A 70,117-nucleotide genomic window follows, 5' to 3' on the forward strand; every position below is an offset into this window, starting at 1 on the left:
CCCTCCCGGACCCCTGCCCGCAGCTCTTCCTCTCTCTAGAAGCTTTTCTTCTTCTAGCACTGTGGGTATCTTGGGTGGTCTGTGTCTGCTCCCCTGCGGTGTTCACCCAGATCCGGGGTCTCCGGGAGCAAGGGAGCCGGACGAGGCCCCCTCAGGGACTGTCCTAGATGCCAGCATCGCTGGATGACAGCAGGATTCTTCAGCTCCAGCTCCTTTCCTGTTCTGTCCATCCCCCCAGGTGGGTCCGGCACAGGGGACAGCCAGGGTGGGTGAAGGCGAGGTGGTGCCTTGGGCCCAGGAGGTCGGATGCTGTGGGCTTTGGGAGGAGAGGAGATGGGAGGGCAGGAAGCCAACTCTGTAGGGCGGCCTGTTCTTCAGACACGTTCACTGGCCTGGTGACCAGGGGACCACACAGCAGAGGGAAGGACGGACATGACTGCACGTGGCCGCTGCTCGGTCTGGATGGGAATCTATCCTTGACTCAACCCTCAAACCGGGCAGGGCAGAAGAGCAGGGGTGGGGAGAAAGGGTCTTCAGCTTATAATGGATGCAAAGCTGCAAAACTCGGCCACCTGGCTTCCTCCGCTGCCTCTGGCCAGGAGCAGGGGTCTCGGCCTCAGTGCCAGAGAGGGCGGGGCCTGCTGCCCCCTCCCTCCCAGCGGTCCGTGGGGCCTCACACTTGGGGCGGCTGAAAGTGCTGAGGGCCAGGCCCCTGGCCCAGGCCAGGTTCCTAAGAGGAAAGTCGAATGGGAGGCTGGGGGCCTGGAAAGCATGGGCGTGGCCAGTGCCCCGAGGTGGGGGAGGGCGTGGGGATGGGCTGCGAGGGGCCCTGTCATGTGGCCCAGGAGATGGCCGCGCTGTGCTCCTTGGCCTTCATGCGGAGGGCCGCGATGCTCGAGGTCTTGCGGTCCGGCTCCCCGTTGAGCTCATAGCCATTGAGGCCCGGGCTGAGCCCTGCTGCTCCAAACAGGCCACCCATGTGTGTCTGGCCCACATGACCGCCGGCCCCAGAGACACTCAGGAAGTCGGTGACGCCACTGGCCCCCGAGCCAGGGGGGTGGGTGTGAGGGGACATGCAGGCAGGCACCGGGTCGCAGGGGACCACGCAGGCTGGCACCGGTGAGGCGGCCCCATTGTTGCCGATCCAGGATGGGTTCTGAATCTGGGGAGAGGGAAGGGAGAGGTGTCACAGGCTTGGCTGGGGCAGGGGTGGGGGTGGCGGGTATGCAAGGGGCTTGCTCCTACCCCCAGATGACCTGTCCCCGCCTAGGGGCCCATCCTTACGAGGAGATCATTCTTGAGTGTTCACCTGGGAGTCTCTCAAAACCCTTACGGCCATCCAGACCTAGGAGGGTTTGGGTTTTATGCTTTGGCTCCTCTGTTCCCAGCAGAGAGAAATTCCGTTTTAGGGACTGAACTTCAAACTTCATCAAAGGTCCAGTAACAGGGACCTTCCCGGCACAGCTAACCAGCTGAGGGCAGCCCCCGCCTCAGCCAGCTGACGTGCAAATTTTAGATGCAGTTGCAGACTTTGTCTCTCCCTCCATGAGCCGCTTAAGGTCAGTAACAGCGTCTTACTTGCCTGTGGTTCCTCGTCAGGCCTGGGGCATCCCAGGTACCTGAGAAATGGGAGCTGACCCAAACCCAGAGAGCTCTGGCGTTGGGAACATGGGCTCTGGGCGTGCGGGCCGTGGTGTGCAGGGGGCAGGGCCAGGCAGGGGGTGCAAATCTCCCCCATGACCAGTGGTTAAGGGTCCAAGGGCTGTGTCCTTGAGGCTTCAGAATTTAGGATGGACGGGGCCACCTCAGAAGGCTGGGAGTGCGCATGAGGGGATGGACGGAGCCAGGCTGGTTGCCCACGTGCCAGGGTGTGTGTGTGTGTGTGTGTGTGCGCGTGAGAGAGAGAGAGAGAGAGAAGCGGGGGTGCTCAGGCAGCAGGTGGGGGTAGACTGGAGTCAGGCCTGTGGTGTGGAGGGGCAGGGTGAGCAGGACCAGAGGAGATGGTGACCTCCCAGCCACATGCAGGGGATTCCTGGTGGCCCTCAGGCAGCTTCTGCTGGCCGTCTCCCCTCCCCACCCAGTGTTTGCAGTCCACACGGGGCAGGGATTCCAAAGCCAAGTGAGGAAAGATCGCTGCCCCCGAATCTCCACGGGGCATTGCCATGGCAACAAGAACTGTTGGCAGATGGGCCTGACCGCCTTCCTCCTGGTTGGGGTGACGAGGAATCAGGGGCCTCGCCCCTCCCCTCGGTCAAAAGGCTGATGTGTGATATGCGGTGCTGCAGGTGGGAGGGATGAGGCCGCCCTGGGCTGTCCGCCCCCCATCCCCCCTCCAGGAGAGAGCTTGGGCAGCAGAGATACTGGCCCAGGAGCCAGGCTGGAGGCCCAGCCTCCCAGGACAGAGGGAGGGGAAAGATCAAAGTAGGCAGCAGGAGCTGAGGACGAGGTGTGTGTGTGAGAAGGAGAGAGAGAGACCCCACATTCCTCAGCCTCACCCAGCCCTGCCCCCTGCCCCCTCACTTGAATCCTGGGAGGCCGAGGGGCACAGCTGGTCCAGGAGGGGTGCCCAGGGGCTGTGGGACAGCAGGGCCCTGACGGAGAGTCTTAAAGGAGACAGGAAGGCCTGGCTTACTGCCGGGTGGGGCCAGGCCCGGAGCTGAAGGCAGAGGCCATGCTGCCACCAGCATCAAGAGGCCCGAGGGGAGGGAACGGTCACCTCCACCAGACAGACTGAGGGGTGTGAGGAGTGGCCTCAGCCAGAGGGACATCTCAGCTCCGGGTGCCGGCCACTACTCAGACTCTTCTCGTCCCTTTGCCTCCCACTGAAGACTCCAGTGTCACTAGAATGGGGGCTGGCTGACGGGACGGGACGGAGGGGAGGATGGGACACAGTCGCCTGGGAGAGCTGAGGGCTGTAGCGTGACCTTTATCGGGCTGTTCATTCCCCCAAGTACTTCTGCGTTGTCTAATCTCTGCCTTTCAACAACCTCACGAAAGAGTTGGGGAGGGTCCTTTTATCGTGTCGGTTTTTGGGTGAAGGAACCAAGGCCCAGAGAGCTCGTGGCTTGTCTGAAGTGAGAAAGGTCTGGGGCCGGAGAACAGCCCATCTCGGGACTCAGACTCCCATGCGCGCTACAGCCTTGCGTCACGCCCGCCAGGTTTCAGGGGCTTGCTTCCCTAGGAAACACTCCGAGCGGCTCCTGATGGTCCGGAGGCCCTGGTCGGCAGCCTGCCCCGGATCTGACATCCACAGCAAAAACGGCAAAAGTGGCAGAGGGGAAAGCCGTCCTCTCTGTCCCAACCTGCCCCTCCCTCACGTCCAGCCAAGCCTGGGCCAGCACTTAACGTTGGGCAGAAAAGGCCTTGGGCCTCCCACATTCAGGTATGAACATACCTGGACCGGGCCTCATGTGTCCCATCTCAGGGGACCCAAGCCCTCCTCTGAGGTGCCCATTCCCAGAGCCCCAGGAGCCTGGGGGGCTGGAGCCGGCGGCTCGGGGCCGGGGCTTACCTGGGCGTAATTCTCAGCTCGGGTGAGGAGGGGCAGCTCGTAGGCGGTGGAGAAGTGGGTTCGGACCTGCTGCATCTGTCCAAAACGCTCTCTCTTCCTCCACTTGGCCCTTCGGTTCTGGAACCAGACCTACAAGACAGAGCAATTGCCACAAGGGGTCACGCAGTGCAAGCTGGTCCCTCGAGCCCCCACCCATCACAGTGCATGGTCAGGGCCACGGGGCTGCGGGGAAGTGTCTGCCTCAGTCTTTGGCCTCAAGGCTTATAATCTAGAATGATCAGTGCTGAGAGTCAGGAAGGCAGCGTACCCCCAACTAACCACAGTGTGATCTTGGGCCAGACTTCATTTTTCCAAGCTTCAGAATCCAGAGCAGGCAAGTGTCACACACACGCAGCATATCACCGGCCACCTTACCAGGTCATCTAACCAACCCCAGCGCCATGTGGCCGAACCTGCTGCAGGCCACAGACTCCTGTGGGCAACCCGACAAAAGCTGTGACCGCTCCTCTAGAAACTCGTCCCCTAGCCGCTCACGCACACAGGCTTGCCATGATTTTCCAAAACGTCCATGGTCCCTTGGGGCCTATTGGCCCAGCATCAGAATTCCTACCTGTCTGAATACCCTCTGAAGCCTTCTTGTTGGAAAACCTCCCCACTCAGGACGTCTGTGCTAAAGCTTCTATGGAGAACAGGGGTTCTGCTGGGTTAGCAGAGGCAGTCAGGGGAGGCTTCGTGGAGGGGAGGGCTGGGGCTGGGCCTGAGTGTAGAAACAGCAGGGCATCCTCAACCCCAGGAGACCATGCTGCCCAGCTGGGGGGCGGTGGGAGAGAAAGAATCGTGGACGCCGAGGTCACATTGTGGAGGACCTCGTTGCCTAGTAGAGGGGTTTGCCCTTGGTGTGGTCAGTAAAAGTGGCCACTGCAAGGTCTCGTGCAGAGGGTGGCCCGACTCTGGGGAGGAGTGAGGGCCCACCCGTCACTGGGCAGGGGCGGGTGGGACGTCGGCTTGAGCGGGGACCTGGTGGGGAGCGTGGTCTCTGAGCCAGGCGTGTGAGCTGTGGTCTTTGATGGGCGGGTGGGGGCTGTCGGGTCCCTTTCCTTTGCAGGAAAGTCCCTGGCAGGCTGAGACCCTTCCCAAGGTTCACGGACGAGAGCCGGACTTGAGGCCTGCTACTGCTGCCTGTGACTTGGGATCTGGGGCAGAGACCGGCGGGAAGAGGGTGTGAGGAGGCTTCGGGCCGAGTCGTCAAAGGCAGACCTCGGAGATCCCCGGGGAGAGGTTCCTGTCAGCTAGAAGTGCACCTGCCGGTCGATGCAGGTGCAGGTGGGCACACACCAACAGCAGGTCACTGGCAGCCGGCATCCTCGAAGAGGGAGGAGCTGGGCCCGAGGGCTCCCAGGGTAGCACGGGGTCTGCTCAGCCTGCTCTGGCTCCTGGTGTGGCTGGGCAACACGGTGCCCATTTGGGCGTTGCCACCGGCCGCGGTTTCTGTATCTGGAAAATGGGGCCAATATCTGAACTGACGTCCTCACAGGGGTTGTGCCTCACAGAGCAACAGGTGAGACGGATGAGAAATGTCCTAGTTTTTAAGATACTTCACACTTGTTTATTGAGAGCTCCTGACCTTTCTTGCTGTCTTTTGCTAAAGGAAAGAGGACAAAAAAGTTGGGGTGTGTGTGTGTGTGTCTCACGTTAGTGTGAGGACGGTGGGGGCAGGGAGGGAGTGCGGGGCTGCACCTCAGTGTCCCTCCCTAGTCCCAAGGATATGTGTGTGTGCACAAGTGTCTCTCTCTCTCTCTCACACACACACACACACACACACTGGCCGGCATTGCTTTCAGAGTCCTTCTTCCCTGTCTTGACTCTGGTATAAGAGAAGCACTCAGCCCCTGCCCCACAGCCTCCTGGGCCCCTTTTCCTCCAGGGGCTCCTGGGGTCCGGGCCCAGGCCGCCCGCCGAGAGCCAAGGGCGGATCGGGTCTCCACTCTGTGCCGCTGAAACGGGATCCCCCTTTATCAGCGGCCTGGAATGGGGGACTGGGGGGCAGGATGAGAGAATGAATCAGAGAAGTTGTTTTCATTTCATGTTTAATTTCCTGCAGGCTTAGCTCAGTCTTTCCGCTCCTTCCTCAGCCTCCCAGGGTTTTCTGTGGGGGAAGCCAGGGGGAGGGGAGAAGCCCACTGCAGGCATCAAGATATATGGCTCCGTTCTTTCTTGGGGGGGGCGGGGGAGAAGGGGAGGGAAACTGTGGCCGACGCTGCGGGGCGGGTGAGGGGGGTTTCCCTGGAGCCCCGGGGTGGGAGCGGCAGGTGAAGGTGTCATGCAGGCTCTGGATGGGCTGGGGGGGGGGTGGTGATGCACTGGGAAAGGGGTGGCTGGGTCCAAGAAGTGGGAGGAGGCGCAGAGTCGGGGGCGATGGAATGTGGAGGCTGGAGCTGGGCGTGGAGAGCACGGTGGGGGTGCCGGGGTTATCTGGGAGGACAGCTGAGCAGTGGGGGAGAGCGGGGAGCACCACGGAGTCAGTGGAGAGGGCCAGGCCCAGGGATTTACCGGAGGGTTAAAGACTGAGAGGGGAGGCCAGGCTGTGGGGCAGCGGCACTGCCCCACCCCTCCTCCCCGGCCCGCAGCCCTGGGCCCTGCTCCTGAGCAAGGCTGGAGCTCTTCTGCCCAGGCCCGGCTTGAGTCAGCCTCTCGGGTCTGCCGGCTCCTCCGCGCATCAGCTGGGTGGTGGCAGGGCGTCCTCACGCCCCTTCGGAGCTCACGTTGGAGGGCCTGGAGATTAGGTTCGTCTGTCCTTCCATTTCTGAGCCCTGGAGCCTGGCGCTCTGAGAACTCCCCACAGATGCTCTGTGCCTCAGGGCTCGGTGGCCCCAGCCTGTCTCCACGGGACAACCCTAAGGGGGAGAGGGGACCACGAGGTCCAGCCTTCCAGTCTGCGTGTCGCACCCCAGGACCACCCCGCTCCCGGCCCACCCTGGCCTGAGCCTGCTCAGCACAGGCCTCTCCCCAAGGAACCAACCGTCTTGGCGGGGGCCTCACTAACCGCAGCCCATCTGGGGCCAGGGCGGGGTGGCCCAGGGCGGGGAGGCCTCTGTCTTATTGTCTTCAGACACCAGCTGCGGAGATCGGAATCCCAGACAGCAGAGAGAGGCCCCTGCAGCCCCCTGGAGCAAGGCCAAACCCTGAGCTTCTTCCCGGGAAAGGTCCATCTCGGAGCCCCCCACCTCCTCCCTGTCCCCACCGCCACTCCACGCCAGGCACCTGGCTTCCCACCAGCTGAGGATGGGCCCCAGAACAAACTCAGCAGAGGCAGGCAGGGGGCTCCCTCACCACTCCCCCCAAACCTCAGGGCACTGCCAGGCTCGATCCAGAGGTCTGACGCACATAACGATCCCACCCACCCTGCTGCCTTTATACAAAGAAAAGTCTCAGAACAATATGGCCCATGTCCTGGCACGGCAAGCTAAACTAAAAGAAACAGTAGGCCAGAGCTCAGGAGTCCTGGATTCTGCCACTGAGTCACTGTTCCTGAGTCATCTGACCACCAGTGGTCCTCCTCTTATTATCAAATGAGAGGACCAGATGATCCTTCCCGGCACTAACATTCTATATCCCTATGATCATCCTCTTAGATGGTAAGATATGCAACACATCAGGGTTTCCCTTTCTGCCTTGGCTGCCGGGAAGCTCAAGGTTGAAATTTGTGCTCGGTGGCAACTAGGATTCTTAGCCTAGGTGTTTGACATAATTATCTTCCTATTTCACGGACGTTGTTCTTGTTCTAAGATGAAAATGATAAATCATGAATTGTAAGCTGCCTCAACTCCTTTTTAGAAGTAGGCATAAATTGTGTGTGTGTGTGTGTGTGTGTGTGTGCACTCGCACACACGTGTACAGAGGGGACGCTCTGTTTTAGCTGTATCATGGTACGTGAAAAATGTCCTATGTGCCCCAGTGTCATTTCCATGTTTCGTACTATAGGAGCCATCCTTCCTCCGATACTGAGTGGATTCTACGCCTGGGCACTCCCAGCCGTTTGTCAGGAACACATACTACACGGAAGACGAACTGGTCCAACCCTCACTGACACGGTGCCTACAACTGGCCTCTCCCTTCTCCACTGGCTCCTTCAGTTCCTTGCAATCCACTGGCAGAGCTGAGGCCCGATTCTGGGGTTCCCGTCCAGACTCTGAGGCATATGAGGTCACATGGTGGCTTATCTTGATTCAAATAAGATAGTTGGGGTGTGAAGGTTTCTAGAATCACAGTAAAGCCTCCACTGCCCCGTCTTCCTTCCCCAGCCATTCACCAGGCACTGGGCAGGACTAAAAGGGGCAGCCGGACCCGGGGAACTTGTGGCTCAAAACCTGACTTTTCAGTCACTTTGGGTACGTGCAGTTTCTGGATGGCTACATATTTACGGTGACTGCCGGTCCTTTTTCATAATATCCATTTCCAATGAAAACGTTTCTGGACTGTGTTAAGGATGCCTCTGCCTGATTAAACAGAACGTGATTGAGACCGATGAACCTTTAACTGATGCCTTGGAAACACTCTGGGGAAGGTTCTTTGGTGAACTGATGCAGCAGGGGGCGCCCTTGGGGCCTGCTGATGAGGGAAGGCTCTTTGTCCTGGCACTGAACCCACTTCTGAGCTGAGCCCAGCCCAGCTGAGCCGTCCCGCCTTAAAAAAAAAAAAGCCAGACTGCTCGTCGTCGCTGTCAGGCCGTGGACTTCCCCAGCCCACGGGAGGGACAAAAACTGTCTGACAATACGTTATTTGCCATTTCTAACAGGCTCTGGGGTGGAAAAGCTGACCGAGCATGACATTTATTTGTGTGAAGCTGAAGCCTGAGCTTCAGTGCAGGGATTTTGTCAGCCATGTTTTGGGGCCTCAGAGGTTTTTGCTTCCTCTCCGGTTCTTTTCTTGCTGTAACTTCATGCAAGGAGGGAGGACACACCTCTCTGGACAAAGGAGGTCCACCGATCCACGAATATGTCTTGTTTGCCCTTGTTGCTGTGAGTTCAGCCTTCTCTAATTGGTAGGGGCGCAGGGATGAACAGCCAGACAGTACCTGCCCCCAGGAGCCCACAGTGTAGTGGGAGGAGACAAACAGATAAGACAGTTTAAGCCGCTCGTAAATTCTCACAAAACAGGGTGATGTGGTAGAAGGTGACCCGGCTCGTGTCGTGTGGGTTTGGGATGCGTTGGGTTGTGTTGCATCGAGTGTTGGTTTGGGTAATGTTGTGTTAGGTTGCGTCCTGTTGGGTAGTGTTGAGTCGTGTCGGGTTCTGCCGGGCTGGGCTGCGCTGGGCTGGCTGTGCTGTTTGGGTTCTGCTGGGCGGGGCTGGGCGGGGTTGGGTGTTTTGGCGGCTGGATGGTGGTAGAGGGCTACCGCTTTAGCCACGGCCGTCAGGAAGACTTCACAGAGAAGGTTACTGAGTTGGGAGCTGAAAGATGGATGAGGAGGCAGCCAGGCTGTTGTCTGCGTCTGCCCATTGGAATGCCGTAGCTGTCTTCGGGTCCTAAGAGACAGGCCTTCGAGAGCAGACACGGGTCACCTCCTTTGTGAAAAGGCCTGGATGCTCACACCACACAGGGCCCAGAAACACAGCTAACAGGCTTCCTGGCCTCCACTGGGGACTCCCCTTCTGCCCCTGCTCCCGCCAGGGCAAGAGGCCCGGTATTCAGGTGGACAAAAGCAGCCTTGCTCCGGTCGAAGCAGGGGCGTGAGGGGCGGGTTCTCCTTGGACTGAGATAAAGAAAACCCTGGTGTGGCTGAGGGACAGTCAGGCGGCCCCAGCTTGGGCCACCGGCCCAAGGGCAGGCCCCGCTCTCCCACCCTCTCCCCGGGCGCCCTCACTGACCTGCACGCGGGCCTCGGTGAGGTCTGTCCTCATGGCCAGCTGCTCCCGTGCGTACACGTCGGGGTAGTGGGTCTTCTGGAAGACCTTTTCCAGCTCCTCCAGCTGGTAGCTGGTGAAGGTGGTTCGGTTCCGCCGCTTCTTACCCTTGTTGCTCTCTGAGTCGGCCTTATCCAGCGGGCTGGGGAGGTCGGCACTGGCCCGGTCCTGGGTCCCCTTCACCCCGGCCTCCTTCACACTGAGGTAGCTGCTGTCCATCCCCACGGTGTCAGAGTCAGGCGGTAACTCTGGCTCACCCAGCGAGCTCTCTTTGGCTGGGGGGTGGGGAGGGGAACAAAGTCAGAAACCAATGGCTGAGCCGAGCGAGAGGAGAGGGAGGGACGGGAAGAGCCATCCCCTGCCACCTGCCCCGTCTCAGAGTCACACGGGATGTGAGGTCAGGAGGCCTGGGTTCTAATCCTGGCTCGCCATCAAAGTGCTGTGTGACCTCGGGCAAGTCCTTTTCCCTCTCTGAGGGAGCCTCTGTGCCGTCAGCTCAGAACGGACCCCTTTCAGCACCGATGTAACATGACTCTGGTCAGCCAATCTGATCTCTCAGATCTTTAATCCCCGTCCCCCACTGGCCCTGGGCTCTCCCTTCTAGAAGGATCCCCTTTGCCACAACTCTGCTTTGGGCATCGAGAATGCCGACCCAGTGCCTCAGACTCCCAGGGCAGGGAAATCTCATGCAGCAGCCGTGTCTGGCCCAACGGGGCAGGGGCAGAGAGGAGGGCAGTGTCGAGGCAGACAGGAATGGCCCTCCTCTCCTGGCCTGGTCCTGTTTGGGCTCAGCAGGAGCTGTGGAGACCCCTTCCCTCCCACCAAGAATCCAGCCTGGAGGGGGGGGGGGGTCACACTCTTGCCCTCTGCAGGTTTCACCTATTGTCCTCACAGGGTCCTGCCTGCTCCAGGCAAGTGCTGCATGTACTGGGGACACTGGGAGGACACCCGCATCCCCAGGATGCTGCCGTGTGCGCCCCAGTAGATTTAGACGAAGCTCTCCGCCTGGGCCCACAGCCATCGCCATCTGACGGAATGGGGCTCTGCTGGTGGATTCCTAGACGCCCAGAGCTGAAAAGGACCAGTCGACCTATGTAAGTCAAGGATAAGGAGGCGGAGGCCAGAGGGGACAGTGGGGCGGGGAGTAACTTGTCCACGTCCAGATGGCCCAGTTAGCACCCTGGGCGGACATACTCAGAGTCAAGTTTAGAGCAGGGGCTCCGGAGCCAGTGGAAGGAGTGAATCCCACATGTACCTCTCTCCAGCTGTGTGCTTTCGACAGCTCACTTAACGTCTTTGTGCCTCGGTTTCCCCCTCTATGAAACGGGAATGAAAATATCTGTAGGATCCTCCTCACGGGGTAGTGTGGGGTTAAGGAGGCCGACATGCAGAGCCCTCGGCACAGTCCCAGCTTCTGGAGGTTTCTGCCGGGGTTGTTATTCCCGGTTCCGCTATGGTCTTCGGGGCGGCAGAGGACTCAGCCCCGAGAAGCCCTCGCGGCGGGCAGGCCCCCCGCCCCGCGCGTCTGAGTGCAGGAGCGTGTGCAGGCGCTGGCCCGGCATCAGGAGACCCGTGTGAGCCCTCCTCTGAGCCACACTCCCCTGCCTGGGACTCTTGCGGGTAAGATGAGGCACCAGACGCCAAGTACAGATTAATAAGGGGGAGCACGTGAGAGGGCCTCCCACGTACCAGCTGACTGGCACAAGCACGTTTGGTGGGTGTGGGCACCTCTTTCGGGAACAGGTCCAAGCCGTGGGCGTGACGTGCCGGGACACTGCCTCTAGCTCAGGTCTCCTGACTCCATCCATATCCTGGGGGCTGAGGCGTCAGGGCGGCTCTCCTCCCTAGCTTTCTGTGTGCCCTGAGGGCTCTCAACGCTGGGAAGGTGAGAGGGACATTTGCCTGCCGTCCCCACCTCTCTCTCCACAGCTCCGATGAAGGGGGTGGAGGTGAGTGCCCACAATGGACCTGAAGCAGTGTCGGGAGGCCATTCCTGAGGCCACTGACAGCGCCGAGGCCACGGTGGGGGGACGGCCCACGGGCATCACGCATGACACCCATGTGAGCCTGGGCACACGCAGACTGCCACGGCTTCGGTGACAATATTATGCAAACTGCAACTGGCAGCCAGGCCAAGAGCTTTCAGCAAAGATATTTATCTTCCTGGCAGACAAACAAGTTTTATGTTTTGGGTTTTTTTTTTTTTTTTTTTTTTTTTTAGAGAAGAAATCCCACCCAGCCTCACCAAAAATAAACATCTCTGTTATGCAATTTCCTGGAGGCCAGACTGGGGGCGGGGGGGGGGGGGGGCAGACCCTGCCCCTCCCGCCCCAGCACTGATCTCCAGGCTCCATCCCATGACCCCACAGACCCTAAGAGTGTCCTCTGGCATCCAGCCTGGGACTGGGACCACCCCGCACAACAAGAGGGGCCGGGCTGCACATGTCACAGAAACCGAGGGCTGTAGGGACCAGCCCAAACTCCTAGTTTTAACTGGGGGAGGAGGCTAGTGCAGGGAGAGAGAAAGGGAGGGAGAGAGAGGGCAGGGAATGTGTGTTAATTAGTGAGCCCCTAGCTCATGGGTCAGTCCTCTACTCCTACCCTCCTACCCTGTGGGCTCAGGGCCTCTTCCCAGGGAGAGAGGGGGAGGGCCAGAGGGATCAGGGAGCTCTCATCATCAAGGAGTCCTGCTGGCTCATCCTGGGGGGCAGAAGGACCAGCCTCTGAGGATGAGGAGGGAAAGACGCAGCGTCTGAGAGAAGGCCCTTCGTGTCGACCTAGTTCTAGGCTTAGCCAGTGGGGAGGCAGCAGAGAACAGCCAGTCTTCTATGGCGAGAAGTAAGGATCTAGTTTCTGGTACCTCCAGCCACCCACTGAGCCCGAGCGAGTCGGGGTGAAATGAGACAGCACGGTGTGCACAAAGACCACCGGGCCAAGAGTTGGGAGATCAGCTCTCGTTTCCAGCTCTACCACCATCTGCCCCGGCCCGCAGATGACATCTCTCAGAGTCTCAGAGTCTCTTCTGCAAAAGGGAGCAGCCGTGCCCCGTCTGGAGTGGGGGGAGGAGACAGGGGTGTGTCACTGCTTCAGCCCGGTGGAGTATCCGCCCTGCCTCAGTCACCATCGGGACCCTCTCTTAGGATCTGAGAAGAGGGGAGAAGGAAGAGGAACCTGTCTGTGTCCAGGCAAACTGTGGCCAACTGGAAAGGCCCAGAGATGGACGGGATTCTGGCAAACGGATGTTCTGGCTTCTCAGAGAAGAGGGAAGCAAGCTGTCTAACCTCAGTCTTCACCGTTGATCATTTTGCTCTACGTTGGAGGCTGGGTCTCTAATTCAGATAACAAAGAATAATTCGCCAGGGTCTGGTGGCCCATCCAGCTGGTCAGAATGACAAGCCAAGGCTCTTTCAGGCACTCAGTCCACAGATCCCAGACGGGCTGTGGTGGCAGGGAGCTCACTGCCATCAGGACAGCTGGGCCGTTCATCCCGAGGTCCGGCCAATGTCTGTCTCTTAGACATAGGGCTTATTGGTCCTGGCTCCAACTACCCAGGGCCCTTCCCAGAGACAGCGGCCACACCTCCCAGAGTCTTCTGCCCTCCTGGCTAAACAACTGTGGTTTCCACCACTATTCCTCAGGTGGCCCCAAGTTTAACAAGACTGTTTGAGACAGCTGGGCCCCAGGGAGGGGCTGGGTGATGGTGCTGGACCCTGGGGCAAAGCCAGCAGATTGCTCTCCAACTAGATGATCCTGAGGAGCTAGGTGGCGAGTCAGCTGGGTGGCCCAAGACAAGCTTGCCCTGCAGTGCCCTCGACAAGACAGTCCCTGAAAACAGAGGACCCCACTGCTCATGCTGAATGAGTCTTGACTAAAGGTCACCTCCTTGTTCCTCTCCATCGTACCTCCAGCCACCTGCCTGGAATGCCCTTCCTTCCAGCTGACCTCCAAGATCCAGTTGAGCACCAGCTCCTCCAGGAAGTCCTCCCAGACTGCAACAACCATACAGACCCCTCTGTCCTCTGCTCAGCCTCTCCAGTTACTGCTTGTGTTTCTGACTGGTATACAATCCTCCCCCAGGGTTGGAACCTCATGTCATTGACCTTGGGCTTAACCCAGGGTGGGGCAGATGGCAGACGCGCAGTGAGAAGCTGCTGAAGGATAAAGAACAAATTCCAATAACCAAATACTACTGAGCTCTCACTCTGTCCAGCTGCCTCCACGTGCCTACTGTGTGCAGCTACGTGCCCTATCGGTCCAGGCAGAAAGCATTTGTTGAACAAATAAATGGATCAATTCCTCCTGCTAGACAAGGAGGAGAAAGGTGGATAGGATCCGTGGAAAAGAGGCTTGCAATCACTAATGTCTCCGTGAACAGCTGACAGCTGCAACAATGGGGGGAGACGAGTCGAGGAAGGGGGGAGGGGAGAAGACCAACGCAGACATTGAAGGGTGTCTCCGTGTGGGGGCAAGAGGGAAACAGGGGGTGCCAGGGACGCAGAAGGAGAAGCAAAGAGTTGGGATTCATGGAAGGGGCTCTAGGATTTAAACGTCCAGGAAACCCAGTCCAAGATCTTCTGGGAGTCGGCTTCATACCCACCATGTTGCCACACTGGGGAAAGGCCACTGGGAGACTCTCGGCTTGCCCTGCTTCTGGGCCAGCCTTCTTCAGGCCGCAGCACTGGCACTGCATGGGGCTGAGAAGCAGCAGGACCCCCCGCCCCTTGGTCTAAGCCACGCTCCTGCAGGTCTGGCTTCTCCCCTGCCCTTCCTTCCACACGGACTCGGGACAGGCGCCATGTAGACGCCCCTCCCATAGTGCGGAGGGGTCCTCAAGACGGTTTGGTCCCAGTCTCTGGGGCCCAAGACAATACAATCCCAAGCTGCAGCTTCCCAGTGGAATGTCTTGATCTGGATATAAGCCCCCGACCACCCAACGGAATCAAGTAATGTGCACACATAAAACATCAACAGCAGTCAGTGCCTGCCCCACCGGGGGTATGCATGCAATGGCGATGGCGGCCATGATGGCACGGCATCCCTTCAAACAATCCCGGGTAAATATTTCCAGCAACCACTTCTCATGAAGTGGAAGCATATGGTTCAAGGATATACTCTTTTTTTAAGTTTATTTATTTATTTTGAGAAAGAGAGAGGGAGAAAGTGTGCACAAGTGGGAAAGGGGCAGAGAGAGAGAGAGGGAGAGAGGGAGAGAGCGAGACAGAACCCCAAGCAAGCTCCGCCCCACCAGAGCCCGATGCAGGGCTTGAACCCACAAACCGTGAGATCATGACCTGAGCTGAAGTCAATGGCTTAACCAACCTAGCCACCCGGGCGCCCCCAAAGGGGGTCTTAATCAGGAGCCACAGAAGGCCCTCCAACTTCTGCCCGAACTCCAAGAAATGCAAGAAATAGAAATTCTCTCTTCACTCCCTCACCCTCTGCTCATTGTCCCCGTTCAACCCAGTGGCGTCACTCTAGCCTAGTCTAACCTTTTTTTGATATGAAAGTCCTTGGGAGATTTCCAAAGGTGACTGTGCTTTCTTTTTTTTCATGGCTAGGATCACAAGAGAATGTACTTCTGAAGCCACTTGCGGGAGGGTGCGGAGGCCTCTCTGCGTGCATTCTTTCTGCGTGCAGGGACGTGCCCCCTTGGGCCCGTGGCACGAGCCTGCCGCTGGGAATGGGTGTGGGGAACATATGTGTCATTGCCTGCGGACGGGTCTATGGATGGGCAGGCTTGTGGGGTTGCGTGCAGGCCCCCAAGTAGGATGCATGCTGTGGTGCACGGGGATTTGGGTGAGTGACCGTCACTCGGCAGATACACGTGGGTGGGTATGGACACGGGAGGGGTTTGTGTAGCTGTGCACAGGCCCGTGCATATGGAGCGTATGTCTAAGGGGCCTGAGTAATTTTATCCTCCATGGTTTTGATTACATCTATTTTTCCTCCAAACATCTGCTTCGTGGGGGACACGCCGCTCTCTCTGTTCTCGGGTGAGCTGGCCTCGCACACCCTGTGGCAGAGTGCACAGCGCCGATGTAATCTCCTTAAACAAAACAGGCCAGCGTGAGGCCCTTTCATGCTATTTAAAGGGCACTGACTAAACCTACCGCTGTCCAAACAGTCGTGTGGGGGTAGGGGCGAAGGTTAAAGGTTAGCCATTGATCACATCCCCGGTCCACCTCATCTGCCACTGGGCTCTGTCTTGAGCTCAGCCTGGATGTCCCTTGTCTAGTTCCAGGCTCAATAAATAACGCCGAAGGGGCCGCAGTAACTGGGGTGACGCTTCAGGGAACGCGCAGTGAGCCGATACCTGTGCTCACCAGGGACAGGCAGACGTGTCCAGGAGCTGCCCATCTGCAGAGGACGGGGGGGGGGGGGGAATGGAAGTTCAGGTGCCTGGGCCAGCCACCCGCAGGGGACGTGGGCATCCCTGTCCACCAACACAAGCCCTCCAAATGCTTCTTGAAACAAAGAAAGTTCAAGAAACTAACACAGACCCCGGGAGGCTAAGGAGACCTGAGGACTAAATGTGGTGTCCCGGATAGGGTCCTGGAACCGTAAAAGGACGTTGGGAAAAAAACTTGTGAAATCTGAATAAAGCGCGGGGTTTAGTTGACAGAGATGCAAAAAGAAAAAAAAAAAAAGTGGACAAAACACCTAAGTACACGCTTCACCCAAGAAGACAGGCAGCAAAAAAGCAGGAGAAAACGCCCTTGACGTGTTACCCACCACGGAAATGAAAATGCAGCCACAATGGGATATTGCTACACACCTATTGCAATACGAGTGGAAAACCTGGCGACACCGGGTGATGACGAGGACAGGGAGCAATGGCAAGTGTCCCACGTGACCCACCGGCAGGAAAACAGGGCAGCAGCTACGTAATCAAACACACACTCCCCACGTGACCCAGCAACTCCACTGCGAGGCACTGACCCGCAAGACATGAGGACTTATTTTCTGGGGAAAAACACCAAACCTGCAGGCAAATGTTTATAGCAGCTTGGGTCCTAATCACCCCAAACTGGAAACAACCCACATGTCCTTCAACAGGTGACTGGATAAGCAAACTGGAACAGTCACGCAACAGGATGCTACTCAGAGATAAAGGGAATGAACTATTACGCAGACAATTGCAGGCGAGACTCTCAAAAGCAGCGTAAGGGTCCGTAAAAGAAGACAGACTCAAAATTTACATATGTATGACTCCACTTATTTATCATATGACACTCTGGGAAAGACAACGGGATCAGGATGGAGAACAGATCACCGGTTGCTAGGGGCTGAGGAGGGGGAGGGCTTGACCATAAAGGGCTGGTGTGTGGACTTATCCGGCACCCCAGTCGTCGTGGTGAATACGTGGGTCATGCACAGGAATGTGTTAAAATTCATAAAGCTATACAGCCCCAAATTTGAATTTTGCAGCATATTATTTCTTAAATGAAAGATATGTAAACTATAGGGAAAATACAAAACTGTGTTTACATATACTAAAGAAAAACTAATAAAAAGTTTGTATGTCTTTCCCCAGAAATCTCACTCCCCAGGAATTTATCCTAAAGAAACGATTATGGATGGGCACAAGGAATCAGCTAGGGAGAGAGTTCATCATGGCATCATTACACAGAAAAACCAAAATGACCAATTACTGGACAGTAATAGGAGATTGATTGGTTAAATAAAGATTGATATTTCCATAAATAGAAGATCCTCCCTGATAGTCTTTATTCGGCAAACTGTTTCCTTTTTGGCGTTTAGCACACATTGTTATGTATCTATTTGGGATTTTTCTCTTCGCTTATTGTCTCTCTCTGCCTTCCGGTAAAACAGGGAGTATATCTGAATAGGTTTCCTTTGTTTACCCTTGTCTAATGCCTACTACTGTGGCTTGAATATAGTAGGTATTCAATAAACATTTGATGAGCAAATGAATGAAACAGATATTACAAAAGAATAGCATTTTAGTATCCAGAAAGATGTTTGAGTTGTGGTAAGTAAATCTCATCTTTGAAAAAAGTGGAGGAGGGGGGGAGTACCTGTCTTTAGAAAATTCTGGAAGTTTCCAGAGCTGGGAATGCAGGTATATGGGTTGATTTTGTTCATTATTTATTTATTTATTTATTTTTGGTGTGAATAAAATTTTTTAAGCTTATTTATTTATTTTGAGAGAGCACGCATGCAAGCACGTGCGTGAGAGCGGGGGAGGGGCAGAGAGAGAGGGAGACAGAGTCCCAAGCAGCCTCCACGCTGTCAGCGCAGAGCCCAACTCGGGGCTCAGTCCCACAAACTGAGGACATGACCTGAGCCGAAATCAAGAGTTGGAGGCTTAACCGACTGAGCCACCCAGGTGCCCCTGAATTGATTTTCTGTTTGTTCTACCATAGACAAGAATTGCTCTTATCATTTTAAGATGCTGTTTGAAAGCGGCGATTAGATCTCGAATGATGCCTGCTTTGCTAGGGTGCTGGACTCTACTGTGAGATTTGGGGAGATAAGAGCATTGGGTGTAGGGGTGGGGTGGGGGTGGAGGAAGGGTAGGGATGCTTCAGAGAACAGCCCCCTTTGTGGTGGGGGATTGGCTCCTGTCCTCACAAACGGGGGCCCCTATGACTCTGACATACTGGAAGCTTTCAGGCCACAGGCTTAAGTTCACCTCTTAATGGCTTTCTCTGCCTTCAGGCCCACAACCCTCAAATACAACCAGACAGGCTGTGTAAAACACACACGTCTGATTGTACGTTGACCCTCTCGAAAGGCTTTCACCGGTCCCCAGAGCTCACGCTGGGACTGCCAAGGAAAATAATACAGGGTGCTCAGTTAAATTGAATTTCACAGAAACAACAAACAATTTTTAGTATAAGTATGTCCGAAATATTGCATGGGAAATACTTGTAGTAAAATTGATTCATTGTTTATTCGAAATTCAAATTTAACTGAGCGTCCTGGTTTTATGGTTAGCTTTTTTTTTCTTTTTCTTTTTTTGCTAAATCTGCCAGCCCTACAAATCAGGCTTACCGTGGCCTTCAGGATTCCCAGGCGGAACTGACCCCTGCCTGCTTCACAAACTTACATCTTCCCGCCCCCTCCACCTCACCTCCAGCCCCATAGACCCGCTTTCACCCCCACAGCGTGTGCGCGCGCACGCGCGCGCGCACACACACACAAACACACGCGAGCGGCTTCGGGTCTCCGCATTTCTGTCTGCTCCCTTCCTGCTCCCTGGTACGTCCTGGCCCCCCTACATCAGCCCTCCTGCTAGCACCTGCATATCTTTCTCCATAACTTCTGTGGCCTTTTTTCTCATCACACAGAATAATCTGTGTCCCAGATGGAAAAATGTTAAGAATCAATAAGCTAAGTGAAGATAAGCCAAGAGAAGAAAACCACACACACACACACACACACACACGGACACAATATTTCATAAACTTTTTTTAACCTAACACCATATTCTGTACATCTTTCCATGCTATCCCATATTCTTTTACCACATCATTTTTTTGAAGTTCATTGATTTATTTTGAGAGAGACAGAGGGAGCACGAGCAGGGGAGGGGCAGAGAGAGAGAGAGGGAGAGTCCCAAGCAGGCTCTGCGCGCTCAGCACAGAGCCCGATGTGGGGCTCAAACTCATGAAACTGTGAGATCATGAACTGAGCCGAGATCAAGAGTCAGAGGCTTAACTGACTGAGCCGCCCAGGCCCCGCTACCACATCATTTTAAAAAATTTAAAAAACAATTTTTTTTTTTTTTGAGAGAGACAGAGTGCGAGTGGGAGAGGGGCAGAGAGAGAGGGAGACACAGAATCCAAAGCAGGCTCCAAGTTCTAAGCTGTCAGCACAGAGCCTGCCGTGGGGCTCGAACTCACAAACTGTGGGATCATGATCTGAGCTGAAGTCGGATGGTTAACTGAGCCACTCAGGCGCCCTACATCATTTTTATGTATCATTTTTAATGACTACATATTATCCCATCACAGGGACAAATTCTATTTAGTCAATCTCCTACTGCTGGGCACCCGGGCTTCTGATGGTTTGAAACTACAATAGGCCTGTGATGAACATCCTTGCTGTTCAATCCCTACATTATGGTGATTATGTTAGAAGCTCTAAGAACTAGAAAAACTGAATTAGATCACATTCACATTTGAAGGTCTCTGATAAACATGGCCAAACATCTTTCCAAAGACATGCCACGTTCCTCAGCAGCTAGAATGCCTATTGCTTCAGGGCCAGTGCCAGTCATAGTGTTTTAAAAATCTTTGCCAGTTTTGGGGGCGCCTGGGTAGCTCAGTGAGTTCGAGTCTGGCATCAGGCTCTGAGCACGGAGCCTGCTTGGGATTCTGTCTCTCCTTCTCTCTGCCCCTCCCCTGCTTGTGCGGGCATGCACGCTCGCTCTCTCTCTCTCTCTCTCTCTCTCTCAAAAAAATAAACTCAAAAAAAAAAAAATCTTTGCCAGTGTGATAAATGAAAGTGAGATCTGTTTTGAACTGACCTTTTCTATTACTAGTGAAGTTAAATCTTGTATTAGATTCCTTCTTTTGTGAATTGCGTCTACTGGACTTCCAAGGTTCGGTGCAAGGGGGACCCCTTCTTCCCCCCCAACCCCGGGCTGGGCTTACCCCTTGAACACTGAATTCTCTGCTTTCACGTGCTTGTGTGTGGGAGTGTCCCCCCCAGTTGAGTGTGAGTAGTTCAGAGCGGGGCCTCCCTGATGCCCTGCTGGGGTCTGAGCCGGGCATGGGCTCCTTCTGCCTTGGGTGGCTCTGTCTGTCCTCCTGAGGGTGGCCAAGGGCACCTGTAGCAAACATTGCTGTATGGATGAGGTGGCTGTGGCATGGGAGTGGGAGAGGGGGCCCAAAAGCCCACGTGGCCGCAGGGCAGGGCGTGAAGGACCAAAGGTGGCCCTGTTGCTGCTATGACCCTGCACAAACCTTCTGGCTTCTGTTTCCTCGGTTCAACAAGTACAGCCCGGATCCCCGCCAGGGACTGGGGAAGGGGTTACCATGGGAAACCACAACTGAGGACTCAACAGAGCCCCGGACACGATGGTCAACCACAGGGCGGGTTCCCTGGCCCCTGCCTGCCCAAAGGTTCTAGAGCCCCACTCCCAGCTGACCAGGATCAAGGCTGCAGTTGCCCATCTTGCCACCAGGAGGCACTGCAGTCACAATTAAGTTCCTCAGGGCGGATGGTGGTCCCCAGGGCCCCAGGCCCTGATGAGGTTTCTAGAAGTTTGTTTGAAGGCTGAGGTCCAACCTGGGAGGGTTTGCAAACAAGCAGTTATTCAGTCCTACTATGTGTCTGCCACTGTCCTAGAACTGCAAGGGACACCGAGATGAGGGAGGTGGGTCTCTGCCCTTCCCCACAGAGCTCATTCCTCCCCCAGTTCTAGGAGTTTCCACATTGACTGATTTCAACCCCCTCAAAACTCCCACAGGGTGGCTCTCCTGAACATCCTCACTCTACAGATGGGCGAACTGAGGCTCAGAGAGAAAGGACTCACTGAATGTCACCAGCAACTGAGTGGCAGGCCCGACCTGAGATATTTTTATTCCCCAAAATTGTGGGGAGTCCCTGGGGAATCCCTGGTCCTCCAGCTGCTTGCAAATGAGCCGGACCAACGCCCCCCACGACCTCCGGTATTTTCTCCCGGTTGGCTTTCTATGTTGCCAACCCCTCTGTGGGTTCTTCGTGGGGGGAGGGGGCATCAGCAGAGGCAGGGGCTGCAACCCCTCCACCATCGCCCCCCCCCTTAGAAGCTCTCTCTGTCCTTCCCACATGGGGTGGAGGTGGTCCTTTTCGGGGCCAGAGGACGGAGGGCGTTTCCCAGAGCCAAGGAAGGAAAAGAAACTAGCAGCACGCTCACTGAAATCCAGCAACTGTGGGCTTTGTGCTTTGCCCAGGACCAGGACGTCCGTCACGCCTCCACGGCTGTGCAATAACTGTGTGAAATACCCCCAGAAACCAAGGCGGGGGGAGCCAATGACTTGTCTGAGAACGTACGAGAGGTGGGAGGCTTAAGGTTTGAACCTCAGCCTGGGGCATTTTCCGTGCACCGTCCTAAGGCAGAGGCCCCGTGAGGGGCTGGGATGGGGCAGCCGGGAGACAGGGTCAAGAGCAAGGAACAAGGCTGGGAGTCTCAGGAAGTGGCCCCTCTCAGACGTCTCTGCAGCGGGCCCCTGGGTGTCCCGCCTTCAGTGCCGGCCCTGACAGAACTCCATCGAACATCCGCAGCACAGAAGGAAACAACACGTACACGTGCACCTGCATATAAGCCAGTAGGTGCATGTACAGACGAGAGCCTGCAAGAGACCTTGAGAAGAGCATAAATACGGCAAAAGGTGAACCGGGGACTCGGGTAATGGAATCTGGGCATTCTTCGTACTCCGCTCGTAACTTGGCTCTAAGTCTGAAACTGTGTCCAAATAAAAAGGTTTTAAAAAGAAGTATGTGAATAGTGCTGTACTGTATATTTGCAAGTCACCCGAGAGTAGATCTCAGAAGTTCTCACCCCAAGAAAAAGACTTTTTGTAACTATGGAAGGTGACGGATGTTACCTAGATTTATTGCAGTGGTCATTTTGCAACACATCCAAACATCAAATCATTACATTGTGCACCTGAAACTAATATGTTATATGTTAATTAGACCTCAACTAATAAAAATCTTTTTAATTTTTGTAATGTTTATTTATTTTTGAGAGAGAGAGACAGAGACAGAGTGCAAGCAGGGGAGGGGCAGAGAGAGAGGGAGACACAGAATCCGAAACAGGCTCCAGGCTCTGAGCTGTCAGCACGGGGCCCGACGTGGGGCTCGAACTCACGAACTGCGAGATCATGACCTGAGCTGAAGTCAGGCATTTAACCGGCTGAGCCACCCAGGCACTCCTCAATTAAAATTTTTTTAAATAAATAAAAAAAAAAAGATTAGTATTTCAAAAAAAGAAGCATGTGGGTATGAATGGGAAGAAGCCGCTTTATGCAGGAATCCCTGCTCTGAAGCCGGTGTTAGTAGTAATTTGAACAGGGGCCTGTACTGGAGTGTAGTTAACAGCCACTGCCATCCACAGCCTTCACAAATGCACCTGCGCGCCGATATCAAAATCACAAGGCGGGGGCGCCTGGGTGGCTCAGTCGGTTGAGTCTCCAACTCTTGATTTTGGCTCAGGTCATGATCCCACAGTTCGTGAGTTCGAGCCTAGTTCCCCAGGGTCAGGGGATCTAGCCCTGCATGGGGCTCCGGGCTGAGTGTGGCTCCTGCTTAAGATTCTCTCTCTCTCTTCTGCTTGTGTGCACTATCTCTCTCTCTCTCAAATAATAAAAAAAAAAAAAATCACAAGGCGGATGCCAGCTCTGGGAACGAACCTTGCTTTCCCAGCCTTTTGAAAACCCTCATCAGAAGTGACTGATGACCCAATCGGAACACATGATGCTTCCAGCAGCATTTCTAAGAGGTACTTTATTTTTTGAGGCCATTATAATGTCAGCTTTCTTACAATTAGAGTGAGTGAAGTTTCCTATATCAAAAAAAAAAAAAAAAAGGAATTATAAGAAAGCCACTGACAATAGCCCAGACATGGGAGCAAGTCATTGTCCACGGCAGATGAATGGATGAGCCAACTGTGATCTATCCGTACAACGGAGTATTACTCAGCCTTAAAAAGGAAGGAAATTCTGACCTATGCTACAATATGGGCACGGCTTGAGGACATGCTGACAAAGACAGTCACAAAAAGGCCCCACTCAGATGAGGTACCTAGAGCGGTCAAGTTCACAGAGACAGAAAGTCGTTGGTGGTTGCCAGGGGCTGGCAGGGGGATGGGAAGTTAGCGGTTAACGGGTATAGGATCTCGGTTTTCCGGTTTTCCGAGATGAGAAGAACTCTAGAGATGGATGTGGTGATGGTTGTACAACCTTTTACTGTATTTAATACCACTGGACTATGCAGTGGTATGTTCACTGTACTTCAATTAAAAAAAGTGAAGGTGGTAAATGTCATGTGATGTGTGCTTTATCGCAATGAAACGAATTGGAAGAAGGAAAGAAAGTGCACAAGCCAGTGTCCCTTGGGGCCCTTGTCCTGGCTTCAGCCCGCTGTCTCCAGGGCTAGGTCCCTTCCACCTCCCAGCCTACACCCCCAAATTCTTTTCCGCATCCTCTCCTGACGCTGTGTCTGGGTTTGCATCCGCTCACACCCTCGCTCCTTGGTTCACTCGGGCGTCCGTTCATCAAGCACTTCCCTTTGGTCACAGCCTCATGGAGGGGACAGGCAAGTAATAGCGGTCAACTGTCCCAGGGCCTGAAGTGCAAGAGTACTGTGTCCCGGGCACAGCGGGGTCTACAATGAGGAGTGGTCAGTTCTGCTTGAAAAAGTCAGGGGAGTCTTCAGTGGTGGCATGGGCTTGAACAGAGTTACTGAAAACCAAAGAAGTCTTGGCAAGACTTTATGGTAAAACAGGACGCCTCCAACGCTCCCAACCATGGAGTCCTAATTACCAAGGAGGAGCCTTAGACAGGGGCCTCCCACCAGGGCTGGTGACAGTAGGGAAAACAGGCACAGACTCCCTTTGAGCAGTGCTGACCCATCCACTATCTCATTTGATTCTCCCAATTCCCGGGAGCTTGGTGTTGTCACCCCCATTTTACAGATAAAGAAACTGAGGTCCTGAGATGTTTAACAACTTGCTCAAGATCACACAGCTGGGGGTCCGGGGGGGGGGGGAGGGTAGAGCTGGGATTGGAACCCAGATGGCCCAGCTCCAAGCCCAGTGTCCTGCCTGGTGCCTCTGAAGGCAGTGATGGGTCGTCTTTCTTACACACACGGGCTTTTGGAGGGAGTGAAGGCAGGCTTCATCCTGTCACCAAAAGACACAACTGAGCCATAGGAGTAATTCCCACCTCAGAGGACTAATCTAAACCGAGTTTTAGGATCACCTTAAAAGCCCCACTTATGATGGAACATTTGGACATCACCTCCTGATATTTACTAGGGTGGGTGGGGGTCTTGACTTCTATCAGAACTCACACCCCCCCCTGGGGCGCCTGGGTGGCTCAGTCAGTTAAGCATCCGACTTTGGCTCAGGTCATGATCTCACGGTCTGTGAGTTCGAGCCCCGCGTCAGGCTCTGTGCTGACAGCTCAGAGCCTGGAGCCTGTTTCAGATTCTGTGTCTCCCTCTCTCTCTGACCCTCCCCTGTTCATGCTCTGCCTCTCTCTGTCTCAAAATAAATAAAAACATTTAAAAAAAAAAAAAAAAAGAACTCACACCCCCTGTTAGCTGCTCCTCAAGGAGACTGGAAGCTCCCCAGCTCCTACCTTCCAGGCCCAGCCCAGGTCTCATCTCCAAGCTCTGCCTCCCATGGCTGGAGGAGATTCTGACACCTTACAGGGGAAGAGGTGCCGGCCGGGGCCGGGTCTGCTGCCGGAGAAGCAGAAGGAGCCTCCCAAACCCACCCCTCACCCTGGCAAGAAGCCTCAGAACTCAGAGACCACACTAGGCCACCCTCTCCCCTACAGGAAGGATACGGAGGTCCCGAGCGATCACACAGCCTGTCAGTGGGAGACTTCTGTCTCCTGATTTCAAGTGGTTTTTCTGCCCATTGCCCCATTCTGCCTCCACCAAAGCATGCGGCCTTGGGCTTGTCCCTAAACACCTCCCACAGAGTCCTCTGAGCCTCTACTCCTCCTCTGTAACAGGGAGAAAGCCCGAATCCGCAGTCTCCCCCACGGAGACACTATAATGGCACTTTCAGACCCAAGGCAGACAAGACAGAGAAGCTTAAATCCTGCACTAGGTGAAATGAAATGAATGAGAAATCGTTGGAGTAGGACAGACTTGATTTCCAATTCCGCCACTTGTTTGATTCGTTCATTCATTCATTCATTCATTCAGCAACATTTCTGGAGCACCAGCTATGTGCAGGCAAAGTTTCAGGTGGTGGAAATACAAAGCCCAACAAAGGCCCCTTTCTTCAAAAGGCCCACCTTCATGAGGGAGGCAGTGGTTATGGTGCAGATTGCTGGACAGAGCAGGGCCATCTAGGCCAGGCGAAGTGGAGGGTGGTATTTTTAGGGAGCAAATCCAGATCTCTCTGTAGGAGGGGCTCTGAGGCAACAATCTGATTGGCGGGGTGTGTTGAAGCTGTGCTTAGTTAGCACTTTTCCTAAGATGAGGAAATGTCAGTTTTCCCTATCAAAGAAATGGAGAGTCTAAGGAAGATTACTGAGGAGGTTCCCAAGCCACCAGGGGCTCTGTCACTGAAGGGTATGACTTAGCTTCTGTGTGCTGTGGTTTCCTCATCTGTAAAGTGGGGCTGAGAACGTCCACATCCCAGAATGTCTGTGAGTTCTGAAGGACGCAGCATGCAAGGATGCATGTATCCCACGATCCCAAGCTGAGTGTTCTTTGTGCCTCCATCAGCGGGAGTCCCCCTGGATAAACTAATTCGGTTATTATTGGGGGTCAAGCTAGGCCAAGGCACCTGCAAGAGCAAAGCAAAGTCACTCAACCTGCAAACGCCCCCTTCCAATCCAATCGCCCGTTTCCCACATACGTAACACTTGACAGCACTGTAAGAATGAGACGTTACACTTAGTTTGTTATATGGTTGCTTAAAACTTCAGTGCGTTTTAAAGAAAAGACGCTTCCATTAAATACATTGTAGCCTAAGGTGCATTTCACCTGGGAGGCATAACCCGGAAAGGAGAACCGTAACTGCAACCACCGCACTGGTGGCAGTGTAATCACAAAGCAGCTGACAAAGTTCAGGTCCGCCGTGAACTCCTTCCAGAATCCTCGCTGCCACCAACGCTCTTGGTGACATCTGGACGACTTGCTTAGGCAGGCACCCCAATGTTTAACTGCTCAAGAATTTCGCAGTGGGAACATCCAGTGCCTTCCACCCATCGTACCATCTGAAAGGCATCTGGGGTGGGCAGTGGCGAGAGAGGCCATTCCAGAAATGCGCCGCTGCTGCTGTCATAGAGAAACTAACCCCGCTGATTCAGGGCCAGGTGGGGCCCTTTCCGCCTCGTGAACCCCAGGTCACCTTCCCAGGCCGGTCTCACTCAGCTCCTGCCTGTGGATTCCCTGCCACACCCTCCTCGGAGCTCCCTTAAGGGCCCCTAGTGATTAAATCGCTCATCACAAAGCCTTGCGAGAGTAGATCAGTAGCCCTGGCCATTGGACAATCCCCTTACCACAGGCAGGGGGGGTGTCCTGCCGAGCTCCGTTACCCAAGCTGCAGCCCAACTGAGTACCTGATGCACTGAATTAATCTTGTTAAATAACTGAATGTCTGAGCCTGCAGAAGGACCACGTGGGCCTGGAGAAAATTTGCTTTCTTTCACCCAAATCAAGCGTTTTCTTTCTCCAAATGTGTTTATTCAAACCTAACAAATCTTTTCTAAGCTGAAAAAGCAAGATTTTTCTCCCCTGGGATGAGAAGAGAAAACTAGTAGCTGAATTTAAAAAAAAAAAAATTGTTTAAGGTTTATTTTTAAGAGAGAGAGAGAGAGGAGTTCTGTTAGTACCGATCATTCTCTAGTCGTTCAACAAGAGGCTGTGGGAGCAAGCCTCAAGTGTGGCCCCACATTGCAATCAACCTGGCTTTTTAATTCCATCGTCCAGGCTGCCCTCTGACCCAGCCCACTGTGACCCGGTGGGACACAGGCATCGGTATTAAAAAGAGAGAGAGGGAGAAACACAGAATCTGAAGCAGGCTCCAGGCTGTCAGCACAGAGCCTGACGCAGGGCTCGAACTCACAGCAAGATCATGACCGGAGCCAAAATCAGATGCTTAACCGACTGAGCCACCCAGGCGCCCCTAATGGCTGGATTAATTGGAAGGCTACCAGTTACAATTTTTCGAGATTGATAAAGATGGAGAAGACTATTCAATTTTAGCCTTAAAAAAGTTCCACCTTTATAACTATCAAATGGCTAAATTTCCAAAATTTCTAGACCATACTTGTAGCTAAGCTCTTCGTTAGAGTTTCCATCTAAATGGTTGAGATTTAGAGCAGATGGGTTCCAAGTGTTTTGCCCACCCCATGGGTATGTAGGTATAAATAATCCTCAACATTCCAGTATTTACGTGTTGGGTGAAAATGGTGTTTTTGTTGATGTTTGCTCATCTGGAGTAAAAAAAAAAAATTCAAATCAGTCTCTGCCTTAAAATGTATAGTGTGTGCCTTCTACCTAGAAAACCTTCACCTGCAGAGGATGTGTGAGAAGCTCATCTCTTTTCCACCTGCTACTACTTCTCAGGAGGAGGCATCCCATAAAACAGTGAGAATGTACTTTGTGTAGCAGAAAGCTGACTTCTGTGGATCTTCTCCAAGAGGCTGAGTCCTGTAAGGCTCATTAGGTAAAGCAAGGGTCAGGAAAACGCCTTCGGGAAGGAAGCCCGGCCCTCACTGACCATTCACCTGCCTTGGCTCAGGACACTTTCCCCCCTAAAGTTTACTTATTTATTTTTGAGAGAGAGAGAGAGAGAGAGGCAACATGCAAGAGTGCAAGCAGGGATGGCGGGGAGGGAGCAGAGGGGAGGAGGAGAGAGAGAGAGAATCCCAAGCGGAGAATCTCTGTGCTATCAGTGTGGAGCCCGACGCGGGGCTTGAACCCACGAACCCCGAGATTATGCCCTGAGCCGAAACCAAGAGTCAGATGCTTAACCGACTAAACCACCCAGGCGCCCCAGGAAACTTTTCTCCTCAACCCTGGTCCAGATGCTGATGCTAAGCAAACGAGGAGGCCGGTCCACGTGTGGTCAGTTATCATGAGTTTGCAGGGGGGGTGGGGTTGGTTGGCTCCTCCCTCCTCACCCATGGAGCTGCACCCAACACACGGGGGACCCCGGGCTGGGCTGGCCTGGTTGTCAGGAGGGAAATGAGGCCTGGACAGTCAGGGAGTGTGGTCATCATCGCAGGGGTGAGGGGAAGACGGTGTGCTGTATCCTGAACCCCCCCAGATGCACCCCACTCCACAATGTACTGAGCTCTCCCACATGCTTGATGGTGTCTCACAGATACACAGGCATGAGGTCACCAAGCGACAAATATTAGCTTTAAGGGCAGAGGAATGGAGAAGAACAAGGCCCTTTGGCTTCATTCAAGCGGGGCCGCTTAGGCACCTGCCCTCTCTTATTTAATTCTCTCAGAATTCCCAAAAGGTTGATAGTATTCTTATCCTCACTTTACAGAGAAGGAACATTGGGGCAAAGAGGCCGATCAATTTGTCCCAGGTCCCTCAGCTGTACAGGGTGACATCTGTTTCCAGGTCTTGATATACCAGCCTCCCCAAACCAAAGGCATTTAAGCTTCAGGCTGCCCGTGAACCCAGTTGTGGGCTGAACACAGTTTGCACAAGATCCCAGAATACTAGAGAGTGTGCCTGTCCCTCGTCTTCAGGCACCCGGTGAGGAGACCAGGCTCAAGCAGGTCTCTGTTTAATCACTGGGGCTGGGGGACTTCAAGGTCAGAGGCACTGGGCTCACCAGGGAGCCCCTCGACCAGCAGTGACCGCCATTGCTTTGCATCTCCCTCCTCTCTGGTCACCTGTAGGGGGCGCAGAATCACTTCTAGCCCTGGAGCCTCAACCCCGGGCTATGGTGTTCACCAGACAGTACTTAGGGTGGCTGGGGTAGGAAGACAGGGGGCGGCAAGTCCCTCTCATGGGAATCAAGCAGAAAATATTCAAGACACAGGGCCAACAGCGTGAAGCTGGTTTAGGGTGGATGGGGGCTTCCCTCTTGGAGCTCCCACCTGGTCCACGGGGAGGGGGCTCTGGGATCATCTTCCTGAATGAAGAGGTCCCAGATTTGGGCCTCTCAGGAGTGGCCCCAATGGTGTGTGGACCCTAAGCACACATGGGAATTTTCTCAAAGGCCGTGTCCCCACAGGAGGGTCAGATCACATACTTGGAGCTCCTAAATAGCCAGGGGCCTAACCAGAGACCAAGGGCACAGTTCTGGCACCCTTGCCAATGGCTCTGCCCCCCCGCCCCTTCTTACCAGCTCTGGTTCCTGGAAAACAAATGTGTCCCTGAGCTGGATCTCTTTGGCTGGTTAGTCATCAGCTTGGAGGAAAAGGGATAGAAGGATGACTTTTGAAGTTCCCTGTATTCTGGGATTCTGAACTTCACCTCAGAAAGCCACACCGGGGACAGACAGACAAACCAATAGAACAGAATAGAGAATCAAGAAATTAACTCTTAAATATATGGCCAATTGATTTTCAACAAAGGCGACAAGACCATTCAACAGAGAAAGGGCGGTCTTTTCAACAAATGGCACTGGGAAAACTGGATATCTAAGTGCGAGGGAATAGAGCTGGATCCTTCCTCCAAATGCATCTCAAGAGCAAAAGCGATAAAGCTCTTAGAAGAAAACACAGGGGAAATCTTCATGACACGTGAGTTAGCGATGACTTCTTTGGATGTGACATCGGAAGCACAGGCAACAAAAGAAAAAAATTGATAAACTGGGTTTCATCCAAATTAAAATCTTCTGTGCGTCAAAAGGACACTATCCAGAGAGCAAGAGACAACCCACAGAATGAGAAAAAAATATCTACAAATCATCTATCGGATGAGGGATTATCAGCCAGAATATATAAAGAGCTCCTGCAAATCAACAACATACAAACAAGCGACCCAATCCAAAAGATGGGCAACAGACGTGAATACACGATTCTCCAAAGAAGGTGTTCAACTGGCCAGACACAGAAGGACAGATACTGTATGGCCTCACTTCCACGAGGTACCCAGAGTAAGAAAATGTACAGAGACAGAAAGTAAAACGGAGGTTTCCAGCAATGCGGTGGAGAGGGAGAAGGGGAGCCATTTAGTGTTTAATGGAGCAGTTTGGGATGAAGAGTTCTGGAAATAAATGGTGGTGATGGTGACACGCCATGAAGAAGGTACTAATTGTCACTGAATGGCTCACTTAGTTGAAACGGTAAATTTTATGTTCTATTTTACCACAATAAAAAATCACCCCTATTTAAAACAGAGAGTTTGAATTTTTATTTTCAAAAAATTTTTTTAACCTTTATTGATTTTTGAGACACAGAGAGAGAGCATGAATGGGGGAGGCTCAGAGAGAGGGGGAGACACAGAATCCGAAACAGGCTCCAGGCTCTGAGCTGTCAGCACAGAGCCCGACGTGGGGCTCGAACTCATGGACTGTGAGATCACGACCTGAGCCGAAGTCGGACGCTCAACCGACTGAGCCACCCAGGCGCCCCAGAGAGTTTGAATTTTTAAAAAGGCCACCTGAGTAGGCACTAAGAACACTCAGCTTGGGATCATGGCCTCTCACCGCGTTGCTCAGGGTCCAGACCCTTCAGCGGAGCTTGAACATGGTTTTTGGCTTTGCCTCTGCCCTTCCTCAGGCCCCATCTCGCCTGTATCCAGTGTGCCCCCTGCATGCTGCACGCTTGCTCTTTTCCGAACACTGCCGGTATCTTCCTGACCCAAACCTTTGGGCAATGCTGTTTCCTGAGTCAAGGGGGCCGTTTCTGGCTCCTTCAGCGTGAGCTTCTCTTCAGCCTCCAAAGTCCAACCTCGAAAGTCCATACCCACAAAGCCCCAGTCCATTTGCACTTTCCCTGGGGACTCTCACTTCCGCACATCCAGCTCCCTGCGGTTGCGGATCAACTCGCTCACTGCCAAATGCCCTACACCTCCCTGCCACAGGGCACAAACCTGCAGGATCTGTGGGGCCGAGAAGCCTCTGGCAGGGCACTCCTCACAGCGGTGGTTACGCAGTATTCCCTCTCTCAAGAGGGAGGAGGGAGCCTTTCCGTCAGAGTCCCCTCTGCCTCTCTGTCCACATCGTCCCCCACAGGGCCCGGCACATGCTGCTGCCCCAGTGCTAACTACATCCCAGGCTCAGGTCTAAATGCTTCATCCTGTCTGGGCTGGGATCTCAGGATGGCATCCTTGCCAGAACAGAGGGCTGCATCGTGTGTGTGTGTGTGTGTGTGTGTGTGTGTGTGTGGTGTCAGAACCCCAAGAGGCTAAGGCAGAGTAGATGCGGTACCCAGGCAGGAACATTAGTAGCTCTCAGGTGGCCCTGCCAGGCAGGCAGCAGGAAGGAACAAGGGGTCCAGAGTGGAGCGGGCAGGGGTGGGGCTGCAGACAGGAAGCACCTAGCACTCACTGCAGGAAATGGGGAGAAGACCTGGGGAGAAGAGCAGGGTAGGGAGGGAGGTTACCCATTTCGCTAGAGCCAGCCCGGATGTAGCAGCTGGACCCCGGCTTGTGGCCCTGAGATGAGAGCCGGAGGGGAGCAGTGGGGGCAAAAGGGCGTTCTTCCAACTATGGAGTCCGAGAGGGCACGAGGCTCCTACAAAATAGGGCTACCCAAGACCTCTCTGCTCCCACACCCCATACTCCACAGGGATCTCTGTGGGGAATAAACTATTTTCCAGCAGGGTGCAAGAGAACTAGACGTGGGGTTCTCATCCCAGGCCTGGATTCAAAGGAAGGAGGAAAGAAAAGAGAATAGAAAGATTTTTAGAGATCCTAGCATGTTCACATCCTGTTTCATTCAATGATTCATTCATTCATTCATTCACTCATTCATTCATTCACTTGTCTGTCAACATTTATGGAGCACCTACGACATACACCAAGCCCTGATTCAGGCTCTCGGGAAAACAGCGTGCAACAATGTGGACAAACGATGAAAGTATTTCCCCATCGCTGGTCCCACACATGGTCCTCAGCTCCACCCTGTCCTGACCGGACGTTCTGGGGCATGTTCCCCGGGCCTCTGGAAACTCAAGGAGAAATCCCTCATACCATTTTGAGGCACCTGTGTCATGCACGCGGCCCCCCGCTTCTCCCCGCAGCTCAGCAGGATGCTCGAATAGGTGAAGGAGCCATGCCCAAGGTCACAGAGTCAGGTCTAGAACTCTGACCTGCCAGACACCAAGGCCACCCTGGACCTCCCCACCCACTGGATCCCCAGATGTGGAGAAGGGAAGAGCTCTTTGGAAGCCATGTTTGTAAAGCCCAGTCTTCCAATCTCACAGCATTAGTGTGGCCTCAAGTCACATTCGGCACATTGCCCGCTGCATGGGCAGGAGTGCTCAGGAAAAGCAGGCTGTCCCCTGGTATCAGCAGCACAGAGGCTCTGCCCTGCCAACTCAAACCCCCTGTTGCCTCACCCCCCATCAGACTCACCTCATTACTGTCCCTGTCCTGCAGATGGGAAAACTAAGGCAGAGAGCGAGGCCAGGCATGCCGGACCTTCCCCTTCGGTGGGTTGCACTAGCTTTCTGCTGCCAGAGGGGCCTCTCTCAGTACAATGGATCTGGCAGCGTGGCGGGGCCCGGAGGCCTCCTGAGGATCCCGGAGGAGCCATCCACCTCTCTCCCAGCACCTCGATCCCGGGTCTGGAATAGCACAGAACCCCAGGGCTGCAGAAATCACCTGGTGCCATGCAGGGGGGTTACAGACAGGAGACCAAGGCCCAGAATGGGGGACCTGTGCAGGGGACCTGTGTGCATGCTTGTCTTCTCTGCTCCTTCTTGGCAGTGGGGGCGTGGAGTTGTCCCAGCACTGAGCTGGGGCAGATGCAAAGCCATGCAGACGGATGGTTGGGCTACAGACCTGGCCAGGGAGATCCCTGGATACTGGGGTGGGGGGGGGGGTTGCACATCTGGAGGAACCCCAAAGTCTCCATCCCCGCTTTGAAACCTGATCAGAGCCCCTCCCCCCACCTCCCCACCACCATCGGCAACACCCTAGTGCCCTCAAGGGTGGATAACACGAGGGGGTGGGGCTCTTGGGTAACATGAGGGGGCGGGGCTCTTCCTCCTAGGCAGAGAACTTGGCCATACGGGATGTACCTGCAGCCACTCTATCGCTCTGCACCCTCACAGCCCCCACACTCTCCTCCCTCACAGGCAGAATAGGCCCAAAGAGCCCCAATTTACAAGTGAGAAGGTTGAGTAGCACCCTGGAAATAAGGGTACTGTTCCAAAAGCACATTTCCATGGCAAAGCCAAGACTAGAACCCAGGTCTCTCGGTTCTCTGGAGAAGAGCTGGAGGGAGAGAAGAAGGGAGGGAAGAAGGAGCCTCGGGCTTTTCAGCTTCCAGAGAAGATTCAGGGAGTCTGTGGCAACTTCCTACTTCGCCGCGCTTCTCTGAGCCCTCCCCTTACCAGGCGAGGTTAGGCCCACCTGGGAGTGGGGTTGGGGACTTCTAATGAGCTGCAAACCCCGTGGACAGCCCTTCCTGCCATGCACACACCATAGCCTGAGTCGGGGCACCCCCACCCCAGCCCCAGCCCCAGCCCCAGCCCCAGTGAATGAGAATTGCCAAGTTATAGATCTTTCTCCCACTCCAGACCTGAAGGTGGGGCTGTGTCCAGCACTTCTCAGAATCCCGCCAAGGCCCGGCACAGTGACAGGCAAAGTTTGGTGAGCAACCCGTAATTGGAATCAGCATCTCCGTCCCCTCGTCTGTGAAAGAGGACATTTGGGCCAGCAGACATTGGGTGTCTCTTCCAACACCGAGTGGGATACCCACCCCAGCACCACGACCCACTGTGCCCGGCAGGGGAGTACCAAAGCTCCTGGACATGACCAATGCCCCGGGCCAGGCAGGTGACTATCCGAGAGAGGAGGAAGTTGGCCAGGTGGCCTCAGCTAACCCTCTAATCCACACGGTTTCCCCCGCTTCGGGAAGAAAGCTTGGCTTTGCGAAGCTTGCAGAGATCAGGAGTTTCAGCCAGGACACAGGCGGTATGAGATGAGTCCCTGCAGTCCCAAAGGGACCTCCACCAGTGCTCTCCTGTTGCCTTGACTCCCCAGGCTCTCAGGGTGGAGGCCACCTCATTTCTCAGGAGAGTGGGGCTGTAGCATCTGCCCTATTTGCTGCACACAGAGAGTGTGTGTGACTTCTGGAGGAGCCACAGCAGAGGAAGAGAGTGGGTGAAGCATTCCTTCAACCCTTGCTTCCCCGGCCCCTAGCAGCACAGCCCCTGCCTCCCTGGCCCCTAGCAGCACAGCCCCTGCCTCCCCGGCCCCTAGTAGCACAGCCGCAGGGGAAGGGAGAAAACCCAGCGGTGCATTCTGCCTTCCCACCAACCTGGTTACAGGGCTTCGTTTCTCCCCGGGTCTCTTTGCTCATCTGCTAAATGGGATGGGCAACGTGCATAAAGATGTCACCCATGATGGTTTCTCCTCCACGGCGAGCCACCCGGAACACAGAGTATACTCAAGGGCTGGAGGAGGTCTCTTCATGGTGGACCCTGCTAGGGCCCCAGGAAGACTCTAGGGCTCTGTGTCTCCTGGCCACATGGGGACTCTCCTGCCACCCAGTGAGTCAGCCTTCCTGGGAAGCTGAGAACAGTGGCTGAGGCACAGGCACTTAGAAACTGTCTCCCAGCAAGTGACCCTGGCGGCAGAGGCTATGCCTGACACAAGAGGCCCTAAGGGGTGTCCCTGACTGGCACACGGGCTCCCCCTACCACGCATGCAGCTCCCCTACGTACAACAGGTGCAAGTGTGGGAGGAAGTCTATGCACGTCCCTCACACAGGAGTGCACACAAATTAGTCCACAAGGCCACTTCCTGAAACGCATTTGGACAGCAGGACTCAGACCCAATCGATACAGGGGAACACGCCAGCCCGAGTTCACACTGTGCACGTGCTCATAAACCCCCCAGGCCTCCACTCACACAGGCAAAGATACTGGGATATGCTCACAGGTGGCTTATCCTCGCTTGAGAAACACTCGTAATGAGACCTCAGTTCTCTGTTCATCCTCCCAGCCGGTAAACATTTATCATGCCCACAGATCTACATCTGGAAGGATCTAAGCTATAAGACAGCAGGCAAGCGCTCTGTTCTCTCCTAGGAGAAAGGCTGGCACCTAGTTGGTGCTCAGTAAATGCGGAGAGAAGGAGGGTAAGTGGAGACAGAGGACATGAGCAGACTGGAGGGGCTAGGAACCCCTGAGCCTCAGTTTCAGCCTGGCCACTTGTGGATACAAAGACCCTCTGCAGTTAGTTCTTCTCCGTATTTAAACACAACCTGGAGTCTAGAACCTGCATCTGACCGGGCCCTCCAGGACCACCAGCCCACTTATCCTGGGAACTGCTGCTCACTTTGTCCCCTACCTCTTAGCTCACTTCAGGGAACCCTCAAGACCCGTTTGTGCTTCCAGTGAAGTCTTTTCTGTCCACTGTATCCAATTTCTCCTGCACAAAAACATAAGTAAGGGAGGGGAGGGCAGGGAAACGGGGCGAAGGCGGGTCCAGACTGGGACCATCACAGAAACCTCTAGAGGGCTTTTGGAAATTTTCCAAACTCCTGCATTTCAAAAATTCAGACCCAGGAGGGGATGGGTAAGGGTTTTCCCAAAGTCCTGCGGGTTGTAGAACACACAGCAGTGGAGACCCGCCCCGGTATACCCCATCACCCTGCCCAGCATGTGTACCCTTCTGGGCCTTAGTGTCCCCACCCAAACCTCCACAAGCCCTCAATCTTCACCAGGGCCCTTGGGGGGCGCAGAGAACCAGCTGTTTTGCCCTGACCCCGGTCGCCAGCAGTCCATCTGCAAGGGCCCTGGGGCTGACACCCATGCTCTGCAGCCCCGAGTTTGGAAGGAGAATCCGCTGTAAGGCAATCTGCTTTAAGAGTACAATGAACTGCGCACCGGCTCTCCCTCTTTCTGGAACATGCAGCTACGCCCGCACCCAGCATCTTTGAGCTGAGCCTGCGTTCTCAAGCAGAGGCACCCGGCAGTGGCAGGGAAAGACAGGTACTTGGCAGGTGGTGGTGCCTCTCTCGCGCACACTCTCTGTCTCAGACACACACACACACACACACACACACACACACACCCTAGTATTTCCCAGAAACCCTCCTCTCCAAAAAGGCACTCTGGGTGCAATGGAGCTCCGCGGTGACCCTCTTATCTGCCTCTGGAGCCAAAACCTGAAACTATCCGCTACCCTGAATTGCCACCCAGATCCCCAGCCTTTTGCTCCTCCAGACCTCCCCTCAATCAAGCCTCAACTCTTGAGTTGAGCCTCCACCCCTCCCTCTCCTCCTTGGTGCTGGTGGTGGCTTCCGGGTGGGATGGGGGTAGAGAAGAGAGTCTCTGCTAAGGTGACATAATGTGCTGGGCATGGGAGGTGGGTGGGCAGGTCTGGTGTCCGGGGCCCCCAGAACACCTCTCTGGACACACTGGAAGCTCCTATGAAACCCTTGAGTCAGCCTTTATAGGGAAACTGGCTCTCAGGTAACGGAGGACTTGCTGACCCAGGTTACCTTGACCCCTGTACCCTAAGGAGAATCTTTTGCAAGGAGGTGGGGGTGTGGCCCATTTGCACATTTGTAGACCACAGAAGAAGGAGGGGGGGCTGCACCTCGGGAGGGGAGGTGCCTGGTGGCCACAAATAGCTCTGATCCCGGAGAAGCACAAGCCGGGGTCTGGGAGGGATTGCTGGCTGGAGAGAGGTGCCTCTTTCTTCCGCAAAAGGGAACTGTTTGGAAGAGGGTCCCTTCTGTCTAATCCAGCCCGGCGGAAGGCGCGTGGTGCCCGGAGCCCCCGAGCAAGGGGAACCCGGTGTCTTAAACTATGAATTCACGGAGCAGTAAGCACATAGCTGTCCTCCTAATCTGGTGACCCGCTTTGTCACTTTAGCGAAGCCTGGGGAACCCCGTAGCTTCAGGAGCACGTGGCCAGATGGCGCCTGGCAGGCGCGTCCCAGACGCAGAACCGAGCTCTCACTGCCCCACCCAAAACAGTGCCTGGGTCTAGAAGGGGGTGGGGGGAGGGAAGGGTCGTGGCAGCGGACTTCGGGTACAGGGAGCTCTCTCTAGCCAAGCACTCGGTCACAGCCCATCTTCCCTTCTCCCGTTTCTGTGCAGCAAAACACTCACCACCAAGCACGGCTTCCCCATTCTGCCACCCAAGCCCCCGGACCCTCCCTCGGGCGCTTGGCCAGGTTTCCCGCATGCTGCTTCAAGCACCCTGGTCCAAGGGCCAGCGGAGAAGCCCGAACCCAGAGGAGCGGCGCCCTCACCCCCATAACTGCAAAGGTCTCCCTATTTCCATTTTCCATTTCATATTTCCATTTGCCATCAAAACGAAGCCACGCACAGAGCCGCAGGAAAAAAGCGGCCGAGGCCGAGCTAAAGGTAGGTCCCAGGAAAAGTGTGCCCAGCTGCTCTCCAAAACGAAAGTCCTTAGAGACTTGGGCGAAATTTTATCAATGGTATTGTAACTTGTTTCCCTACCTCAGCTCTGTTTCGGAGCCCGCGGGGGGCCGGGGCTTAGGCGACCCTGGGATAGCCCCGCTGCTGCATTAAGGTTTCTGGTGCAGCCGGTAAGTTTTCCAGTCCGGGTGGTGCAAATGCCCGGGTGTACAAGGTCACCCTACTCAAGAAACACAACCGTCGTGAACGGGGGGGATGGGGAGGGGAGCTGCCCAGCTCTCCGAAGTCTCTTCTGAAATTTTCTTAAAACAACTCACACACAAAAGTTTCCCCCCCAAATTTTCGTGTCCATATGCATGTCTGTATCTTGATTCAGATGGTAGTTACACCAGCGTAGACAGACAGAACAATTCTTCGAACTTTCCTCTGCACTGCACATAAATTATCACAAAGAAAACTGCACATCAATTGATTTAAACTACTGACCCTTTAATCTAGGTCTTCTGTTTTTCTCTTTAAATTCATGTGTGTTTAGGCCGACTGTCGAGGCACGCTGGTGGCTATAGAAATTAACAATGTAAAACATTAAAAGCATTTTCCTTCTCAACCTCCTCCTCCAAAATTGACGAGGGCGCGGGGGTCGGCAACGACACAGCTCCCAGGCTGCTGTTTTTTCTCGATCACCCTACAATCACCCAGGGCTCTTAACTGCTTCTTCCATTTCTCGCTGTCTGATTTTGGGCTTCTCTTATACAAAACCGCACGCCGGTCCTTTGACTAACTTCGAATACGATCCGGGCGGAGTTTACACATTTGGTGCTGTGTGGACTGTGTCGGCGCGGGGAAAGAAATACCCTTAGTAGTCAAACGCTGCGTCTAATTCGACAATCCGGAGCAGCGGTTCGGCCGCGCCCCAGGGGTCTCGGGCCTGGCCCACGTCTCCCGACCTCTGAGCTCCGTGCGCCTCTCTCGGGGGGCCGGGGCCAGGGCCGAATGGATGGCAAGGTAGCGGCTAGCAACGAAAACCTTCGTGCACCGAATCGAAAGCGAAAGAGAAGGAGGGAGCAGGGCTGCTCCCCCGAAGCGTCCCGGGGCGCGTGGCCGAGGCCTGGCGCGCCGGCCGCGGCTCGGGGAGGCGGCCCGGGGTTTGGGGGCGAGGCGCCGGGGACCTCACTCTCGCGACGAGGAAGTTCTTTGTGCCGCTGGGAAACGTAGGGTCTCCAACTTGGCGTGTCTGCTGGGGCCCACGGGCCGAAGGACGGGCCAGGGACCAGCAAGGACTTCGAAGGCCGAAGTGCGCACCCGGCGAGGTCGTAATTGCAGCAAGCGCGTTCGTAAAATCGAAATTGTGCCCTGCACCCGGGGGGACTGCGGAGTCATCTTGTTCATCTCAGGCCTGCAGCTTGAGAGGATTCTCACCTTCCACTTTCTGCAACTCCGAGAAGACCGGGCGGGCGGAGACTGGAGGCGGCTTCCCCGCCGCCGCGCGCTCTCTCCGCATGGCCCTAGCGCAGCCCCCAAGGCCCGCACCTCACTCGCCCAGGGGCGCTCGGACGCGAGGAGTGGTTCCCGGGGCTGAGGTCCCGGAGGAGGCCTCCCGAGCATCGCCTCCGGCTAGTTGCAGTTATGCAGATCGAGAATCCGGCTTCCAGCCGCGGGACCAACAGAGCGGGGAGGGAGGTTTCCAAGTCCAAGCTACCCGCGGTCAGCCCGACAGCAACCGCGGTAGAGCCTAGTGCGGGAGGCCTTGACCACTTCCGCCTTTCCCGAGCTCCTGGGAATATCCCCAGGCTTTTTTCTTTGAACTTCATTTACCCCCTTTTGAGTCCACACCCTCCAAGCGTGGGAGAGAACTGTCCCCAAGGTGTGCCTCGGTTTCCCACAGAGCCATCTCCAGAGGCCCTCCTCCTAGCAGCCTCTGTAAAGGGCAGAGCCTCACCTCTGGGTGTCTAGGTTTCCCATCTCGGACTTAATGTGCCTAATCTCCTTTTTATAGGGGCCAGAAACCTCCTGGCCAGGGAAGAATACACAGAGCTGTGTGTTGTTTGTGCCTCTGCCCTCCATCTCAGGCAGCAGGGGCATGGGGGTCCTGTAGCTGATGCTGGGCTGCCTTTCGTGCGAACCTGCAGCCTATGGCTTTGCCCAGAGCAGGGGCAAAGACTTGGGTGTTCACAGGTTCCCAACAGCACAGAGGCTGAGGATGGAAACCCGGAGGAGGGTACACTACACTCTTGCTCTCTCCCTTGCTCCCTTGCGGGGTTGGGGGGCACTTACCGCCCAGTGATGTAAGTTATCAACTTTCTCTCCCTGTGATGCAGATGAGGAAAAGGGCTTCAGAGGAATTACTTGCTCTACTGGCTAAGGCAAGTAGAGGAAGGGCCAGGCTGGTGTGTGGGGGCCCAGCAGGGCTCTAAGAGGGTGTCCAGAGGGGGCCAGCCCTCCCCCCTCTCCCCCCTGGACCTGAAGGCATCTTCCAAAGAAGAGGCTGGAGGCAGCTTGGGACCTCTTCTTATGTAACGCTTCTTCCTCCTCAGAAGCCTCACTGGTGAATTTTTGAAAACATGCAAATCCAGTGCAGTGGGAGAGAAAACACATCAGGCCCCTGGCTTTGCACAGTGAACCTCCACGGGTCCCCCAGGCCGTGATTTGCTCTCGCCTAATAGTCCTCTGCGACAGAGACCAGGAGGGGCCTGGGCAAGGCCAGGAGGAGGGAGCCTGAGCCGAGGCGCTGGCAGGCGGGTGCCTGCTGACAAGGGCTGACAGCCCCTGCCTGCCTGAGTGTGGAAGGAGCACCTGTGTGGAGCTGTGAGTGTCTGTGATCTGAGTGCCTGATCTCATTCCAACAGGAAGGTGGAGAGGAAAGGTGGAGGAAGTGGGGAAAGGCCACCGGAACTTTCTAAATCTGCTCTCAGTCCTGTCCTTTGGGTTTGGGAGTGTGTGACTATGTGTGAGGCCACACGAGTGAGTGTATTTGTGTGTGACCATGTTGGCTCACGAGGAAGAGGCTGTGTGTGCGCGCAGACTCAAGTGTATGATTGTGTAAAAATGTTTGTGTCAATAGCCACCTAAAGAACTGGTTCAGAGCCTCTGGGAAAGCTAGTTTGAACGTAGGAAAGTGTGTGCCATGGGCTGGTTTCCTGAGGCTGTTCTAGTCACCGAGGCCTCCACCATGTCCTATGTCTCTCCATCCAACCTTGGTCCCTCCATCCAGCCTGGGCCCGTGCAACCAAAGTCATTGCTCTGTCAGGACCAGCTGAGCTCCAGGGCCCTGCCTGAAGGCCAAGGTCTCGGGGAGAGTGTGTACCCAGGGTTCCTAGCCCAGGGAAAAATTGTCCCTCCCTTCTGGGTTGTTTTCTCTGCTGGCTTGGGGCTCATCAATCCGGATTCAGTGGGAGAGAAGGACTATAGGCTCCTGAGCTGCTCTGGTCTCAGGCGGCCCGATCTTCCACCCTCTGGGGGCCCAGGCCTGCGACGTCCTGCCTGTGAGCTCAAGGGGGCTTGGAGGTCATTTAGGCCTCGGGTTCCCTGGGGGCCCAAATCAGGACCCAGAACCTTCCCTCTTCCCCCAGCACCTCCCCGCCTCGGGCTCTGCAGTTCCCTGACTTCTTGAGGGTCGGTCCTAAACCGTTGTTCCCAGGCCAGTCGCCCCCCCAGGTTGGCCACAGGAGAAACGCTTGGAGCGTGAGCCGGCCTGTCTCTCCGCGGCGAGCCGCACTTGCGGGGCGTGTGGGTTTGTGGGGTGGCGAACTGGGGTCTTCGATGACTCCGGGCGTCGGGAGCCCAGCACCCGTGTGGCCCCCTGTGCCAGGGCATCCCGGGCGCGCTTCGCCGACTGCGCCCCGGGCTCCCAGAGGGCTCGGCACCTGCGACGCTCCCACCTGCAGCGCCGCCCGAGGAGCCTCCCTCCAGGCCTGCGGGGAGCGAGGCCTCCGCAGCCCCGGAGCCCCGCGCGCGAGCGCTGCGCCGGGACTGTTGGCCTCGGCGCGCCCGGAGCCCCGGCGAAGCGTCCGCTTCAGAGGCGGCCCCGAGAGCAGCGCAAAGCGAGTGGTTCGGCGAAGACGGGGAGAAACAAACTCCAGGTCGTCTTTAACAGCCCAAACGCTCCGAGCCCTCGGCTGGAGGATACGAAGGTGGCAGGACGGATCCCATGGTCCCCTCGGAGCAGTCGGTTCCTATTTGCCGACCCAGAGCCGCCCCGCTGCTCGGCCCCGCGCCTCCCCAGCCCGCCGAGTCCGGCCTCGCGAAAGCCAAGTGGGCTTCAAGGGCTCCGAAGCCTCGGTCCCGGGGTCCCCAGCCCTGAGCGCCCCGCACGTGCACTCACCGTAGCAGGGGACCTGCAAGGCCGCGTTGTGGCCGCCGCTGCCTTCCTGGATTTTGAGGCTGCCGTCCGGGGGCGTCTTGCAGGCGCCGCGCTGTAAGTAGAGATGCGGTTGCTGCGCGGGCGGCTGCGGCTGCGGCTGCGGCTGCGGCTGCGGCTGCTGCGGGGCCGGCGGCTGAGGCTGGGGCTGGAACTTGTTAAAGGAGCCCCGCGCCCCGGCGCCGCTCTCCAGGGGTGCCGCCAGGTCCTGCTGCCCCGCGCCGTAGCGGGCCCGGCTCTTGGCGTCTCCGAATCCCTGTCCTTTGGCGGCGGCCGATAGGAAAGTTGTGCCGAACTTCTCGCCGCCGGGGTATGCCCTAAAAGGCGAGGAGCCCTCCCGGCTCTGCGACACCGGGCTGTAGTAGGCGTCCATGGCAGCAGCCGGCGACTCGCAGTAAGACACACAAGTCTCAGCATTCATGCCTGGCCTGCGCGGGCGACGGGCGGGGGCGCGAGCGAGAGCGCGAGGACGCCACCGCGCGCCTTGGCCGGGAGTTTGGAGAGGCGAGGAGGCGGTGGCCTTGCGCTCCGCGCCGGCCTGCTCGCTCTCCCTCCTCCCCTGCGCTTCTCTCTCTCTCTCTCTCTCTCTCTCTCTCTCTCTCTCTCTCTCTTCCTCTCTCTATGTCTCCCTCTCTCTCCCTCTCTCTCTCCCCCCTCCTCCTCCTCTCTCTTCCTTCTCCCTCCCCACAGCTGGCCCAGGGAAAGAACCGAGGGCTGTAAAAAGATTCAGATGTTTGGGAAAGTTGACCAGATCTCCCAAACTCTCTTAAGGTTTTGAAGGGGGGGGGGAGAGTGAATTCCACCCCCCAAGACTCTCTCCTTCCTTCTCTCCTTCTCCCTCCACCCCTACTCTCCTTCCACTCCCTGCTCCTCCCTTCCTCTCTCTTAAGGAGATGCTACTAACTGGTTCGCTAGGGATTAAACCTGGAGGCACCCGAGGGCCTTTCGGATTCTAGGGATTCTAGGCCCGGAGAGGTGACGGGACCCCCAGGACTCCTGAGGCTAGGCAGAGAATTGGTGGGTCCACGATTTGGCCTAGGGGAGGGGGGCAGGCAAAACTTTAGTGACAAATTAAAAGAAAGAAAGAAAAGAAAAGAAACAAAACACCCAACAGGTTTTCACGTGGAGTTTGAAGGGTCTCTAGCCTCCCGATATGGGTGAGTCCTTTGGACACTTGCCTCCAAATTTGTGGGTGCAGCTCTGGGCCTTCCCACTGGTGCCTTTTCCTCTGTTTCCAACCCCTCTTCCCCATTTGCAGTCCCTCCATGAAATTAACACGCACACCAAGCACTAGTCCCGTGCAGGGGGCACTTTCCTGTCTTATTAACTATTTCCCTCCCCTGGAAGGGTGCTGGGTCTGGGTGCAGAGGGGCCTGTGTTCACTCAAGCACCGGAGAGACCCTCGATGGGCCAAGTTGGGGAAGCCTTACAGCTCGGTCCCCTCCCTCCCCTCCTGGGACAGAGCCCTTCTCTCCCCAGCACTGCACCCAGGGGTTGCAAAAACCCAGGGGACTTTCCGGTCTTGGTCTGGGGTTGAGAGCAAGGGGTTGGGAGACCTGCTGGCTGCACCTGGTCTTTACACTGTCACCTGCTCGGGGTTTGGGGTAAGGGTGAGGTAGCTTCTTCTCTCTCTACACTCACTGTCTCCGACCTGAGACCGATGGCTTGGATTTGATGGGTTGTGGTTTCCCTAGGCGACGCGGGGCACACTGGGACCAGTCACAGCAAGGGAAAAGAACTTTTAAGGTGCGTCCAGCCCTTTCCCCAGGGTTAGTCATCGACTGTATCTCACAACAACTGTGAGTGGTGGGAAGTTGGGGCCCCCAATTTTCGATGAACAAACCGAGGTTCAGACAGGTGTGGTCACTTGGCTGAGGCCCGCCTTGGACACCATGCTGTGGCTAGTCCCTCCACGGTCCAGGGATGGCATGGGGGCAGCGAAAACGCCAAGCGCAGAGGAGACGGGTCTCCCACTGGGGAATGAGTCAGTTTGAAGGAGACGGCTCAGAGCAGCTTATGACAAACTGCAGGGAAAATCCGCGGATTGAGGACTTACCTCAAGGGAGGCTGGGGATGGGGTGAGCAGTAAAGGGGCAAAGTAAAACGAGAGAGGGCCTGAGCATCGTGAACCCAGGCACGTGGGTCGGAAATCCATTTTCTGAACCTACCATATCCCAAAGAAAAAAGACCTGGGGGGGGGGGTTGTGCCTCTACTCCCAACCTCATCCGGGCTAATCCTCACCCCCACCCCACTCCCTTGGTATCTCTGCTCCTTGCTCTGCCTCCGGCCGCCGCCGACTGCTCAATCCCACATCTGGTTTCCATCGCGGCTTACCTTGAAGTGCTCGTTAATAAAGATATTCCGAAACCCTAGGCCAGGGGTGCGCGGGTCCGAACCCCTCCCCCCCGCCCATGGGGACCTGAGCGGCTCTGGCCCGCAGACGTAAGCCATGCAGATATAAGTCATCTTATATTTATTAAGCACCTATTGTGCCAGAAGCCATCCGCAGGTCATGCCCCAATCCCCACCCCCACCCCCAAACAGTGTGTGGCAATGCTCACCTTGTCCTACCCATTTTGCAGATGAGTAGACTGAAATTCAGAGAAACCGTCTGATTTTCCAGCCTCAGATAGTAAAAAGTGGATGAGCTTCCCATTGTCCCATATGTTCCTGTCCAATTTCTTTCAGTTCTTAGAAACTGCCAAGTTCTGCCTGCGCACAGCAGTTTAGGGGTTTCCTCTGCCTAGAACTCCCCAATCTGGAGCCTGTGCTTTTGTCTCGTTAATGATCTGGGGTCCAGCTAGAGTCCCTTCCTCCAGAAAGCCTTCCCACGCCACCCAATGGGATTTGGTTCTCCCACGTGCTGAGTCTCTTTCTTGGACCTTGTTGTCTAGTTTGATCAGGTCAGTGTGAATCTTTTTAAAAAAATTTTTAAACATGTTTATTTATTTTTGAGACACACACACACACACACACACACACACGCACGGAATGTGAGTGGGGGAGGGACAGAGAAAGAGGGAGACACAGAATCCAAAGCAGGCTCCAGGCTCTGAGCTGTCAGCACGAGTCCGATGTGGGGCTCGAACCCACGAACCCAAAGCCGTGAGATCATGACCTGAGCCGAAGTCGGACGCTCCACAGACTGAACCACACAGGCGCCCTGGGTCAGTGTGAATCTTGACCTCACTGGTCAGAGGCTCCTAGAGGACAGCCTCGGCCACGCCTGGTGCCGCACAGATATTTGTGAAATAAAATACTAAAGCCCGAGCTGTGGACCCAGGGTTCCATCCACTGCCCGTTTTGCCATACTAGCTCCTACTAGTTCAAGGTCTTTGGTTTCCTTTAGCCAAAAGCAATCAGTTGCTCTCCCTCCCCCTCCTCAGGAATTAATCGACAGAATTAAGAGCCGGCCCCTCTGAGGCTGCACGAAAATAGTGAGCTCACTCAGCACAGGGGCCCGTCCTGTTTTGTTTGCTACGGGTCTTGACACATCGTAGGTCCTCATAAAATGCGTGTTGAATGGACCATCGAAAACGGCATGCGGTCCAGCAGCGTCCTAGCGAATCTTTGCCAAGGAGTGCCCAAGGAGCAGGCTGCCCTGGTCCATGTACCCAGGAGCTGCCTGGACACCTACATGGTGGCAGCAACCTCTTCCACTTCTCCCCCAAGATTCCAGGCCCAGGCATGAAGAGAAGAACACGAGCATCGAAATGCATGGGTGCAAGGCAGGCACAGGTGTAACCGCGACGTTCTCCGGTAACCTCTGCCCCACGGCATGCTCTCAGTGCCAGAAAACCCGAGTCCCAGGAAGCTTTCTGTGGGCGCTGCCTCTCACCACCTACCCACCTGCGCTTTTGTTACCTGTTGAATTACTGCCTCATTATTCAGCCCTTTCCTCGGCTACCTGGGAAATTCCAAACCCTGAGCACTCGGGACACAGCATTTGGTGCCCTCAGCTGGAGCCCCTTCTAGGCACCGAGCTCCTTCTTGGAACCGGCACCACTGCCTTCTACCTTTCTACATTGTATCTTATGGATGGACTCAGAAAGAGTGAGCACTTGGCTGGGAGCGAGGAAGCGAGCGCCTGTGTGTGGGTTTGCCTGGGATCTGGTGACAATATGGTTTCCCTCATGAAAACCATCACCGACCCGCTCTCTCAAGTCCCTACAAACACACCTTTCAGGAGAGAACACTAATAAGAGTAGCTGGTTGTTTCTGTCTGTGTGCATTCATTCATTCGTGCGTCCACCAGCCCGCCCATCTGCCCATCGTCCATCCATCCATCCATCCATCCATCCTTCCTTTGCTAAAAGCCAAGCCACTCAGTTCCCCCACTAGGCTTGCCAGCCATCCGAAGCCAGGTTTTGGCCCAGCCTCTGCTCTCCCGGTGAGTTTTTTCTCCTGCAGCCAACACTCCCCCTGGCTTGCTGTTTGTCTTGAAGTTGCCCCAGCTGCCCTTGACACCCTGGCTTGGCCATATCTCTGTACTTCCCGTTACCTCACCGCATACCGGGAATGATGGGGGTCAGCAGGGCCCTCTGCTTTAAGTCCTGCACCCCCACCCCTGGCAGGCACATCCCCCCCCCCCCCCCCCCCCGCCGCCGCCGTCCCCTTTCCCTCCCTTTTGCAGCTCCCGCTCAGCCCTCCTGGAAGCAGTTCCCCTCTTTTGAGGACTCTGCACACAACTGGGGGAAGGGAAATGCTGAAGAAAAGCCTTTCTTTGTCAAGGCTGAGTGTCCAGTGCCCGCTCCTCTGGGAGACCTTCCTTCACCACCCCAGCTACTGCTCTGTCACATTTGCCTGTTTACTTCTTCCATAGTATCTATCCCGGGCTGATATTATCCCCACATTCGTTGATCTACTTGGTTTATTGTTTGTCTTCCTCCTGGAACGTGAGTTCATGGCTACTGTCTCCGACAGTGGGGAGTACTGTGCCTCACACACAGCACCGCTCAGTCATATCTTTCGAATGAATGGCTGAAGGAGTGAATAAACCAATGGATGGATGGATGAAGGAATGAATAGCAGGAGAGTGTGCTTCGGGACTGGAGGGTAGCTGCCCAGTCCCGCTGGTTCAAGGTTGGAACTCTTGAGATCAGGCATGTAGGAATGAGTTGGTTAGAAGGTCCCGGACTGGGGGAGGGAAGAAGGCACAGCAGACACACCTTTCTTTCCGAGGGAAGGGTGGATTTGGAGCCATTCCTTTGGTCAGAGCTCTCCCCCACACCGCCCCCTCCCGCCCTCACCCTTGCACTCTCACCCCACTGGACAGACAGTGGAGCTCAGGGCCTGGGCACTTCAGCCCTGGCTGGCAGACTGGCTTATCTTTTATGTGACTTCTGACTGCCCCAAGCCTCAACGTCCAGTGTGAGCAAAATGGGGACCATACCCACCTCAGCGAGTGTTTACTCTACTTGGCTGGAAGTTGCCCCTCCTCCGTAAGTGGCAGGAGGCAACAAACACTGGAAGTTTGGGGCCGACGAAAGGACGTTTTGGACACCTGCAGAATGGGCAGGAAGAGTCAAGCTATAAACTGGGGAGGACAGGACTCTTATAAATCTTGCACAGGAGCCCTTCCTGCCCTGCAGAACCCTCCGCACAAACCTCACGCTCTGGAAATACCAATATTAGCAACAATGTGGTGCACAACTGTTACAAGTAAGTTCTTGCACACTGAGATCTTTGCAGTCCTCCCAATAGCCCCATGGTGGTACTATTATTCTTATTTTACAGTCATTACACCACCGAAGCACAGAGAAGTGAAGCAATTGGTTCCCGTCATCAGCAAGGCAGAGGACTTGGGATTCTAACTCAGGGATCTTACCTCAGAACCCGTGCTTCAGATCGCTTTGCATTGTCAGAGATCTCTGTAACCCAGTCTGGTTCTCAGAGATCTCTGGGGACGGGCGGGTCCACTGGTTCCCGAGCCCCTGGCCTGCAGGGTGCGCCGAGCGGCTCTCACTTCCCCGGTGCCGAAGGTGCCGGGCGTGACAGAAGTGAGCCGGGCCGGGTCTCGGCGCGATCGCCAGCCCCAGCCACACGCGCCGACCCACCGACGTCCAGCCTCCCAGACCCCGCCCCAGTCTCCCCGAATGCGGACACCGAGGCACCTGCGCGTTCCGCTCCCGAGGCGGCGCTGCCCTCGGGCCAGCCGCGCCCCCTATCGGGCGGAGGCAAGGAGGGTGGCACTGTCCCTCCGAGGTTCTCCAGAAGCTCCGAGGCCGCGGCGAAGGGGGGCGCAGGACTCGGCAGGCGGGGGCCAAAGTGCGCCCAGCTGCCCTGCGAAAGGCGTGGGGTCTCTTAGGAGCGTTGAACCCGCGGGAAGATCCAGCCAGAGGGCGCGAGACCAGGTCCCCGCCTGCCCTTCCTGCTTGGCAGGACTTGTTACCCCGTTTCAGTGCTTAGCCTTTCCCGATGCCCCGGACCCCCATCGGTCCCAGGCTGCGCACGCTCGGGAATTCGGAATTCGGCGCGGGGAGGGGCCTTCGAGGGCAACCACCTCCCTGTCACCTCCTGCACTATTTTTAATAAGGCCCAGGAACCAGGGGGTCGAAAGGAAGCCTGCGTCCAGGGGCATAGCTTTCTGCATTAATCCGCGAGTGGCGCGGACGGAGAAGCCAGTCGTTCTAGAGTTCTTGTCACACACGATTCAATTCGGTCTGGGGCGTCGAAGAAGTACAAAGCGGGAGGGATGGAGGTTTTTACAAAGGACCAACCCCGCCGCCTGCGCCCGCGGGGCCGCACACCTTTGCCCATCCAGACGCGCTTCCAGGGTCTGTCCCCCGCGCGTTCGGGGCCCCGGGTGTCTCCACTTCCCCGCGCGGGGCTGCGGGTCCGTCTGAAGGCGCAGGCCCCGCCACGCAGCCGGGTTCCCTGCCCTCCCCTCGCGAGCGCCAGGCGGGAAGAGAGCTCTGAGGGCCAGCGCAGGTGGCATCTGGGGAGCCCCGTGGGAAAAAGCTCAGAGAGGGGGTCTGCACTCTGCCGGGGGCGACTGCCTTCGCCCCCGAGCCGGAGAGGACCTTGTTAGAACCGGAAGTCTTCAGCCGAATTCTGATCCAGGGCACCCCCTGAATATTGGTTACAGCCCAGGAGGACACGGATAATTTAAATCTACAGATAATCTCAAACGCCGAACCCCCAGCCAGGTGTTTGGACTGAAGCTCCCTGTGCATTGTTTCTCCCCGTCCTTTCTCTCCTGAAAGGCAGTCCTTAAGGTTTCAAAAAGTGGCTGGGAAAGACTGGCCATGGGAAGACGGAGGCCCAAGCACACCTGCCTCATATACACCGGAGTCCCCAGGCATCTCAAGGGCAGAAATGAGGTCTCAGTTTCTTGAGGTGCTTGCTGGGAGGAGAGGATCTGCCCTTGCTCAGCCAACCCAGGGAAGCACTAGGAACTTTGTGCCCATTACTCTGATCAGAAGAGAGAGGCATCAGCAACGGTGGAGAAGTGTTGACGGCTAGGGGGATCGGAGGCCTCCCTCACATCGTGTCTGCCTGTCGGTGGCAATGGGGAGGGGGCTGGAAAAGGCGGGGTGGGTGGGGAGGGAGGAGGCGGCAAAGTGCCCTGACAGCAATTCTGTTAGTGGTCCGGAGACCAGCTTTAGATGCAAGTTTGAATCCCAGCTCTGCCACTTTGGGGCTGTGTAGTGTGGGCTAAGTGACAGCTTTCATAAGCTTCAGTTTGCTCTTCTGCAAAATGGGGATAACAGTACCGGCTTCATAGAATAGCTGTAAGGATGAAGTGAGATCATACTCACACAGGCTTAAGCATTTTCCAGTAACAACAGTGATCACCTCCTTTCCATTTTGGAGACCCTGTGATTTTAAACATCATAGCCCAGGCTTAGAGCACCGGAAATGACCATTTGGGGTTTCTGTCCTTCCACCTTTGGGGAAATGGGTCATATTCATCCTCCTCTCTGACCATAGCTCCTCCGTGGATCAGTCAGGTTCCTGTCAAAGCACCAGGAGTGAAAAGGCTGAAGGAATTCGTAGCTCCCAGGGTCCTGCCCTTCCTGCAGTGGGTGCCAGTGGTTGGTGAAGGGTGTGTGCTGTGTGTGTTGGGGGGGGAGTGTGGGGGGAGTCTTGAGGGGAGGAGGGGAGCGCTGCCCTCCACGTCCCAGCTCCACCTCACCTGGCACTTCACCTCCCTTGATTCTCTCTGTGAGCTCACTGTGCTGTGAGGTGGGGTGTGAATCCCCGTCTATAGCCTGGGAAATGGAAGCCCAGAGAGGTGACCCCCCTTGCCAGGAGTCACATTGCCCGCAGAGGTCAAGTTGACTCTCATACTGGGAGCTTTGGGCTCCCTCCCAGGCCTGGTATTTTTGGCTCGGCAGCCATAGCAGGCTGGGGCCTCACCGTGGGGGTGGGGGAGGGGGTCTGGCATTTACATCCCTGGCCTGCACCCTACCCCCCACCCTGACAGTCTCAGGCCTGCCTCCGGAGGGAGGGATCCTGGCCCTAGCACCTGTCATAGGCGGCAGCCAGAGCGCACATTCTGATCCCATAATCCGGAGGCTTGTGATTGGCAGGGAGGAGGCGGAGGAGGGGAAGGAGGGTGGGAGGGAGAATGCCGGAGAGAAAAATTTGAGCAACCCTAGAAACCGGAGGCAGAAGCAGAAACAGCTACAGAGCTTGGCACAGTGCCTGGCACATAGTAGGTGCTTAGTAAGTGGTGGTGGTGGTTCTATTTCTCTTGCCTCCTGCTCTCACCAGCTGCCTCCCAACCTCCTTACCCTCTCCATCCCGCAGGGTTGTATCTGAGGACTGTGGTCTGACCTGGACACCCTCTCTCTCTCTCTCTCTCTCTCTCTCTCTCTCTCCTATGCTGCCTGCTGTTCTTCCCTCCCTGGGACCTGTGGGCGCACAGCACAGCTGGCCTCCCCGCACTCCCCTGGCAGGGGCCGGAGCCGGCCCAGAGCGCACATCTGTGGGCAAACTGGGATTACACCTCCTCCAGTCGACCTCTCCTCCCAGAGCTGAAGGGGGGGGGGGGGAGGGAAGAAGGGGCCTTGACTGCCGAGGTAAGGGCGGAATTGCTCCTGCTAGGTGGTTCCGGAACACCCAGCCCTAGGGGGAGCCTATGGCAGTGGGGTTCCCAGTTGCCCCGGGCCTGGAGTGTGCCGACTTGGAAAACTACAAGGCAGTTGAGATAAAAGACACAACACATCTAGAGTCTCCCGCCGGGTTTGGGCCGCCACCAGGGGACAGAGGCGAGGCCCCTGAGGTGGCGGCACTTTCCCTCAGTTTTTGGGTGCCTGTTCAGGTCCCGCACTCCTCTGTGCATCCGAGCAACGCACTCTCCCTCCGTCCTCGCCCGAGGGCTGGAGACTGAGCGAGGCAGAGCGAGGCCAGGGTGAGGAGCCACCCGCCCGAAATACACGGGAAATAAACCCCCGCAGAGTGGGCCCTGGGACAGGCTTTGGCCCCTCGGTCCTCGAAGCGGCTGCTGCGCAGTGAGTGACGCGCTGTGGGGCCTCGGACGCAAGCTTCCTCTCAGCCTGTTTCCCCAGCTGCTCTGCCATCCTTGGGAGCGCTCCCGCTTCTAGCTACTTTGTCTAAATTGCATTCGTTTCCAGGTCGGAGTCGAGTTTGTCCGAGGGGGTAGTTGACAATGCGCGCGCGCTCTGGAGCCGGGCGGAACTGGTTGCTAATCCCCGATCTGGGTGCGGATGTGCAGTCGTGGGCAAGTCAGTTCTCTCTGTGCCTCAGTGTCCTCATCTGTGAAATGGCGGTGGTTACTGCTGTTTCCTAGGGAAGAGATCACGTGGGCAGGCGATTCCTTGACCCCAGTTCTCATTTGCATCCAGACGGTGGCAGGATTGCGGGGCTTGGAGGAGGAACACACAGTTCAGTGTGCCATCACATTCAGGTTACCTGGTCTCTGGGTTCCTGGAGTTCTTCATTCTGCCCTGCTCCTGGGGCCACAGGACTCGCCCTTCAATGGCTCTTCTGGTCCCTAAGTGTGGCCAGTCAAATCCTTTCAACATTTGTCTCCTTTAAAATAATGCGCCGGGCTCACCCTTTCCCTTTCTGAGCTAACTGACATGGTTTCAGTTTCTGGGGGATAAAATAAAATAAAATAAAAATAAAAATAAAATAAAATAAAATAAATAAATAAATTAAAATAAATAAATAAATAAATAAAATAAAATAAAAATTTGCTAATTATTGCACCCACAGTAGAATTGATGCCTATTTTCCTTTTTTTTTTAAGGTGAAATTCACATAACATAAAATTAGCCGTTATAAAGGGAACCATTCAGCAGCATTTAGTACATTCGAAATGTCTTACAGCCACCACCTCTGTCTTGTTCCAAAACATTTTCATCACCTCAAGAGGACCGATTTTCCTTTTTCAGCTCTGTCCCCAGGATGGAGTTGTGTGTAGGCAGACAAGCCAGATGTCAGGACTTCATGCGTTTACAACTGCCCTTTTCAATGCCTTTAAAAGGAGCTCAGTTTCTCAAATGATTTGCATGGTTGATCTCAGAGGACTAAGGGGCCACGGTGGCAGGACTAGGTGCTTTTTCAGAACCTGGGGAACCAATGTGTGTGTGTGTGTGTGTGTGTGTGTGTGTGTGTGTGTGTAGGGGAGGGATTATGGGACAGGGCACTGGAGACAGGGCACTCAGCAGAAGGTGTTTGATGGTCCCGCTCATCCAAAGTATAAGTACAATTCTCATTCTGCAGGAGGAGGATGCTGCATGTATAGTTTCACACAGATATTTCACATCAGTGACTTTTCACCATCTTGGGGGAGCCGTGTCTTTGGTAATCAGATGAAAGCAAAGGACCCTCTTTCTAGAAAGATGCAGGTAGATGTTACATTAGTTTTTCCAGGGCTGCCATAACAAGTGACCACATACTCGGTGACTTATAAGAAGAGAAATGTATTCTGTCACAGCTCTGGACACCAGAAATCTGAAGTCAGCGAGTCATGAGGGCCGTGTTCCGCGAGAGGCTCCTTCCTTGTCTTTTCCAGCTCCTGGTGACTCCAGGCTCCCTGTGGCTTCCCTACTCCCATCTCTGCCTCTGTCTTCACATGACCTTCTTCTCTGTGTCTTCTCTTCTGTGTCTTCTAAGGACATTTGTCGTTGGATTAGGGTCCACCTGGAGAATCCAGGATTGTCTCAAATGTCCTCCCCCCCCCCCCCAATATGGTCACACTCCCAGGTGCCAGGGGTTACGACTTGGAGAGATCTTCTGTGGGGCTGTCATTTAGCCCAGCACAGGTGCCTACATCCAATTTTACACCCAATTTCAGGGATGTTCAGCATAAACGATTCAGGCTAGGAGTCTCTGATTTAATGTGACAAAGGAATCCTTTGATGTCACTGTTAGAAAGGTAAAGGTCCACGGTTTTCCTTAAGGAAGGGAGCACCCACATCTGGTTAAAAGGAAGAAACAGACCCATCATTCTGTCCCCGTGATATCATCTACCCTTTTGAGGGACGACATTCCAGAACAGAAGGCTAGAGACAGAAATCGGTTGCCTTTTTACAAAGAAGCCCTTGAAAAATGCAGCATCAGCCAGAATCTAAATTTGTGAAAATGGACCAACAGGAAATTTTGCCCTGTCAGACAAACTTCATAAAGACCCTGCAGGGGCTCTCCTGCTCAGAGAGGCCCTTTAAGAAAATTGCAGTTTTTAGTCAGACCCTGAGGGAAGTCTCACAAAGATCCTCACACTCTGACGGAAGAAACAAGGTTTTTCTTCCCCCCCCTCCCAGGGAAGGGGAGCAGTGTGGAGGGAATCAGGGCTGGGGAGAGGCTGTTCCCAGAGCTAGGGAACAGGACGGCCTCAAAGATAGAAGTGACAGCTCCCTCAGCTGAGTCCCCGGGTCGCCACCTGTGTCCTTCCTGCAGATCGGATTTATAGAGTGTAACATTTTAATAAAAAACACACACACCTTCCCATTTTGGTGCATTAAGAGATTTCTAACAAAACACTGTAATGTTGCTATAAATTTTTCTCCCGGCACCCTCAAAAGCTATAACTCAGCTCTAGCATTTCGTATTTAATGTTTAGTTTGATGGCAACATTCCAGCCAGAGTAGGGGCTCAGGGTGGGGAGAGAGAAGGCAGGAAGGCCTCCTCTTTTCTAGCCACTAACTGTGTGTTTTTAATGAAATCCCCACAAATTGGGGAGCTGACACTTGGAAAGGAAGGAGGGAAATCATGACACCTTCTCTGGAGGTACCAGTGGCCTCAGCTCTAGGAAGAGCAGGGGTGGGGGGTGGGGGGGGGCAGGGGAGGCCCTGGCTGGGTCTTGCCCATCTGGGTCCCCAGAGGGTTTTCTGGAATGTCTCCTTCGCCCATGCCATGTGTTCTGTCTGAAATGCTCTTCTCTCCTCTCCCTAGCACAGAAGCCTCTTCTTCTGGAATTTTCCCCCACACCCTTTCTCTCCTGGAGTTATGGGCCTCTCCCCTGAAGAGTATTCATTCAATCCACTTATCACCTGTAACATAATCTCCGGCTGGAAAGGACTCAGGCAAAAATGCCGAATGAACGGATGAGCAAGTGAAGTAAGGCTGGTTGGAGAATTCCGTTTCACTACATCTGAGCTACCTCCGTGAAAGCAGCTGTTTTGGGAGCGGTTAATGCGTTTCTGCTTTAAAAGGGGATCTGCATAGTTCGACCTCATATGGAAGCCAGTTCATGGCCCCCTTTTCATTCCGAGTTGCTGTATTCCAAACATCTTACACTCAGGACACAGGTCAGAAGAGAGGTCAGTTAGGTCTCCTGGTTCCTTCCTTCGCCTCCAGGTAGAAACGAAAGGTGAGGTGCCACTCCAGACTGTCAAGGACGTGGCGGCCGCTTCCTGGAGGTTAAGGCTAAGGGTCCGATTAAGGCTTAGCCTCCTCGCGCCTTGGCTGTGGGGCCTCCCCGGGACTCTCCTGCCACCAGCCTCTCCTTCTCGGAACCTCCCAGTCCCACCTGCCTGTCTTCCTTGGGGCCACCAGTCAGAGTCTGGGTTTGGGGGGAGGGGTGCCGCATCCCTGAAGCTCGTTCAAATGGCCAGTGGAGGTAATGAACGGAAAACATGCTTGTGAGCTGCAGAGGACCGCGGGCACAGAGGGTGGCACTTAACACAGTGAGTGTTCCAGCGGTGGAGAGGCACGTGGGTAGTGAGTGGGTCAGACTCTGGAGTCAGAGTGGTTGGGGCTGTGTCACTCACTGACATGAGACCTCAGTTTTCTCATCTGTAAAATGGCAATAATTTTAGTAATTGGGTCCTGGGGAGGGGGAGAGAAGATTATCTGAGAAAGTTCCTGGGCAGCGATTGGCATAGGTAAGCTCTCTACCCTCATTGTTTGGGATGGGAAGGGACCCGGCTGTATGCCTGCCGCTCCCGGATCTCTGAGCATGGTCAGCTGGTCGGGCAGGGGTCCTGTTCCTCCTCCCCTACCTCTACCTCACACCCCTCCCCAGAAGGGAGAATCGGCTTCTTCCAAGCTGCCTTACTTCTCCTTCTCTGTGGAGGAAAAAAAACCAGTTTTTCACCAAGGGTTTGAATCCTGCCTCTGCCACTTATTCACTGGTCAACCTCAGGTGAGTTACTTAACCTCTCTGGGCCTCTGTTTTCCTATCTGATAAAATGAGGATGGTAATGCTGGCCTTGATGCCTTGCTGTGAGGACCGAAGGCGACGACAGAAGGTGTGATATATAATGGGCACTTGATAAATGTTTTTTCTTTCCTCCCTTTCCCCAAGTAGATGGCAAGCAGACAGCGTGTCCGCTGCTCTGGACTGGACCGCCTGCTCTCCCAGGGCCCGCACACAGATGGTGCCTATTAGCTGCCGGGGATGGATGGACTAGTGAGAGCTGCATCGCCCATCCTGGGGAGCTCTCAGGGGGACACCTCGCTCATCCGGGCTTCGTTTTTCCTTTTGACGAACCCTCAGCCTGGCCCACGGCATTTAAAAGCTGAGATAAACAGTTCCAGGGCAAAGCCAGGGATCAGGGCTTTTTCCAAAGTGCTGGAAACCTTTGGCTCTTTCCAAAGTGTTTCTGAGCCTTTTAGGCCCCCAGCCTGCAAGCCCTCTAGCTTTAATGGGTGCTGAGCACTTTACACCCTGTGAAACCAGCGGCAAATGGTCCTGGCCTCTGATGTGCCATCCAGGCTGGCAGCAAGGCCCTGGCGCTCAGCCTCCGCCTGAGGAAATGAAAGCCTGATGGCGGCTGGGGGAGGAGATGGCACAGAAGCTTCCAGAAACAGCATAGCAGCTGGAACAAGTCAGGCCTTTGCCCAGTTGGGCCGTTCCTCGGACATCTCTCCCTTGCCAAATGGGGCAGCAAGACCTGCTTTTTTGGGTGAATTTCTGATCAGGCCGGTGAATCTGACCGATAGTGCTAATAATCAATTTCTTGAGCACCTATTATGAGTCAGACCCTAATCTCAGCTTGTTCCATAGATTTGTGTCTGCTGGGGCACCTGGTGCAGGTTAACTCTCCCCAGGGACTCACTGTCCCTCACCTTCTTTAATTCTTCACAGCACTCATCACTGGCTGTCATTATCTGGCTTATTTCTCTGTTTACCTGTCTATGGTCTGTCTCCCCCATTATGACGGCAGGAACCTTATATATTTGTCCATACCCCAGGTTGTGGAGAAGTGCTTGGCACAGAGCAGGTGCTCAGTAAATATTTTATTATTTTATTTTTCGTCTCAATGACTGGATGATCCTCAGAGCAATCAGAGGAAGGTATGATGATTGTCTCTATTTTACAGATAAGACAAATGAGGCAGGGAATTGGTCTGGAGCCTTGACAAAGGACATAGAGTCAGGAAGGGCAGAGCTGAGATCGCAACCCTGGAATATGTGATGGAAATCTGTACTGTCCTTCTACCCTCCCTACACCACCTTAACTTGCCCACCCAGCTTCCCTTAAGGTGAACATTCTGTTGGGAACAGAAGGCCTTGTCAAAAATGGAAACTTGTTTCCCTTGCGTTCGAAGAAACATTTCCCAAATATTTGTATTCACGATCCTACGATACCTTGTTTTCTTCAGTTTTCACAGAAACCATTCAGGTTGTTACCATTACGCACCATTTTATAATGAAGAAATCAAAGCTCAGAGAGGTTGGCCGCTTGCTAAAAGACACACAGTGAGGAAGTGGCGGAACTGGCATTCAAGTCTGGATCTGGCCAGAAAGGCTGTGCACATCTTGCCTTTTAGGGACATGGCCCCCCCGGGGAATCTGAGTGATTCCAGGCTCACACAGCCAGCAAAGGGCAAAGCAGAAATCACACCAGGGTTTGGGATGGCACATTCGGTCCTCCTGCCTCAAATCAGTATTGCAGCCTAGAAGCCAGGTGGGCAGAAGGAAGGCATCAGGACCCTGAGTGCATGGTGTGGATGCCTGGAGGGTCAGGAATTGGCAAAGGGTGATGGGCTCTCCATCAAGGTGACTCACAAGACTGTGTGTGTGTGTGTGTGTGTGTGTGTGTGTGTGTGTGTAAAATACTAATGCCTGAATATTCATAGTCTCTTGATCCCCACCATGGATCAGAGGAATTGTGGAGCAAGGAAGAGGGACAGAGAAGCCAGAAAAAATGGCTGCATTTACACGGGAAAGGCTGCAGGGACGTGGGAAGTAGGAACGGTACAGACAGGCTAGGGTTGAAAGAGTGGGGTTGAGGATCTGCAGTCAGGAGAGAGGGGAGACGAGGAGGGAAGCCGCCAGGTCCAGGAGCCCTGGGAGCTGAGGGGGGAGCAAGAGACGTTCAGATGGTTTTGGTGTTATGTATTATGAATATAATTTCCCCGTTCTTGTGAGTCTGCAGTAAACATTTTAACGGAATTTCAAGTTGGTTTTGGATGCTGGCCGATGTTTCTCTGATTGAGGTTCTGTGTCTAGACGAGCCATGAGCTTGGCTTTCGAGAGCTAAGGTGTCTGTGCGGCTGTGTTCTCTACATGTGTGCACATGTTTGCACACGCGTGTGTTCACATGCATGTAGGACGTAACTGGAGGTGTATGCGTGCGCGTGTGTGTGCTGGGGGTGCACTGCTCAGCCCCAAACTGCAAACACATCCTGTCCTCAGGAGTGGAGTCAGAAGCTGGGAGCATCTGGAAGGTTTGAATCAGGAGAAGCCCCCCACCTCCCCTTTTGGAGAATCGGCATTTGCTATGGGATATGGAGCAGGACGTGGGGGAGACCAGCTCAGAAAACACAAAATGACCTCTAGAGGGACTTAGCTGAGACAGGAACAGAGAGCAGAGAAGGAAGGAACCAGGTGACAGGACGGGGAGAGTGGGAGGTTCTAGAGGTTGGTGAGGTGCACCCAGTGAGGCTGTCCTTGCCTTTCCCCTGTCTCCCCACGCTCAGTCCCCCCACCCCCCGCCTCCCGGTCCCAGCCCAAGAGAGTAGTCCTGGGGTCCTCCTCAAACAACAGCAACCGTGGGGGTCTCTGCAACTAAAGCGCTGGGCACAAGGAGAAAGTCTTGAACTTGGAGCCAAGAAACGCGGTTCTCATCATGCCTCCGTGCATACTGACAGGCTGTGCAACCTTGGGCAAGTCACTTGGCCTATCTGAGCCCAGCTTTTGCACAGTGAAAAGCAGGGGAGCTGGGAAGACTGCACTGGCTGGTGTGTGGAAAGTGCTCTGTGAGCGCCGAGGGGCGGGGCATGTGGGGGGTCTGGGTTTCTTACTATAACCACCAGCTGCCACCCTGCCTTGGCTCCCAGGGAATTCTGGCTCTGCTGCTCACGGCGGTGGGGTCGCAAAAACCCTCCCAGCCTTCAATTTCATCGTATTTCATCTTCTTGAATTTGACAATGTCACTCTCCTTTAGAAGGCCAGTCCGGGCGCCCGCTCAAGGGTCCAGGCTGAGACCTTGTGCGGCTCCCCTGTGATGGCCCTTCAGCGCCAGGGACTGACGGATGGCTAAGCCAGCTCCTCGTCACTCTTTCTGCCATTATTGCTAAAAAACTGCCCTTGGTGTCCCCTGAGACCCAACACTTGCGTCCCACTTGTCCAGGTCAGGTGCCAGGTTATCCGCTGAACGCACAGAAGCGCCCTTGGCAGTGGGCGTCACGGCGGCCACTTCCGGGGGGGGGGAGGGCGGGGAACCGAGAGTCCTAAGTCTCAGTGAGCCACAGAGCGAGCAGGTCCCGTCTTGGCCCCAGACTCTAATACTACGTCGATGAAGTTAGTTGTCAACTGCCTTATTCTCTGCAAACATAAGTCACTCCCCAGTTTATGTCACCGAATGCACTTGTTAAACTTTGTTTCTCCGGCCGTGCTGATGGATGCACACTGCTCTGAATCCCGCCACGTGAAGGTCACGTACAAAACAAGCCTCCGGAGCCTCTGAGCCGGCAGCTTCCATCACCACTGCCTTGCAGGGGTGTGTGTGACGGTACCTTGCTCTTGACTCCTTCCTGCCTTTCTTTCTGTACCGTTCCTGCCCCCCTCTTTTATTACAGGGCGCCTCGGACCCTCCTTCTCCCCCAGCGCCCTCCCCACCTTACCCTTTCAAGCCAGCCTGCCCCCTTCCCCCTGCAGGCTGGGCCCCTGGAGCCGAAGCCTTGGTCTGGATGAAAGCCATTGGCCAGGCCCATAAATCAGCCGGCCTGTGCCCCTTAACCTTCCCCATTAACCTCTCACACTGGCGGGCATTAGGTGTTACACTTGGCTGCCATAAATTACTCGCCAATGAATTTATGAGCGCTCACCCCTTACAGGCCTGCTTCCTCGTCCTCCCCCAACTTTCCCTCAGGGCCTTGCAGGGATCAAGCCCCAGGCTTGTTGGCAATGCCTGGTCTGGGCCCGAAACTCCCCATTTGGTGCTCTGCCCCTGACCCCCTACTATAGGCAGAGCAGACTGGAGGGCACAAGGGGCTGAGGGCAAGGTGGGTGTGTGTGGCAATGACCCCTTAACGCTCATAGCCAGAACTCCCCTCCCTGGAGGCCATGACCCGGAGCTTCCCCACCGTTACCTCGGAAGGTGAACCCGATCCTAAATAATAATACCCGCCATCAGTCATTGTTTTCTCTGTGTGCCAGGCACTCACGTGCTCACTGTCTCTGATTCCTCCGACCAGCCCGTGGGGGATGAATTATTATCCCGTTTCACACACGAGGAAATGGACACGCAGGCAAGTGACATGAAGTGAAGAGGCTCCCCGGCCGACGGTGACAGACAGCAACAGCGGCTGCATTCGCCTTCCTTCCACACCGCAGTCTGCGAAGGGAGGAGGCCACTATACAGATGAGAAAACCGAGGCCCGCAGAGGTCAGCTGACTTGCCCAAGTCCCACAGCTCATAGGGGCAGGGCGGGGAGCAGCGGTGTTGAGAGTAAGTGAATCACATAAAAAACCCGATTCTGCAGAAGCAATTCCGCTTGGGCAGACCATGGTGACCGTGAACCAGAATATCTGTCTCGTTTGCCTGTCACGCCCCCAGCCGGTTTACGGTAATAACGGCCATTGTGTGACAGTAATGGCCATCATGATGATGGTGGCTGCCATAAGGGGTGTCACATATGCGGGAAGGAGCTTCATTTTCACCCCCGTATGGGGTAGATACTATTGTTCAGCCCGTTCTTCTCAGGAGAAGAAACTGAGGCAAAGCGAGGTCAACTAACTTGTGGAAAGTCACCCAGCGGGTAAGTGCCAGGTCCAGGAGTCGGCCCCCAGAGCACCCACTCCCCATGGCTGGTGTCCACGCTAGCCACAAATGTGATGACACCACAGATCATCAGAGCAGTGGCTGAGTGGGCACCTCCAGTGGCCCCTGGCTGTCAGCCTGCTGGTCCCTACGGTAGAGGCAGGGGAATCCTCCGCGCTGCCCAGGAAATGAGGCCTGCCTGGTTTTCGCCCTGCTGCCTGTCCTAGGTGGCCGCGGCGGCCAGAGCTACAAGCTTTCCCTAGATGAGCCCAGGTCCACGGGTGCCCGTCCTTGGCTGTTGCTCCTGGTCTGACCCCCTGACCCCTGCAACCAAGGGGCCCTCGCTGCAGCTCGCTGAATGTGGTGCTCAGGAGACAGGAGTGGGCATCTGGGATGGTGGGGAGCAGCTGGAAGGGGACAGGAGGGGTGGGTGGAGAGGAAGCCATTTTCATGGGACCCACAGGGACGGCAGACTGAGGCCACACAGGGCGGCAGAAGTCTCGGAGGCCGCTGCCACCAAGGGCCATACGCTCACTCCTCCCCGGCCTCCCCTCTCCCCCGCGGAGCTTGGACACGTGCAAATGCCCCCCCTGTGCAACTGGACCGCACTTTCCAGGAAGGCTAATTCCTTGTGCTCCTTTTGCTCGTGTAGAGCCCCGACTTAGAGGGAAAAGGGAGGGTCGGCCAGAGGGTGCCGCTGCTACCCTCCCCCTGGCAAATGGAAGACTTCGGCCCAGTTATACTAGAAAGGGCACGGGTGCCAGTCCTACAGACTTGGTTCGAATCCCAGGCAAGCCGGGTTAAACGGTGTCTCCTTCAAATTCATGTCCGCTCAGAACTTGCGAATGCAAACTTATTTGGAAAGAGGGTCTTTGCAGATGCAATTAGTGAAGATGAGGTCGGGCGGGATTAGGGTGGGCTCTCACCCCACCAACTGGCATCCTTATAAGAGGAGGGAAGTTTGGACACAGACAGGCAGGGGAGAAGGCTCCGTGAAGTGGGAGGCAGAGACTGGAGTGACGTGTGCACAAGCCAAGGAATAGCAGGGGTTACTGGCAACCTCCAGAAGCTGGGACAAGCAAAGGAGGCTTCTTTCCTTAGAGTCTTTGGAGAGAGAATGGCTCTCCTGACACCTTGGTGCCGGACTCCTGGCCTCGAGAGCCGCAGGAGAAGAAATTTCTGTTGTTTCCAGCCACCCAGGTTGTGGTACCTTCGGGGACTAATGAATCAGCTCCATCCCCCACGAGTGGGGTGACCTCGCGTAGGTCACTAGCCTCTCCAAGCCTTGGTGAGCGCCCTTCCAGCCAGGATAATGCCCAGTTCATAGGGTGTTACGAGGATTAAATGGAGTAATGTATATAAGCCTGAAGCGGTTCAGTAAACAGCGGTGGAATTCGACTCCAGTGTGTTTAAATACAGTAATCCTTCAGACCCCGGCTCCCCAGTCGCTTCGGGAGGGCCTGACAGCCCCATGTTATGTTTTCATGGTTAATTTTGGAAATTCCAACTTAACAATTAGGTTAAAACTTGATATTTCTGTAAGCTCTGTTGAAAATATCACAAGTTGTATATTCAACATTTGGAAGAAAGAAGAAAAAAAAAACCAAAACCCCCCGTCGTATTTTTCACTCTCTGCACACACAGATTACACGCTTGCCCCAAATGAACGAACAGCTAGTCTATACCAGATGCCAGCCAAGTGCCCGATGCCAACGGGAAATAAAGTTATGCATGTGTATACACTCATATAAACTGATCTCTAACCTTGTATATAAAACCATATGTGCCCATCTCTTCATACATATTGGATGCGTATATATACTCATAACAGATGGTTACATATATATGTCCTCAACAGTTCCATACAGCAAATATTTATTCAGTGTTCGCTCAATGCAGGGTGTGTGCGTGTTTATGTGTGTGTGCAGATACAGAGGAATATGTGTTTGCACATAAATAATACACACACATAGCTGATTATACCAGAAGCCAAGCAAATTCTCAATGCAGGAAGTGGGAGCCTGGCCGCTGGAAAACAGTATACTCCAAACTCTCTGGCCGAGGGACGTGCTGAACTTAGAGGTGAACCTCAGCACCCTAGTGAGAGGGGAGGTGGCCCTGGGCGGACGGCCGGTGAGGGAGGAAGGTCTCTGGTCCCCTCTGAGGGGAGCGGAATCAAGCTTGGAGCCACCGGCCCCTTCAGGTCGGTCATCCCCAGGCTGTCACTGTCTCTGTCTAGTTGGGGACATGGAAAGAAACACTCTTTGAGAAGCATCGGGGGGGTGAACGGCCACCTGTTTCTGCCTCTCACACTGAGGGTCTGCTCCTGGATACAGGCACTCCCCAGCACCAGCCTCCCCTTCGGAGGCCTCTCACGTGTCCACAAGCCTCCTTTTCCAGGACATCTTACTCTACGACAGGGCCAGGCCAGGTAAGGCTGAGTCAGAGCTCACTGGGGATGGGGAATAGGGGGAGGCAGCAGGAAGGGCTGTGCTCTCTCCTTCCTCTCATAAATGAAGTGATTCATCCACCCCCTGCCTTCCCTGATGGACTCCAAAGGGGGCTGTTGGGTCCCGTGGGTGCTCTGCCCCCAGAGCCCAGCACAGGGCCCCTCCCAGGGGAGGCCCGTCCCAGGGGAGGAGGCCCTTAGTGAAATGCTGGGAGCACAAAGGCTTAGAGAGGTAGAGGGGCTTGTCCGGGGCCGCACAGTGGGGTCTGCAGGCACACACCGGGCTCAGAGACCCCCTGCTCTAGAAATGCAGCTACACGGGGGGGGGGGGGGGGGGCACCTGGGTGGCTCAGTCGCTTCCGGTGTCTGTCTTCGGCAAGGTCATGATCTCACGGTTTGTGAGTTCGAGCTCAGCGACGGGCTTTACGCTGGCAGCACAGAGCCCGCTTGGGATCCTCAGACTCCCTCTGTCTACTCCTCCCCCTGCTTGCACCCTCTCCCTCCCTCCCTCTCTCTCAAAAAGAATAAAAAGTAAAAAGAAAGGCAGCAGCTCACCGCCTGCCTGTATCCTTCCCACCCCACTCAGCCGCTGCTGGCCTCGTCTGGCCCCGCCCACCACAGCGTAGGCAGACCCCCCCTCTTTCTTGATCCCACCCGAACTCCCAGTAACCAGCGCACCAACCAGAGCATGGTAGGTGCTCAGCAGGTGTTTGCTGAACAAGTGAACGGCTCAGGGGCCTGGGCACAGAGGGCACAGGAGGAACGGTGTTTTCGCCCCGGTGAACAGAGGACTCTCCAGCCAGGGCAGCAAAGCCACTGCAGTATCTTGGGGGGGGGGTGAATGTTGGGCAAAGGGCAAAAGTCGGCAGTGGGGTTCACTGAAAATGAGTGGGATTTGCTTGCGACAAAGGGGCTCCAGTCAAGGACCCTTCCTATAATAACTAACATTTCTAAAGGGCCTAGAGCTGAAACAGTCATTGATTTTAGATACAGGGGGGCGGTTCGGGATGGAGATTATTTCCAGGTGAGGTTGGGGAAAGGAGACGAAATTCTTTCTTTAAGGCCCGGTGAAGACTGACCACTAGGGACAGAACACACTTTATATCATTATAGGTAGCTGGAATTCTATTTAACAGATGAGGTTCAGAGAGGTAAAGCAACTTACTCAAGGTCACCCAGCCAGGATGTGGCAATGGTGGTCTGACTCAACTCCCATCCTGGGCCTCAGGGAAAATCGCTGCTGGTCTTGCTACTGATTCCAGGCTGTGGTTACTGCCCGCTTGACCTCCTCTTTTTTTTTTTCCTTCTTCTGTGAGGATTTAGTATTTTTCAGAGGAAAAAAGGATACGTTTGGGGCATTCAAACTTTTGGGATTTTTTTTGCCCCTCTGGGATGCCATCGGGAAGAATGCTGGTTCTGGTCTCTTCCAAGGGCTGCATCAGACTTCTGGCAATGTGCCCCCTCCCCAGTAAGCCCACCTTTTCCTTGTCCTCTCAAGAGAGCTCCCTGGATGTGAATGAGAGGGATGGTTTGTAGGGTGGACTCCAGTCCCTGCCAGCTGGCACAAAAGGACATTGTTTGCAAATTTAGGTGCTGGATAAATGAATAAAGGAACTTAAAGTGGCTCCCTCATCACTAGTGACACAATCAGCATATACTTAGGGACTGAGTCAGGCGCCATTCGCCATTCGTTGGGGTGCGAATGTGCCCGGGTTGGGGGGGGGGGCTGGGGGGAGTGGTCCCTGGAATTCACTCTGGTGTGCCTCCCGCTTCTTCCAATTCCAGCTCAGTGGCCAAGAGTCTAGGCAAACAGCCTGGTCAAGGACACTTCCTGTAATGACAGAACCAAGCTCTTTGCCTAGATTCTGGCCACTAAGCTGGGGTTGTGGGGTGGGGGGACCTTTGTCACAACCAAATCTGGTTAAGCTTTGTAGCTTAGTGACCTCGTGTGTAGGTTGCTGGCTGCCCCTGGGCAAGTGACTTCAGCTCTCTCTTCCTCAGTTTCCTCACCTGTTAAATGGGGACATTACCCACCTCCTATATCTGCTGTAAACTTCCCAGTAGAGCACCTGGGAAGCTCTGAAGACATGTTAGCCATTAGGACAGCAATTAGCCTCACCAACAAAGCAACAGGGGCTGGTGAACCGAGGTGTGTGTGTGTGTGTGTGTGTGTGTGTGTGTGTGAGGGTGTGAGGGTGTGAGGGGTGCCTGTTGTCTAAGCCTGGCCTCTGGGGATTCCGAGGCAGAGGGCAGACAATGGAGGTGCGGACACAGCCTTCTGCCTCGCTCAGCCCTCCAGCAAGGAGCACTTTCTTCCCACACAGGCTGTCTCCTGCAGGCTGTCTCTGTCCTTTGGGCTGGCCGCCTGTCCTTACCCTGGCAAGGGCAAAGAGGAGGCCCAGCCAGGGGGCCCTGGCCCTGGGCGGCTCACCCAAAGCCGGCCAAGGACTCTTTGTCCCGGGAGGGGACCTGTCCCCGGTTGCAGCTGCTTCTCTTGGGAGGGGCGGGAGGGGCTCCTCTCGTCTCTCAGCCCAGGGGTCAGCACCCAGAGGGGGCACAGCCCTCAAGACCCTCCCGGTCCCCTCAGAGCTGCTTCCTGCTCTTGTCTGTCCCCGAAACCTGGGGAAATGAGCCGGGTCCTGGGGAAAGGGGGCTCCGGCTGGGGGCCCGGTCCCCTCGCCCCCCGGGTGACTTCTGCTTGGGGATGGGGCGAGTGGTTGTCTGTGCTCTTGAAGATCCTCTCCTCAGGCCACCCTCCCACTCAGGCCGTGGCCGGTTTTCCAGATTTCTTCTTTTCCCACACCCTTTCCTCATGCTCCCTCACACACCCAGTTCTTAAAGGGGCTCTAAGAAGAACCAATTTTCTATGAACAGAACAATGCCCTATTAATCGTCCGGGGGATTTGAACTTGGCAACATTTCAGCCTTTGATTGAAATATCATTTTGGTAATGGGGGAATAAAAAGAAGGCTAACTCTTGGACGGCACTGAGTTTCCAATACCTTCTGAGCATGAGACGATCTCAAATATAAAATTAAATCCAACTCCCTCCTCCCTCCCTCCCTCCCTCCCTCTTGCTTTCACTCACACAAAAGCTCACTTCCCACATACTTCATGGGGATATTTCAAGTTAAAGTTTTGTTTACCTTATAGAAAAGTTAATTAGTTCCTTTTGATCTCACAGGGAAAACCACACAGGAAATTTTTCTTCGGAAAGCGTACACACGAAGGCATGCTTTTCCCTCATAACCAGAGATATTCATTAAAACAATTCGTTTTGATTTTTAATTTAAAGAAAACATTTTACATTTTCCCTATTTATTATTAAGAAAGTCATTGTCCCTAGGGCAGAACATAAAGGGGGTCGGCTATGGTGTTTTTGCTGTGTAAGCAGCCAGCGTTGGGCAGTTTATAATTTGCCCCTAGTTTGTTTTTCTACTTTGGATAACAAGAGACTTCTGCAGAGAGGCAAACCTTCAAACACGCCAGATTTCAGTCGCCAAAATATTAAAAAATCTGGGGTTTTGGAGATTGAGACTGTACGGCTTAAATAAAGATATTTAAGTTCTGAAATATAAATATTCGAGATCCTGAAAAAACAGATCGTTGCATTAAAATCTGAAACAGCCAGTGGGTGAATCGAGGGGAGAAAATGTTTACTTTTTTGAGGTTTATCTAATGAAATATAATAAATAGTACATCATGCTCCTTTTTTTTTTTTTTAACCCCTAGAGATATTTAGGCAATACCCTGGATTTGTACAATAAGCTGCTTAACAAAAGTCGAGAAAGAGAAACGCTCAGATTTTCAAAATGCGATTTTCAATCTTAAGCACATTTTCCACATCTTGTATTGTTATGGGATAAGGGATACCGAGGACTCTACAAATTATGGAATTCGTTTCCAGCACAGACCAAGCGAAAAAGAAATGCCATGGCTTCCCCGAGGTTGAAAGAACAAATTAAAAGATATTGTTGCTGAAAGAGCCAGAGGCTGTGGGCCCCATTACTGCAAGGGAAAAAAAAAAAAAAAATCTCCTATATAGATATGGTATGGACCAAAAGCCCGCGGAAGAGAGATTTTTGCAAAAGAAAAACCACAAAAACATAACAGCTCTAAAGAGTGGTGTTGACATCAGTATATAATTTTGAGGATATTTCTGGGTGCGTATCCCTTTCCTGCCCCTGACACAAATATTTGGAGATTGGGACTGTCATTGTTGATAAAAATTGAATTGCTGCTGCATACAAAAGATATATAAAAACCATGTTAACATATGGGGCGACTTTGATGATGTTCTGTACAGCGAAAGTATAAGAATCCGATGACATTTTATTGTCGCCAATTTGCATTTTAATCTAATCTGCACCAACCACTGCCTTTAAAACCAGAGCTCCTAATACAGATTTCTTTATCAAAGGTTTTCACCTGAAGGTAAATTTTCTGGTTTAAATATACCCCAGTCGTCTACTTTTTTTTTTGTAAATGGTGAAGGTGTGTGAATATTTATATTTCAGAACTTAAATCTATCTGGAAAGTTAGAAAATTGTGCATATATTTCGAAGAGGGGTTTCAGAAATGCTGCTAGAAGAGCAGATTCCTGCAAACGAACAGCCCCAGGGAAGCCAGTTATTAAAACAAGTTTCCAAAGTCTCTCTGCTCAAATGCAGAGTCTGAAAACCTTTTAAAAATTGCCCTTCTAGAACACAATTATTTTCGTTTCCTCCCTGAGATACCTTTGATATTTTCTTCCAAGGAAATAGTTATGCTTTTTTAGACTTGGAAGTTTTCTTTTTTTCTTTTGCTTTCTTCCTTGAGGAAAACGGTTTAATGTAAAGTTCAAGGGGAAGGGAGACTCATTTAACAAATGGGATGGAAAACAGAAGCTTCAAATGAATACCCAATTCCCTCTTTGGATTTGCCAAATAACAACTAAAAATCAAATACTTCCCAGAAGACCATTGATGGGATTCCTCCCAAATAAATATGCATCTATTCCTATTTTCGTCAAAACAAATAATTTTCTCTATGGCTAGGAGTTTTGGAGACTGGGGCGCCCCCCACTTCTCCACTCCTCTCCATTGGGAACCTTGAGATTTCATTTCATATATATATATATATATATATATATATATATATATATATAAATTTTACTTCCCTTGAATTTCCAGAAAGTTGGCGTACTTTCTCTAGGGGAACATGGGCTGGGAGAGATACAGTCGGGGCCCTGGGTCTACACTTCATTGGCCTGAATGCAAGAGGGAAAAGGGCGAAGAGAGCCGAGAGAAAAAACACGATCCTTACAGGAGAAAACGTTAGCAGAGTGATAAAAAGAACAAGACAAGTAAATATTTTTCTAGCGCCCTTCCAAGTTAAAACCAGCGAAGCTCCCCAGCTTAAAGAAAGGGAAAACAAAATTCGTCCCTACCTTTGTCAGATGCAAGGTAATGGGGGGCTTGTTTCCAGAGTGGTTATGACCTACACAGAACTTCTTACCTTAAATCTATACATTTTGAGCAAAAACAGCTTGGAGCAATTCTCTCCAAACAGCCCCAAATGTTAACCATTCCATTCAAGATCAGGTTTCTCCTTCAGCCTAGACGGTGATATCAGTTGGATTTTCTTTTCTTTTCTTTCTTTCTTTCTTTCTTTTTTTTTTTTAAATATGTATTCTTATGTTTCCAATCCTCAAACATACTTTTTTCATCTTTGTTAACGCTCCTCTGGCCGCTGGATGGGCTGGGAGTCCTCAGGAGTCCTTCTCTTTGGGACAATTAGCCTCCTACTTGATCATTTTAAGGCTGAATGATTTGTTGTGGTCACTGAGTGGGGGCTTTCTGTCTCTCTCCTGTAATATTGTCGTAGATACGTAAAGTTTACTGCGTGCTGTAAATATGTCAGCTTTTGCCGGGGAGTTTGCTAATAAAGAACTTCGAGGTATTATTGATGGAAAAGATAATGTTTTCAATAAGACTTGCCGGGGCTGAAGTTCGAGACATTCCACACCCGGCAAAGCACGGGCGTTTGAAATGCCGACCGCGGGCGCTGTGCTGGGCCTGCCGGCCACAGGCCAGCCAGCCGCCCGCTTCCTGGCGGCCACCGGGACTCCGGTTCTCAGCACGGTTTTGAACACCCGGCTGGCTTTAAGAGCTCTGTCCTATTTTAAATGGCCCTCCTGACCGTCAGTAATAACTGAGCTTATCCCAGAGAATCACAAGAGACCACTTTCCCACTCTGATCCCTTTTGGCTTTCTGAGCTCACCCCTGTTGATAGCAGAGAAAAAGAAATCCAAACTTTGACATTTGAATCCCACTCTTTCATTTTAAACGGCAACTTCTGAGCGCAAATTGGATCCGTTTTTTCTCCCTTTTTCCTTCGTTCATTTGTAGATGATTCCTCTGCCTCCCCCCCCACCCTCCCCCCACAAAGAAAAGCAAAGAAATTGCAGAAAATTTCGTCTCTGTCCACCACGCGGTCTCTCGATCGAAGTGGCTCCCCTCTTGTTTTTTTGTCACATCACCCCACATGACAGTTTCATCTGGTGCTAATGTGGCCGTCACATGGGTTGGCCCTCAGAATTCCATGCTCATTTACCATTAATCAAATGCATCATTATGAATTGTGTATGCATTTTAGAGCAGACCCAAACCCCGGCTCGATATGAAAGTGCGTTTTTTCTTCATTCGTGTTCAGCAACAAAACTCACATCTGCTGTGAAGATTAATGGCGAGGCCAAAGCGACATTCTTTGTGTTTGCCTAGCCCAGGAATCAACAGCCCTAAATTACAGGTCGGTAAGCTATGTCCAGGTAGCGTTAGTTTTTCCAGATAATCATGGTTATTGCTTATGGGCCACCATAATCACCCCCAGCAAACTGAAGCTGGTAAGAGAGAGGCCAGACAAAGCTGTCAGAGAGCACAGTTTCGGCTTCCAAGGGGCCTGGGGTGGGGGTGGGTGCCGCCTTGAGACTGGGGGTGGGGGGATTTAGTCTTAAATTGCACTTTAGTCAAAATGGGGACTGGCCATTCTAATTTGGAGGAATTCGAAGTATTTGCAGGCTGAGCTCAGATGGGTGGGGGTGGGG

General features: G+C 54.3%; 1 protein-coding gene across 1 annotated transcript; it reads right to left on the reverse strand.

Moving 5' to 3' along the window:
- Positions 1-832: 832 nt before the first annotated feature.
- Positions 833-42,378, reverse strand: ALX4 (ALX homeobox 4). The gene is made up of 4 exons (XM_042958829.1): positions 41,922-42,378; positions 9,379-9,689; positions 3,512-3,640; positions 833-1,162 (listed from the first exon to the last, which is right to left on the reverse strand). The coding sequence occupies exons 1-4, from the start codon at positions 42,376-42,378 to the stop codon at positions 833-835; spliced, it is 1,227 nt and encodes a 408-aa protein (XP_042814763.1).
- Positions 42,379-70,117: the final 27,739 nt, after the last annotated feature.

This window comes from Panthera tigris, chromosome D1 (genome assembly GCF_018350195.1).
Source record: "Panthera tigris isolate Pti1 chromosome D1, P.tigris_Pti1_mat1.1, whole genome shotgun sequence".
Classification (NCBI taxonomy): Eukaryota; Metazoa; Chordata; class Mammalia; order Carnivora; family Felidae; genus Panthera; species Panthera tigris.

What these genes read in the sequence shown, in the direction of transcription:
- ALX4 (XM_042958829.1), bottom strand. Translation starts at nt 42,378, where the DNA reads ATGAATGCTGAGACTTGTGTGTCTTACTGCGAGTCGCCGGCTGCTGCC. An exon ending in CTTGCAGGTCCCCTGCTACG is followed by an intron (nt 9,690 to 41,921) that starts GTGAGTGCACGT and finishes CCCACCCCCCAG; the next exon opens with CCAAAGAGAGCTCGCTGGGT. An exon ending in GAGCTGAGAATTACGCCCAG is followed by an intron (nt 1,163 to 3,511) that starts GTAAGCCCCGGC and finishes CCCTCTCCCCAG; the next exon opens with ATTCAGAACCCATCCTGGAT.